General features: G+C 46.0%; 3 protein-coding genes across 3 annotated transcripts in view; all 3 read right to left on the reverse strand.

Moving 5' to 3' along the window:
- The window catches only part of rras (RAS related), an 8,492-nt gene extending 8,464 nt beyond the window's left edge, over positions 1 to 28 (reverse strand). Inside the window, exon 1 of the mRNA XM_080009097.1 lies at positions 1 to 28. This exon is cut by the window's left edge and continues 510 nt beyond it. The gene's annotated coding sequence lies outside the window, so the exon portion shown is untranslated.
- A 2,400-nt stretch (positions 29 to 2,428) lies between these two features.
- On the reverse strand, positions 2,429 to 5,586 carry LOC307237274 (uncharacterized protein). The gene is made up of 5 exons (XM_080009982.1): positions 5,386 to 5,586; positions 4,908 to 5,019; positions 4,646 to 4,805; positions 4,252 to 4,375; positions 2,429 to 4,099 (listed from the first exon to the last, which is right to left on the reverse strand). Exons 2-5 carry the CDS (start codon positions 4,998 to 5,000, stop codon positions 2,902 to 2,904), a joined length of 1,575 nt encoding a protein of 524 aa, XP_079866108.1. The 5' UTR covers positions 5,001 to 5,019; positions 5,386 to 5,586; the 3' UTR covers positions 2,429 to 2,901.
- A 2,768-nt stretch (positions 5,587 to 8,354) lies between these two features.
- Positions 8,355 to 31,640, reverse strand: ap2a1 (adaptor related protein complex 2 subunit alpha 1). The gene is made up of 22 exons (XM_080009191.1): positions 30,975 to 31,640; positions 28,428 to 28,639; positions 25,155 to 25,348; positions 22,026 to 22,155; positions 21,835 to 21,936; positions 19,996 to 20,255; positions 19,585 to 19,753; positions 19,325 to 19,462; positions 18,830 to 19,012; positions 18,059 to 18,156; positions 17,743 to 17,974; positions 16,611 to 16,799; positions 15,981 to 16,135; positions 15,062 to 15,124; positions 14,607 to 14,678; positions 14,080 to 14,162; positions 13,494 to 13,584; positions 12,512 to 12,634; positions 11,928 to 12,044; positions 11,626 to 11,695; positions 11,343 to 11,477; positions 8,355 to 9,804 (listed from the first exon to the last, which is right to left on the reverse strand). Exons 1-22 carry the CDS (start codon positions 31,039 to 31,041, stop codon positions 9,727 to 9,729), a joined length of 2,961 nt encoding a protein of 986 aa, XP_079865317.1. The 5' UTR covers positions 31,042 to 31,640; the 3' UTR covers positions 8,355 to 9,726.
- Between the last annotated feature and the right edge of the window lie 32,527 nt (positions 31,641 to 64,167).

Genomic DNA, 64,167 nt, shown 5'->3' on the forward strand with positions numbered 1-64,167 from the left:
CGCGTCTTGCACGCAAGTTCTAGGCGTTTTTGGCACGATTTCCCTCCTCCTCCCCCCCCAACCCTCACACCACCACCACCACCACCACCCAGCCCACCCCACCCCCACGAATAACGAAACGCCGTCGGCACCCGCCTTGAGTAAACCCGTCGCTGCGTGCCAACTTTACGACTGTGTCAAGAAAAGAAGAAGAAAAACCAACAACGGCCAAATGGAACCTTCCGATTTTGTCCTTTCCCCCCCCCTCTCAACGCTCCCGCGATCAACGCCTCCCGGGAGGGCGCGTTCTCCTCACTTTTCCTCGTTTTCCCCCCGACGAGCGCCTGCTCTTTCTTTCCCCGTTTTGTCTTTTCTCTTCTTTTTTTTTCCGTCGCTCCAAGGCAACTTTTTTTTTTTTTCCAGTCAAGGGTTTTGTCGACAACTCGTGCGTATGTGGGAGTGGGCGTAACATCTGCTTCTGAAGGAGAAGGACGAGGGGGGAAACAACAACCCACAAATGATTGTTTCGTTCTTGCATTTGTTTAATGCGTGTTCGATTTAATTTGTTATTTTTTTTGTGTGTGATGCAAAGGTTTTCTTTTCGCCATAAAAACAATATGTGAAAAAAAAAAAAAAAAAAAAGAAAGTGTGGGCGTATCACACACTGCCGGCAGTGGTACCACCTCCCACTTCCTCTAACGGTAATATCTCAATAAGTTGCTTTTTAATGCCCACCACCCCACACCCCATGTTATCGCCATTGTTAATTGCTGCGTGTGGAGAAACATGGCGACAGCTGCAAACTGGATAAACTTTTGATCGATTCAAGTTGTACCACAAGACATTTTGGCATCCCAGTACCAACTTCCTTATTTGGCGATGTGCAAGGAGCTTTGTGCTGCATTCGTCGAAACTCGGAAATCGGACATTCCTAGGTCGGTCGGATGGGGAACTACATAATTACACCACTGGGTTGAAAAATGGTGGATTGTTCGAAATGAGTTAAAATGGGGGCATTTGGAAATGTATAAGTACATTTTAAAATATTAATAGTTCATATTGTTAAGTCCCACCATGGACTGGGATTATATTATAATGGATCAACGAAATCACAAACTTGTTGAATTGAAAGAATTGTGGAAACTTAGGGATGGTTTTATGACTAGGAAATCGACATATACCTAATGTAGGCCATTTTAAACAGATAAAAACTGCCGTGTGTTATTGGGGAGAATGAACTATGTTTAATGTTTTTAATACATGCGAAGACTGAATATCCAAGTGTTTGTTTATTTTAATTATTATTGTATCTTTTGACTGTGACAATAAAAGCATATAAACACTGAAATTGAATTCGTTGTCATTACAGTGCCCGCTTCCGAGCTAGATCTGTGACGTCAGATCTGTTATCTCGGACCTGATTTGCCTCGAAATGATGAAATGATTTCTACTGTTGACTGACGTCAACAACGTGACGCAACGCAACGTGAACAACGTAATTGCGTTTTAAGAAGAATTCTTGGATAATTATTAAATATTAGTTGACTCACCCCGGAAGTGAGAAGCATTCTTATTTAGATGTCAGTATTATTATTATTATTATTATTATTAGTTCTATTTTTTTAAACTGTGATGTTATATAGTGATCATTGTATTTGCCATTCACTGTTTATACATAGACCTACATATATATAAAAAATACTAGCTACGTTTTGTGAAGCGGTTCCGTGTAACACGCAATCTTACGTTCTGAGTGTGTGTATATCTTAAATCACTGCTGGAACGGGCAGCTGAGGAGGATCCTTTAGGTTCACGAACCATTGAAATGGGTGCAGTATGGGTGCGTTGACACCCCCTGCCGTTGGAATTGACACGTTGCCCTTTTCTAAATAAATGTAAAAATAAAAATTGAAAAAACAATAACGTTTCATGCATTCATTTGAGTTTTATATATATATGTAAGAATTATCTGGCCTCTCAACTAGATGACCATTTCAGTGACTCTACTGACGCCAAAAGTCAAAGTGATAACAATTGCCAGAAAGGCCAGAGATTGTTTCTGTATTAATTTGCTTGGATTTATTGGCTCTAAATTTCCATTCTAGTTTGGTGATACGCTGTTATGATGATAATAATAAAACAGTGGTTATAGCCTGTTTACATTTGGTCCCATGTAGAACCTTATTATATTAGCCTAGAAAAGGTGTTGCATTATGCTGTTACTAATACAGCCCTGTCTCTTGCTCACCCATACCCTATTTGTAACGCCTAGAACTGCAGCAAATCATCCTACATCATATGTATCCTTCCCTACTACCAAATCTAGCAGTAGCCCCCAGGCACTAGCAGATGGCTTACTACAAAGTATATTAAATCATATCATATTTTCTTAATAAGTATTTAGAAAATAATGGATATTTTTAGATAGTATCAGATCAGAGACAATAGGGAAGATTAAAATGTCATCTTTAATCAACACTGTTTTCTTTACAAGTCATAGTGCCAAAATACCACCCTCAAAATATCTGCCTCTGATAAATAACAAACTAAAAACACCCGACAATGTCAGTAAATAAACAGGAAAACATCGACAGGCTTATTATTGCATTTGGATTGGAGGTTTAACATCCTCCATCGCCAACTGCAAGTACACGGTGCTCTCCTGGGGGTCAATAAATAAAATAGAAAAACGTGAGACAAATTGTTCCCGCCGAGCAAATAAATTAAATATCATAGGTGGGTGTATATTATACATGCAATTTGGTTACTTCAATAGGACACACACACACACACACACACACACGCACGCAATTGTGTGCGAGCACATAAACATACAGACGCACACAGTCTCACATGGGTGACATCGGCTCCAAAGCACCCCCCCCCCACCCCCACCCATCCATTCTCAGTCTCTTTACTCCATCAGCACCTGTACGGCAGAGCGGCCTGTCCCATTTTGATGCGAGGCCCAAGCAACACCCCTAGCAGCATCTTCTCCCCCCAACCAAGGAGCTTATTCAGAGTCAGGTTGAGGGGGGACAATGGGCCCTGCTGCTGCTGCTGCTGCTGCTCCTCCGTCATTGACGTCTCCTCAGGCTGTCGTGAGGAGAAGGAAAAGGAGGAGGTGACTGTTTTGGCCTCTGCAGACGGCTGCTGGTCGACCACAGCCCGCCGCCATCCAGCCGCCCTCCCCCTGCTGGCCTCCCTTCCCGCCTTCTGAAGCATTTGGGCCTCGCTCTTCTTCCCTGCCGCGGCTTTCACCCCCGGCGCCCTACCCTCTCTCTGCCCCTCCACTCGGGCGCGGGGAGGGTCGTGCGTGGCCCTGGCGTACTTGGCACGCTGAGAGCTCCACTCCCTCTGGTTCTCCTCCAGCCTCAGGCCAGGGAGGGCGCCCTCTGCAGGCTCGCCGCCACGCCTCCTTGCCTGACGCTCTGCCCCCATTTCCCTCTTGTGGACTGTCTTGGAACTGCTGGAGCATGCCGTCTGGTGGTCTCCAGAGCCCTCGCCGGTCTCAGTTTTTGGGCTTGCTGGGTGTGGGTTGTGGGTGGGGATGGCTCCCACTGGGGATAACGAGAGGGTGAGGCTTTTGCGCTTTTCTAACAGTGAGGAGTGGCCCACCGGGAGTTGCAGCTGGTTGGGCTTCGGCACGGGTTCAGCCGGCTCACGTTGGCTCGGATTGGGGGGCTCGCAGCACATCCGAGCCTCCCTTTGGTTTTCGTTGAGTGTGAGATGGAGAGTCCTGAGTTTTCCAGAGAGCGAAAGCGTCAGTGCCGAGGGGTTCTTCCGTTGTACCTGTTCTGCATTTCCTGGTGAGTTTGACGCTTTCCCACTCTCACCCGAGCGGGAATATTTGGAATTTGCTTTGTCTGTGTTGTTCGAGTTCCCAGCGTGCGTCGGCTCCACCTGTGCGGACTCACCGGCAACGCCATTCCCCTGGAAATCCATTTGGTGATTGACGGCCAGAGGGACAGTCGAGTGCAGATGATCTTTGAATGACTGGAGCGGCTGGGTCACTGGGCTGCCATCGGAGGCCTTCTGACTGAGGGTTCCCTGGAAGTGCTGCAGCTGGCCAAGGAAGTTGAAATTTGGGGATATTGAGGGCCTGCGCTCCTTCACAAACCTTCCAAGGGGAGAAGAAAAAAAAACAACAGCGTGAGATTATGGGGCAGTCTGCAATCTGCTGCATAGCAATTGGGATGACCTCTACAGAAAGGTGCCCGCAGAGTGTTAACGAGTAACAAATCTCCCTTGCACACACGCTAAAACACACACCTATAGGCATGGTCCAAGTCCATTCCCAGGCTGTACATAATGTAGGCGACGGCGAGAGCAGGGGAGCGAGAGATGCCTGCAGCGCAGTGAACCAGCACTGAACCCCCAGAGGACATCGCCCCATCTGAAAAGAGAGTCAGAGAGAGAAAGAGAAACCAGGTCACTTTTGTAGTTCAAACAGAGAGCGAGAGAAAGAGTTGAGGTTTTTTTTTTTTCCTTTATTTAGCGCACGTGGTATCTTGCACAAAAAATGGAAGACAATTCAATGAACAAAGCAATAAAGAAATAGCGACTTATTAGTGATAATGACATAGTAATAAATCATAAAATAAGTTGAAAAAAAAATTAAAACATAATGACAGAGACAGATAGACGGACGGACAGACGGACATACCGATGAAGTGCAGCGCCTCTGGGATCCAGGGCAGCAGGTCGTCTCGGAGAGAGTCGTCGATGGGGATGCGCAGGTACTGCGAGCGCGGCAGGAACGTCGGCTGCGGGCTGCAGCGGCTGACGCTCAGCACGTAGGAGATCCCTCTGGCACCGAGGGAATCCTGGAGGGGGCGGTAATCAGAATTATAATCAACAATCAGCCGCAGGGCGTTCAGGGGGGGGGGGGGGGGGGGGGTCTATGCACTTCCACGCCGCGCGTCTACCTGCGTCACGTCGCTCTCCGCTCCGAGGTAGAGACGCGGCAGGATGAGGGAGAGCGGCGGCCGCTCGTTCTCTCTCTCTCGGTAGAACACCATCGCGAAGTCCGACCCGGGTCTGCAGGAAGGAAAAAACAAAAAACAAAAAAAACAGAAACAAATAATTCACGTAAACACTCTTAATCCTCTTAAAACTCCGGTATAGCCGTTGAAATAACGGCGTTAATAATAATACAACCCATCGTCAACATCGTTTTGCGATTGCAATAGAGCTCAAATATGCAACGCTGCAAATAGGAATACACGGTCTACAGGCACAGAGGGTTGTGAGGTCATGCAGCCCGAAGATAGAGCCTGCGTTCTTGCAACGACATAAGGGCAACGTGCTTCATTCCGATACATGCATCAAAAATATACATCATCCAAGCAGCAGCTGCAAGACAAAAAATAAAAATCGTGCTAAAATTTGGAGGAATATACTCACGGTTAGAATGGATCTTAAGCTGGTCGAAATAAACGTGCACTTCACGACGGGAGGTGGAAAATACCCAAACGCCCTTCGATGAGGAACCTGGAAGGAGGATATTTGTCTAGTTTTGTCGTTTTGTTGTTGTTGTTTTTTTTTGCAGGGAGATTATCTATGAACGCGCTCCGCGGTCACCCGACGCCGGCCCTCTCTCGCCGCGCTCTGCCTCTGTTGTGGTCCTGCACCTGGGAGGGAGAGCGATGAGGTAACGCCACAAGAAGCTAAGAATAGCGCTTCAGCGTGTGATGTCATTTTCAGCCAATCAGCGAGCGCGCGGGGGGGGGGGGGGGGGGGCGAGGTTGGTCGCGCGCGTGCCCCGTTTGTGCTCGTCATCAATCCGCCAGAGAGGGGGCGGTTCGATCCCTGATTTCGCGACTCGGAAAACAATGTATAAAAATAAATAAAAGAGTGGGTCGGTTTTCCGACTCGTCGTTCGTGTGATTCAGTCGGCGCACACGCACCGCGAGCGAGGGGGGGGGGGGGGGGATATTTATTTTGGCAGAGAAACGCAAAAGGAGCATTGCACATATAATGGGCGTCTATCAACATCATTTATTTTGGTGGAAGGCAAATTGTATATCGTACACATTCAATATCAATTGGCCTCTTGCCTTTCTTTTGACCTCGTACTTCCATTGGGTTCTCAGTCATTCTTTGCAGTTTGTCAGTTGATTTGGTCTCCGGACTCATTTCAAAGGTCCGAACGAATTGGCCCGCGAACAGGGGGGCTCGGCGTTTATTGTGATGAATCGTAGCTTTTCGGTTGAGTTCCGCCTTTCCCACCCATTGTTTACAGCAGCGTTCCAAAGCGCTCACGAAAGAGAATGAAATCCTGGGGTGTTTTTGTTGTTGGTTTTTTTTTTAACACACACACACACACACACACACACGCACACAACGGTTTGCTGTTGCAATAGCACGCCCACCACCCCCCCCCCCCCTCCTATTGCACAAAGTAGTGCACGCTTTGCATTATTAAACGCGCTGTTGTCATTGCGGGGCATTCGAGCTGCGTCATTGCATGTTTTTAATCCAACTCCCTACCGCGTCAGGGACATTCCGACATTGTGCGTTCACTTTTAAATCGATCACCCTGCACCTACTGCTGCTCTCCGAGCCGAGTTGGTCTCTCGCCGCCGCCCACAACCTCTAACCCAGCGCGCGGTGAACGCGCACTCGCCGATACACAATTGGACACAGATACAACGAAATAAAGCGACAATCTTAACAGAAAGACGAGACCGTTTAAGATGAACATTTCAAATCAGTTCATGCAGTGCATGGGTCAACCCCTTTGTCTGTAATGACATCAGCTGGTGCCTACGCCACTGATGTCATGCTGTGTGTGCGCAGCCAGCGCATGACATATTTATATATATTTTGCGGTTTTATGACACTTTCCACAACGCGCTGAGCAGGCTTACCTCAGCTGTGGCCTTTTGAAAATAATGTGCTTTAGTTGCAGTTGCTAAATTGGTGTGTCTGACACATTATTTTGGCATTTAAATATAGTTTTTTTCCCCCATTAGTTTTAATATGCACAGGGTTATCTCCTGCATTTTAACACAAACTTGTGAACAAAACATTCCTTTTTTATTTATTCCTTCACTGGATTCCATTTACAGCTGTTATTACATTGTTAATGCACAGACATTAAGATAACATCATTTAACGAGATATGTAAAGCTGTCCAACTATTCACATTGGTGGGGTTCATCCTGGCATTACAAAATAAGATTCAGGGACTTTCAAGTACTTCTGTTCATCACTGTTTCTTCCATTTTCAAGGACTTCCCCCAAAATAAATATAATACATGTTAAATGTGATCTTTATTAAATTCAAACCTATGATCTTAACCTCATTGTCTGTTAATTATATTAGTATATCAATTATTCTCATTGTCATCTACTATTATTATTATTCAATTTACATTTCCCTGGCATCATGTCATAAGAGATTCTCTAAACAATTTATTGTTAGGATTTGAATAAACGGGGGTTTATTCAAATCCTAATCGCCCCCCACAGCACAAAAGGGGGGATATTTTCAAGGTAATTCGACCCTACATTTCAGAGGACAAAAATCCAAGTGCTTCAAGGACCCGGACACCCGGTTGGTAGGTAGATAGGTAGGTAGGTAGGTAAGTAATTCCTTCTCAAAAAAAAAAAAAAACAGCCTGAGAGGGAAGACAGGAGGCGGAGGCTCGAGTATATGGCATAGTTTTACTTTCACATTATTCAGTACAGAGTAAATCTTAAATCTAACACAGGTATTTGACAGGTTTTTCTGGGTTTTTTTGGGTTGTTTTTTTTAAACACCGATACACGGGGGGGGTGCATTAGCTAGCGGATACTGCATGGACACACACGCACGCACGCACACACCCACACAATGATTACATTTTCCCATTTTTCCACTACAATGGTCGACGACGACCCACGACTCTCGGGTGCCAGACCGTTTGAACTAATAGAGCTGTAAAGAAAAGCCATTGGGTCTATTTGCCGCCCCCCCAACTTAGTAACAGTTATGACCCTATGTGAAATGTGAACCAGCACCCCCCCAAAAAGTGCCACAAGGTCTAACGGATGAAGCCTCGAAGAACTTTCGCCAAGTCTGTCAATGCAGACGTGGAAGTGCACGTCATTGAAAGGTGTTTTGATTTTTAACTCGAGATGGTGGCACCCCTTCGCCGCTGCACTCTTCATGTGCCGGTTAATCCGGTTAAGCACAGTTTATTGTGTGGGGGGGGGGTGGTCGCCGTGCGGCCGCCTCAAAACCCAGTGGGAAAAGAGGTCTATGGAGGTGGGGTCAAAGGTCAACTTGTTTCCTTAGTTTTTCGCTGCGCTCTCGGGGGAGACACGCTCGGGACGGTTTCAAAACGCGCTTAAAGCTTAAACAAGCCTGGCTTTGCCTCTTTCCGTATTAACACTGTAATCCCCCATCTTCCCCTGGTCCCCCCCCCCCCCTCCCCCTCTCCTATTCTGCCCGTTCGCTCTGAACTAAACCTCGTCCAGCTCGCACACCTGTCACTGGCCCTAATCGGACACAGTCCACAATGGGAACGTCCCTGGAAAGCGAGACAAACACTCAAAACCATTGCATCAATAGTTCCACTATGAAAAAACAAAACAAAAAAACAAAACAGAAAACAGAAATACACACACACACACATTAATCAAAAACATTTACCAAAAAAAAAAAAAAAAGGCTACTTAATTGATTTTTATATTTCTCCTTAGAACTTGAGCGGAATCATATGTTTTCTATATAAAGTACTACATGTCTGGGGGGGCTGGGGGGGTTAAGTGTGCCCCCAAAAAGGTTTGAAAAGGAGTCTCCGGGCATCCACCTAAAAGTGCACTGGCCATTTCCACTGGAATTGTATAGGAGGCCGGAGACTGGGAATGTGGGGAAGAGGGAACACTTTGAGAGTTAGCTCGAGCTTGGGAATTCAGTCGGGTGGAGAGCCAGGTCCCCCCACCCCGCCCCCCAGAGGTTGGACTTTTTTTAGTGTAATTTTTCCAGTATTTCGGTACAACTGCCCTCTGCTCCTCGTGAGCCAGCATGTAAATACATATGCCCACAAAAAGTTGCGGTGTATGTGCGTGCCTGCGCAAGTATCATCACAATAGACTCCCCATTTTGAAATGTATTCTTCTACGCCTTTCCTCTAAAAAGGAACAGCCCCACTATTTGAAATGATGAAACGTCCACTTGACAGTACAACCTCTTCGCCCTGAAAACATGTGTATGCCCGCGTGCGTGCGCGCACAGACCACACACGCGCACACACACACTTTTATATACACTTGCCAGCTATCAGCACGACTACAGGAGCATTTCGGGGGTGGAACTGAGCTATCAGGCACGGGGGGGACGCACCAGCACAAGTCTAGGAACAAACACACACTCGCACACACTCGCACACACTCGCACACATTCACACACTGTACACAGGTAAACACCGATTAAAAACAAGAACTTTAGCGGCAATGAGAACAGGAATAATAAGCAGAACTGGAATCATAATTTGTGACAATAGCAATGACAATAATATGGTCGCCGCAATCGGCGACGGCTGCTTTTTTTTCCCTTATGTCGGTTATACTTTTCTTCTTCTTCTTTTATTGATAAACTCTTTGTCGGGGGCGTGGCGAGGAAAGGAGGATCGGTTGGCATTGGGAGGGTAAAAGGGGACCAGATTTGGGGGGGGGGGGGGGGGGCGGGGCGGGACTGAGTATGATGTGATGATGGTCTGGGCACGAGGAGGGGGTGGGGGGGGCGGGGCCTCAAATTCAGAACTGTTCGGCCAGCAGCTCACACAGACGCTTGGAGACCGTGTCCTTACTGCAGCGCAGGGTCAGACGGTACATCTGAAGGAGGAGAGACAGCGAGAGAGGCGGGGTTACAAAGAGAGTCGTTCTCGGTACAGCTTGTTACCATCACTCCTCTCACTGTTCATATCAGCTTCTTCCATCCCCAAAAACAGCCCCCGATAACCAATACAAGGTAAATGTCAATTCAGGAGATGGTGTGGCCATTCAAATTAAATTCATCAAAATTATTGTTTTTTTACCCCATTTCACCCCTAGGTGCAGAAACGGCAAGCAAGCGGAGCATGGGACACACACACCAACCCCCCCAACCCCTCCCCAAAAAAGAAGAGAACTACAGCTTTGTGATTTGGGGGGGGGGGGTGGCTTGATTAACTGCTTTTAACCTTACACAGAAAAATAAACAGTTCATACGAGCTTGTTTTGCCCCCCCCCCACCCCCACGCTCATTTGCTGACTTTGGCCGATGTCACGAAAAACAATAAATAAAACACTGATTGAGTGAAACACTGGAGTGGCTAACACAAAAACAAGGGCGGTGATGTGACATGGATTTGGACACATTTTCAGCATGTCATCTCATGAGGGGAAACGGGGGGGTACAACGAAGAAGTACCCAGATAGATTTGGGGGGCACTAACCAATCAAAATAAATAAATAAATAAATAAATAAATAAATAAATAAATGAATGAATAAATAAAGAAAGGCCTGTTCAATTATATCTGACAATGCACTGGCAGGTTGGGCTTTGGGGGTGGGTGAAATGTAGATGGAGCTGCCTGGGAGCGTCTGCCGCTTCCACCCACCCAACCGCAAGAACATGGAACTGGGCGCCGTGATGCGTGGTGCTCTATGTTTTCTTTCGACCTCCAAAGACGTTTAACACCTGGAGAAGGCGAGGATTCCCCCTCCCAGTGGTATTTGCAGAAGGACGAGCTCCGTTTAAAAAAAATTCAAAGTAGAACCCGGTTTGGAGAACCGGGTGAGGGTAAAGGTGCCTGAAACCGTCGCAAGGTCTAGAAGGACCAGAACGCTAAGAAAACCCAGCTATGGAAGGGAACCCCGTTTAAGATTGACGTTTACATGTAGCACGTCTGACTATTGGCGGATTATATGCCAGATATTGAGCTTTTTCTTTTGGTACTGGGCACGTATTTTGCACCTTTATGACGCGGCATTCCTTGGCAAGTTCTTGGGATGGAAAGGTGGCCTACGGGAGAGCCTACAATGCATTCATTGGGACTAGGCAGCCATGGTCACCCACAGAGAGCGGCCCTAAGCGAAAAACAAATAGCCTTGTTGCACTTGGAGGATCGACACTTTGAGAGATGGGACAGTGATACAGAGAGAGAGAGAGAGAGAGATAGAGAGAGAGAGAGTTACCTGCACACCAGGCTTGAGTTGCAGCGACACACACACACAAACACACAGAGACACACAGACAGCTGTGAATGATGCAGTGTGGGCGCCAGTGCAACACATAAGGACAGATACAGTATACTGGGTCTGCTGAGTGTGTGTGTGCGTGCGTGCGTGTGTTTGAGAGTGTGTGTGTGTGTGTGTGTGTACTTCTTACCTGAGCCTGTGCGTTGGGCTCCAATCTGAGCAGGCAGCCCACCTGCTGGGCCTTGGTCTGGATAACCCCCGCACACACGTAGTTCTCTGGGTTTGGGTCCACGTTCTCCAGGAGGGCTGTCCCTAGACCCAACAGCTACACACACAAACAGACACACAGACACACAGACACATGGACACACACACACACAATTAAGGGAATAGATTATGAAGACAATCAAGAAGGGAAGAAGGGTGTGATCACAAATGAAGGTCTGCGTGTGCGTCGATACGCATCTTCGTACCTTGGCCTTGAGTACTTCCGTGTCCATGCCATGGTTGGCCTTGAAAATCTTCTGTGCTTCTTGCTGGGGCCTGAGGAATGTGGTCAGGGTGTAGCTATTAGTTGGTGGTATTGTTTGAAGCAATGACTTACAATTAGCCCAAATTGTCAACCTGGACAGAAAGATTATCAGCAGAATACAGACAAAACTATCCAGTGAATTTGAAGATCAGAGCAGATTTGAGGATTCCTCGACAAATTGTTTAACTCCTTAATCAATCCAGTTCTGCGTCTTCTGCATTTAATCAGCCCCGTCACACTTACTGGCTGAGCTGTTTCCAGCGCTGAAAGAAGTCGTGCGAGGCCATCTCTGTGGGCTGGAAGAATTTGTTGATAGTGACCGGCAGCTTGAGGGTAAGATTCTGTAGAGCTCCGCCGTATCTGTGGAGGGGACACAGGTCAGTGCGCCGGGCAGGGAAATGTACATGTCCCTGGCATAATCAATGTTGTAAAAGCGATTCTGGAAATGGTTTACCATGTTACAATTTCGGATAACAAAACCAGGAGGAATATCCCAGGTTTTCAATGACTGTGATATTTTTCAAGGACTTGTCAAGCACTTCAGCTCAAAAGGGGGGTATTGTCAAGGTATCAATTTCTGAGGATGAAATTCAAGCACCTCAGGGACATGGTAAGAAAGGCACTTTTAGCAAACTAGATTTCTTGCTGTGTTTTGAGCCCCAGTCATGTCCCAAAGAAGCCGTCGCTGTCATGAGCCACTCAGGTTCTGTGTTGCTAATAGCACGTTACTTAACTCACGTCACATACTTAAACTAAACCAAACATTCCCAAGAGAGCTTGCAAAAGGCAGATCAATTGACTGTCTATGCACCAAAAGGGCTTTGTACCTGAACTTTATGTTGAGCAGAGGGGCGTCACAGAAGTCAGTTAAGCACTCGATGTTGAGCACCTGCTGCACCTGGGCTCCTCCCTCCACTAGGGGCTCCACTGGCTTGGTCTGCACATTGAGCTGTGAACATATAGTGTCAAGGGAAAAAAAAAAAACAAAAAAAAAAAAAACACACAAAAAAACCCCCAAACCTCACTATGGTGTGGGAGTGGTTTAAGCAGCCACACCTGTCTTGGATCTAGGAAATTCAGCCCGGGATCAGAGTGGCTGTGTGCCCATTGCTCATCAGAGCAATAAACGAGCAAAAGGTAAATCACTCATCCCCCCACACAGACAGACAGAGGCTCTGTCATGACATGTGTCCATCTGCTCCTGGCTTGTTACATCTTGCCACTCGCCAATAAACTGGTGTGCTAACAACATTTCTCCTTGTGTCTCTGTGTCAGAGGGCCTGAAAACGCCACTCAGGTAGCGTGTGGCAGGCAGAACTGCCACGGTGGGCCTGCACAGGGACTCTCTGGCAAGGGGAAGGGACACAGAAGGACCGTCCGAAGACGTACTAGGCCACCAGCAAGACCGGGAGAGAACCATCCACAGCAACCACCATAGGTTACCGCCTGGAGCGCACGCACACACAGTCAGAGGTCTCAGTGGGCTGTTCCATATCTCTGCCAATGTCCAATCAGCGCAAAAGGACAAGAGACAGGCGCGCACACACACACACACACACACACACACACACACACACACACACACACACACACACACACACACACACACACACACACACACACACACACACACACACACACACACACACACACACACACACACACACACACACACACTTTTTTTTTTATGATATAGGATTTCTTTATTAGGATTCATTATTTAAATGACAGTATAATGAGTATTCTACGGAAGTGGGTGATCCATCACGGACTACATGAAACTACAGAGTCCTGTAGTGTGAAAGGATATGAGACTGCAGCTCCCCTGGGCAGGTGACTGTGGTGGTGAAGCTGGCAAACTGCACAGACGTCTTATTACCGTAGAACAGGTACATCCTCCCTGAAATAGATGCAGATGGCGATCACAAACTGATGGATGACAAGTGACCCAATCCCTGTTTTCACAGCATGTCAGAAGGATCTGCCGACTAAAATTTTGAATTGAAAATGGTTGACAATTTATCCTTTGAAATTTTGGAATATTCTGTGAGAAAGAGATATTACGAAGTGTTGTGATTTTTTTTGGCACCGATATGACTCCTGAACTGACAGATTTGCATCATTAGAATTTATTTGAGTCAACGGCCTCTTCAGCCCCATGAATATTCGTCTTGCATAAACTAGAGCAGGTTTTCAATGATGGATTGTTTATTAAAACAACTAAAAGCAATTATGCACGGTGAGAAATATTCACTACACCGGTGTTGACTTGTGACTTTTTTCACCATCTTCTTAAAGCTGGCAGTGTCTTCGTATCCCTCAATTAAACATTCCTGAGAATGTTTGCCTACAGTACATCTGGCATTGCTGTGATTAATGGTTGAACGCGACTCACCCAGGTTCTGGCGGTACTCCGACTTGATGCCAATCTGCAACAGCTGGTTCTCAAACAGCACTCCGTTGTTCTTGCACACAAATCTACACAGACAGACGACAGACAGACAGACAGACAGACAGACAGACAGACAGACAGACAGAGAAGAAACGCAAGGTGGTGGCTTGAATGCCGTCTTGGGAGACCCACTGCATGTTCTGCGAATCCGAAAACTAAAGTGCTACCGGGTTTAAAATTTTGCATTGGTGAAACTTGCGAGAAAACCAGCAACTATTGGTGAACAACAGAGACGGTGTGGTATCAATAAACATCTACGTAAAATCATGGACAATCTATTTGGTCTTTTTGTGAAGAACATACTCTCGCAACCTTCACGCTAACAAATGCTCAGGTCAGTGCAGGTGAGATGGCGTGTGTGTGTGTGTTGGTTAGATACCATAGCGCAAGAGAAGAAAGACACCCAACGAAGCTCTGCACAGACGGGAGGGAGAGCGTGAGCAATATCTATGTACAGAGAGCACCCTTACTTGTTCAGAAGCTCGTCTGCCTCGGGCAGAGGAGGGGCGGGATCCTCGGAAGCCGCAGAGGGGGGGGCAGAACTGAGAGACCACAGGACGGAGGGCAGCAGCGGATGAGAGAGCGAGGACAGGATGGACCCAGTGGAGGAGGAGCAAGAAGTGAGAACGAATGCAAGTAATGCAAGAGCATCAAGGAGGAGGACACCAGAACAAGAGGGAATGAGAGATAGAGAGAGAGAGACACACACACAAAATGCAAAGGTCGTTAGTAAAAGCCTCACGTCAGGATTGTATAGAAATGAGAGAATCCTACAACGAAACAAATGAAAAGTGTTTCCTGGCTAACAAACATGCTAAAATAAAGTATGATAGAGTCGACAGACTGACAGAATATGTGTTTGCGACTACGTCAGCCGTATTTGTAGCTTTCTAGGTGACATCGTGCTTTGCTACAGGCCCCTTACTCGGAGTCACCGGGACCCTCGACCAATAGGGAGTCAGAGGTCTCAGTGGGCTGTTCCAGATCTCTGCCAATGTCCAATCAGCACAAAAGCACACACACACACACACACACACACACACACACACACACACACACACACACACACACACACACACACACACACACACACACACACACACACACACACACACACACACACACACACACACACACACACACACACACACGACAACCAGGGAGAATGGAGAAAGGGAAAGAGGAAAAAAAACAAAAAAAAAAAGGCAAGAGAGAAAGACGGTCACGTACACGGCAAAGATAAAAAAAGGAGAATAGACAAAAGATTACACAAAGCAAATAAGAGCTGCAGAGCAGTAGACAGACAGAGGACGAGCACGTCTCGCAACCAGAACGCACAAAACGCGAAATGGAGACTAGGGGGACACACATCCATTTAGAAAGCAAAGGCGTGTTCCAAAATGGGGGCGGGGGGAGTGCTGATCTGGACCCTGTGGCATACTTTGACTCCTCAATTACAGATCAAATATTAGCAGGCTTCATCCTAGCATTACAAAATGACATTCAAGGACTTTCAAGTAGTGTTTTTTAAGTGCCATTTTTTCCATTTTCAAGAACTACCGCAAAACAAATATGCCGTAAAAACGATTCTGGAAAAACTCTGTTAAGTTATAATTTGAATAACAAAACCAGGGGGGATACCACAGGTTTTCAAATGATGCTACGTTTTGTTCAAGGACTTTTCAAACACTTAAACACAAAGGGGGCTATTTTCAAGGTATTCTGGTACTTCAAATTTCTGAGGACGAAATTCAAGCACTTCAAGCACCTCAAGGACCTGGTTAGAACCTTTTATTAGTAACAAAATACATTTCAAAGCCTCGTGTGGGGGGGGGGGGGTTCACCTTAGGAATCCTTCGTCGTTCACCCCCGTAGTGGGGGCGGCAGGCCCCACCTCGGAGAAGACATCCACTAGTAGGCTGCCGCTGCCGGGTGCGCCTGAGCCGAGTGGGACAGCAGAGCGAAGTCCAAGCAGATCAGGGGACGGGGAAGGCGTGGACTGGAAGGCAGAGAGAGGGTTTAAATGATGAAAGAGTGACAAACTGGCCGCGGAGTGTGTACAGTTAAGAAGAGGTGAAATTCAGGGACTGGACCGGAACGCGAGTGTTCTACGGGTGTTTAAACAAACTGGAAGCATGTATCTAACCTTGAAAACACAACATGCCTTCAAGGCTTTGTACAATCCCCAGAAATGACAAATAAAGCCTCTCCAGTAAAAAATACAGATAAACAGGGATCACATGTTTGGCCTGCAAGTAGTGGCTCCATTTCATTATTTTGACGCACTCAGAACTTGATCAGACCAACTGCCTCCTCCAGACTGACAGTAAACAGGAATAGAATATGAATAGAAATAGAATACAGAATAGGAGTAAACACTCAAATACAAGTATGTATTTCAGGCAGGTATGTATGGCCGCAAACATTGACTCCTGAGTTAACTGATCGGACCCACTGCTTCCCTAGCCACTCACAGCATTCGAGGCGGCCATGGCCGAGGTGTCCGCACCCCTGTCTCCACTTCCATTCAGCTCCCCGCCCTCCCTTTTCCCCTCTTCCAGCTCTGACACGGTCACAGCGCCAGGCCCCTTCTTCTTCTTGAGCTTGGCAAGGATGGAAGACTCCCTCTCTGGGAAGGGCGGCATCTCCTCCAGGACCGTGGCCTGGAATAGCACCAGCAGTACACACAGTCGGCAACATGTACTGTACTTTAGCACTGCGGTGGTTGAACTGACAACGTATGAATACTGCACTGGAAGCAGAGTGCTGCATTTCAATGTAGGCAACGGCTAGTAGAGCTCAGGGTTTTACAGTCAGGATGTTATCTGAACACACACACACACACACACACACACACACACACACACACACACACACACACACACACACACACACACACACACACACACACACACACACACACACACACACACACACACTTTGTGACTTTATCTTTATAAATCTACATTTTAAAAGATGGCCATTAGACCTGAAATTGCAAGTATGGGATCAGACCAAGGCTGTAATCTTAAAACAAAACTCACCAAAATGTCATGACAATATAATGCTACAGACGGACGATATACTGTAAGATAACAGAAATCATCTACCAGGTGCAGGCCTCAGACTTGCCCTAGTCTTGGTTAAAAAAAATATGATTTCCAGACGGAAGATTAGAGCTAATCTAGGTCTGAGTGAAGGTTTAAATTAAATCTGGCCGGAGGCAGGTTCGGCCAGATTTATCGTTGGATGAATGGACGTGGGCCTTCAGGTCGACCTTGACATTCTGGAATAAGACCAGCACCAAGATCAGACAGAAGGAGTCTACTAGTCTTTAATGACCTTAGTCTAGGACTTCCTAGTCCAGAACTAATCAACCTTAAATTATGTGACGTCTCAGCAAGGCATTTTTTCAATTCTGGATGAATTTAAATAGGATTAGCTTAGTCCTAAATTAAGATTAAACCCTGTCTGCAAAACCGCACAAAAAGATTTAAGGGGCAAAAAAACCCAACATCTCACAACGCCACCGTAACACAAGCAGTCACAATTCCCAAGTGGAATTATAGTCTCTAAATTGAGGTGACATCCCTGTTGGGCACTAACCAAGACATCTGTGCTGGCGATAGAGGAGAGCTTGAGATACTCCACGGCGCGCTGCTGTAGCTCGACGTCTGAGTTGCGGATCTGGCTGTCAGAGCGCAGCACCTCCTGGATAGTGGCCTTTGTCTCCGGGAAAAGGTTGATGAACTTGATGTAGGCGGAGAGCAGCAGGGCCCGGGTCGGCACCGAGCATAGGTGGAACTTAGAGTGGAGCAGGTTGAACTGCACGAGCGGGCTGTTTCAGAAAAGGAGGCAAGGTCGTATAAACATGACAGAAAAGGTTTTGATGGCAACAGTGGTAGCACTGAGCAAAATTTACCTTGAGCGAGGGTCTCCAGCAATGAGGTTCCCAAACTCCCCCAGGATGTAACCCCCAACCTTCACCATGTTCTCGTGGCATGCAGGGGCCTGCAGGGCCTGGAACCAGGGAATAGCGTGCGGTTAGACATGCCCACTAGAGATGGACCTTCTTTCCCTCCAGAACAAAATTGTAAACCAAGAATGTTTCCCCAGGACAGCCAAAAATTCATCCATGTGCTCACTTTCAAATCATGAATGAAACCTACAAACTATCAAAGAACATTTTCCCCAGCTGAAATAAGAGAAACTAGATAAAACCCTAAAATAAAGGGAAAACAACTAATCTTACCTATTGTTGTCAACTAACTGAAATAAATAATGTGGAATGTGAATTGCTTTTTTTTTTTTTTTCTTCTTCTTATGTTGCTCAAAATTATTGTGGAATTGAACTTGATAATTGTTTAGTGAATCCACGTCTTTCACATTCAGTCAGACAAAGTACCTTCTTCTTACTGAGAGACCACTAATTCCAAGGGTATTCTAACTGGATGTGGAGCAGGACCTCACAAAGTCCTTGCTAGAATTAAAATTGATTCAAACCCAAACTAAAATATTCCAGAACTAAAATTAAATCTTGATAAAACATGAAATGAAACCACAATGAAAATAGCCACCAATTTCAACAAGCTCCACCTGTGGAACAAGCCATTAGGACCGGAAATTGAGCTCCCGGTTCCCGAAACGGAGAATATTTCCAAAATGAGAGCTCTGCAGAAGAGGCCTCCCTCACCTCGAAGACGGTCTTGGCGGCGTAGCCCTGCACGTCGTCGCGGTTGATAACGATCTGGATGACGCGGTACCACACTTCCTCGCTAACGTAGTCACCGGCGATGCGGATGAGGTTGAGGATGGTGTCGACGTACCAGGAGTAGTCCACGGCATACTTCTCTGCCAAGATGGCCACCTTCAGCACCTGGAGGCGGGGGAGTAGTGTGGGTGAGGGAGCGAATCAGGGGGAACTTGTTCATACAAATACTTTTCAGGTGATATAGGGCTTGGGCGGGTATCGTCAGATTCTATTGAGGACTTTTCAAAGACGGTTTCAAAACAGTTTTGAGTGAAGCTAACCAAATTCTTGTTCATTTTGAGCCTAAAACGCATTTATTCAGAATTATTTTGCATTTCCTCCTTTTCAATGACAGAAAAATAAAATCTAAGATATACAAATCAAAAAATAAGAGATTGAGTTTGGCGGGACGACATAATGGACCGTGCCCCCGCATACCATTTCCTCTCTGATAGAGTAGTCCGCTGTCTCCAGGTAGCTGAGCATCTCAGCAACAATCTGCTTGGCGTTGCTACGGTCGCACATGGCGTAGAGCAAATCGGCAGCCCTCTGCCGCACGCTGACGTCCCTCTCCGTCTAAACAAACGGAGGGGAAAAGGCAGAGAACACGCAGATGAAGAGAATAAGCTCCCATCGAGGGAAGACCTTCTCGTCATCATTGATCTCATTCAAAAGCTCAAGTTGACATCCGGACCGACCTTGAGAGCGTTGATCACCGTCTCGATGTGTGTTTTGACGGCCTCATGGGAGAACTCGGAGCTGGCCAGCGTGCACATGCTTTCAAGAGCTAGGTAGCGTAGGTTGGTCTCGCGGTGCTGCAGGAACTGGCCCAGTTGGTTACAGGCCCGCACAAGCAGGTTGGGCTCACTGGAGACCGGTGGAGGCAGGGAGAGGGAAGTGACTTTGAAGGCAGTCCACAGCAATTTTCCAAACATTTGAGTATGTAAATAACGTTTCAACCTAATCTAACAAGGCTTCCAGGGATTCTTCCCTTGTCCATTCAATGGTTTAAAGGTATTTGTTTCATGTCTAGTTTAATATTAAACTCTTCAGAAGGCTGCAGTAAAGTAATTTACTTTACTAATCCCTAAAGTGTGTGTGCCTCCCACCTGTCATAGTGGATGATGAGGGAGATGGCCTCAAAGAGGATGGCGTTCTTGGCGTTGGAGTGCTGCACCTTCTTGGACTTAGGCGGCTCCTGGGCCTTGTTAAGGATGGTCTCCAGACACTCCACCAGGCGGCCCTTAACGGCGCCGTCCTCTGGCGGAGGGTAGCACTGCAGTAGGCGCAACAGCTTGCAGGAAAGCCATGGCGCGGGGACAAAGTAGTAGGTGTAGTCTTGGAGGTCAGTGGAGGCCGATGACACAATCTGCATGGGGGGGCATAAGTAGTTTGTTTTGAATCTTCATCACAAAAAAAAAAAAAAAAAAAGTTTAAAATACAAAGATCATTCCTTAAATTAGTTCACCTTTCCCAGTTCCCCCGCATGAGAGTGTGTGTTGCTCATTTATTGGCTGTTAATTCTCTTGCGGATTCAAAATGTAACTTCCAAGTAATGCTTTGAAGGTATGGATGTGTGTGGCTTTAGAAAGAAAAAGCTAAGGGGGAGGCCACTCTAGCACACTTTTTATTTGAAATATAACAATGGTTTTTGACATTTTGACATTATTTGTACATTTAAAAGGAATGTTGGATTGATTATGACTGGACTGGATTAAAGAGCAGTAATTCAAGACCAATACTTCTGTGCTTAATCTATTGAAGAGATATCATGACCAATGATAAACTGTTTACTTAATTTTATTAAAAACATATAGGTGTCCAGCCCACAGGGCTGGAACCCTACTGTTTTAGTTGGGATATTTATTATTATTTTTCTCTTTGGCATTTTTCCGGATGAAAGTGTCTGGCGCACAGTAACTGCCGAACCCACAGACATGAGTGAAGTGTCATTGGATACAGGGCAGTTTCGAGATTGTGTTGGTCCAAGTTTGAGCCACAATCTTTATTTGGAGCAGGAATTATTGAAAAGCGTTGCCAATCTACTGGAAATAGCTGAACTTTGGTGGAGCCGGCTGGGGTGGTAAAGAGGGGCGCTTTGTGACACCATCACCCAATTTTTTATATATGTGCAGGTTGTGGCTCTATGGGGGCTTTCATATGGGGCGAGGTGCGGTCCAGACTCCATTGGTATGTATTGGTTGGTTTGTGCAGGATCTGTGCCGGGTCGAGACGAGAGGGAGCCGATGCTACGTTCCATGGGAAGTCGGAAAATTGTAACTCGTGTTGGTAGGAAGTAAGGCTGCATTCCATGGGAACTTGGAAAATTTATTTGAATTGATGCTGCGTTCCATGAAACTTGAAAAATTGTAATTCAGCTCGATAGAAACTGATGCTATGTTTCAGGGAAACTCAGAAAACTTTAATTTGTGAGTAATGCGACTAACCTGGATCCTGTGCATTGCTGCCTGTAGCTATATTTATTTTTATTATTAATAGTATTATTATTATTATTAATAATACTACTATTGAGTAACTTCTATTAATTTAAAGTATACATTATACAGGCTGTGTATGAAAGGTTCTATACAAAAAGGTTGTTATTATTACAACTATCTTCCATATGTGTTTAAATCTTGTAAAAAAAATAAAAAATTGAAAATGTAGTAGGTGTAATAATTAAATTATCCTTAATATTAGGGAGGGATTAAGCAAATCAAAACCACAGCAAATTTGAGCTCTTGGGTATATGGTTGTCCAAGGGAGGGCTTAACTACTGATGACAAAGGAAATTATCTTAAATTATTTCTACAGTAGCCTGCAGAAAGGTTCACACACACACACACACACACACACACACACACACACACACACACACACACACACACACACACACACACACACACACACACACACACACACACACACACACACACACACACTCTTACCCTGCTGAGCCGGGACACAGCCAGGGACACGCAGGTTTTGAACTCATCTGGATTCTTCTGGCTGAGGCAGGTGATGAGAGAGATTGCTGCCGTCACAACTCCCTGGAAGGAAGAAGGCAGGAGGACAGTTAGTAACAGGAGCATTCTTCAACGCAAATACAGAAAAACGGGGGTGGGGGGGCTCGTCTCACCATGTGCTGGTCGTTGAGGAGGTGCACCACGCGGGAGGTCCACTCGCCCATCAGAACCAGGTCAGGGGAGGTTTTGTAAAGACGCAGCAGGCACAGGGCAGCCGACTGCTTCACACTGTCCATAGTGTCACTGGAGGGACAGTCTTACTTGAGTATGACTCAGCAGCGTATTGTCCCCCGGTGGATGTTAAAATTGTACACATCGTCAAACGTACATCAACCCAATTAAATTATGGCTAACATAGACAAGAAGAGAAGCCATGAAACATAAGGGCATAGACCGTTATTTGACTGTTATTTAGGAATCCACTTCATTTGGACTTATGGATGGCATATCTACAGTATATCTTAAGAATCTAGAAAACTAGCTGAAATGGAAACAGTTGAAACTCAGACCTTTATGTTTTGCCATCAATGCACTGGGGTTCCAGGCCTCACCTGAGTCCGTCACAAAAACCGACAACAAGACTGCACCCTCAAAGGTTTTTGCAAGATATCCTCCTTTTTGTAGCAAAAATAAATAAATACATAAATAAATAAATATTTAATGATTTAGAATCAAACATACTAAATATTTGAAGGCACTTCTGTAATAGACAGGCAAGCCTAAATGATAAATGATGATATGTAAAAAAAATTACATACATTATTTTCATTAGCATTAACAGATATTGCAGAGCAAATCTGCCATGACATGCATACTTGGTCTGCATTATTAATCATTAAAGGCATGATGGGGATAATTTCTGGTTATTCTTTTGACACAAAATAAGATGGATTTTTACTTGAGATTACATGAGGGCTGATTTCAATCTGATTTTCAACACCGTTGACCCAAGTACCCATCTTTAAATTTTGATTTCCTTAAAAAATAAAAATACACCCGAACTATTCAACTTTAGTGTGTGCATAAGATGGCAGCTTATGTAGAGTCCTGTCAAAGGTTTTGTTTCCATGATCTAAATCCACAACAAAACTGAATTACTATGTGTTACCATCAACTGGTGTGATGGGAATGAACAACCTTACGTGCACAGGGCGCTCCAATAACGGTTGCTTAGCAACAACCACTGAGAAACTCGAACTGAGGGAAGAGAATAGAGTTCTAGAGATGTACCACAATTTGCCGTTGGAGGTGTCAGTGTACTTTTACAGTGGGGCAAAAAAGTATTTAGTCAGCCACCAATTGTGCAAGTTCTCCCACTTAAAAAGATGAGAGAGGCCTGTAATTTTCATCATAGGTACACGTTGACTATGAGGGACAAAATGAGAAAAAAAAATCCAGAAAATCACATTGTCTAATTTTTAAAGAATTTATTTGCAAATTATGGTGGAAAATAAGTATTTGGTCAATAACAAAAGTTCATCTCAATACTTTGTTATATACCCTTTGTTTGCAATGACAGAGGTCAAACATTTTCTGTAAGTCTTCACAAGGTTTTCACACACTGTTGCTAGTATTTTGGCCCATTCCTCCATGCAGATCTCCTCTAGAGCAGTGATGTTTTGGGGCTGTCGCTGGGCAACACAGACTTTCAACTCCCTCCAAAGATTTTCTATGGGGTTGAGATCTGGAGACTGGCTAGGCCACTCCAGGACCTTGAAATGCTTCTTACGAAGCCACTCCTTCGTTGCCCGGGCGGTGTGTTTGGGATCATTGTCATGCTGAAAGACACAGCCACGTTTCATCTTCAATGCCCTTGCTGATGGAAGGAGGTTTTCACTCAAAATCTCACGATACATGGCTCCATTCATTCTTTCCTTTACACGGATCAGTGGTCCTGGTCCCTTTGCAGAAAAACAGCCCCAAAGCATGATGTTTCCACCCCCATGCTTCACAGTAGGTATGGTGTTATTTGGATGCAACTCAGCTTTCTTTCTCCTCCAAACACGACAAGTTGAGTTTTTACCAAAAAGTTATATTTTGGTTTCATCTGACCGTATGACATTCTCCCAATCCTCTTCTGGATCATCCAAATGCTCTCTAGCAAACTTCAGACGGGCCTGGACATGTACTGGCTTAAGCAGGGGGACACGTCTGGCACTGCAGGATTTGAGTCCCTGGTGGCGTAGTGTGTTACTGATGGTAGCCTTTGTTACTGTGGTCCCAGCTCTCTGCAGGTCATTCACTAGGTCCCCCGTGTGGTTCTGGGATGTTTGCTCACCATTCTTGTGATCATTTTGACCCCACGGGGTGAGATCTTGCGTGGAGCCCCAGATGGAGGGAGATTATCAGTGGTCTTGTATGTCTTCCATTTTCTAATAATTGCTCCCACAGTTGATTTCTTCACAACAAGCTGCTTACCTATTGCAGATTCAGTCTTCCCTGCCTGATGCAGGTCTACAATTTTGTTTCTGGTGTCCTTTGACAGCTCTTTGGTCTTGGCCATAGTGGAGTTTGGAGTGTGACTGTTTGATGTTGTGGACAGGTGTCTTTTATAATGATAACGAGTTCAAACAGGTGCCATTAATACAGGTAACGAGTGGAGGACAGAGGAGCCTCTTAAAGAAAAAGTTACAGGTCTGTGAAAGCCAGAAATCTTGCTTGTTTGTAGGTGACCTAATACTTATTTGTCTCCATTCTGTCTCTCATAGTCGAAGTGTACCTATGATGAAAATTACAGGCCTCTCTCATCTTTTTAAGTGGGAGAACTTGCACAATTGGAGGCTGACTAAATACTTTTTGCCCCACTGTATGCCAGCTGGCCATATTCCACAGTGCCCGATGAACAGGACAAAGGAAAGCAAAGGCCAATATTGAAACAGCTGATGCTACTGCATTGTGATGTCCGCCTTACATACACGTTTGTGACATCATCATTCACTTTCACTACTATTGACCAAGCATTGCTTCTGCTTTGACACACAACCTACCAACTAACTATTTGTGCATATGCAATTACAAATAAAACAGTTACACTGGTCGATGCTAATTAGTTCACAGACGTGCAGAGGAACACTGCATTTTGTAAAGGTGGAATCTGAAGGGCGGGGGATGCCCTCATAAGGCCAGAATATACAATCTTCTCCTTACCTTTATTCAATTTATCCTAAATTAAAAGACATTTTAATTACAGCTAGATTCTCAGACCACTATTTTACTGGCTCCTGCCCCCTCCGCTAGCTCACCCGGCCACAAGGATGCGGGGGATCTCCCCGGCGAAGGCCTCGGCCATCTCGCGGCTGCCCACGTTGGCGATGCAGTGCAGGGCCAGGCACATGAAAGTGGGGTTGCGGCTGGACAGGTCATTCTTGATGGCGTTGTTGATCAGTCGGATCAGCTCACTGTTGCTGTTCACCAGCACCGAGATAAACAGGTAGCCCTGATGGGGGGGGGGGGGGAGGGGGATTTTTTTGACTTTTTAAAAACACTTTTATTGAACACATGTGGTATCTACTGATTCCAGTGGCACAAGCTAAAAAACTAGAAGACAATTAAATGAACAAAGCAATAAATACATACATGTTATTAATAATGATATACAGTAATCATGTAATCATAATACTAACTCAAAAAACAAAGTAAGATGCACTCTTCATATTTCTGTATAAGACTCAATCTGATACAATTTAAAATATTTCACTGCCTGCATTTTTCCAATAATAAATTGTCCAAAATGTATCCATCTGTCCACCCAGAATGTCCTAGGTGCCGTCATACCCTAGTCTCTCTAGTTCTGGTCCTGCCAATCTCTAAGAAGCTTCTGGTCATCAATCTTTGATTCTTTTTCATTTTTATGCAATATAACACTGAATCCCAACACCCTTACTGCCATTTATGGAATAGTCCAGTCAGAGGAGGTCCTCTTTGGTCATCAAAAAATGCAATTGCCTCTCTGCTGGCCCGTCGACTCATCTTGTTTAATTGGAAGGCAGAAAAGCCATCCTTTAAGCAGTGGATTCAGGAGGTGATGTCGATGTTGAAATTAGAAAAGGTAAAATATACTGTATGTGGATCATGCCAAAAGCTGAATGAAACCTGGGCTCCATTTATTAGTTATTTTGAAAATCTATCCTTTGACTGAACAATCCGGAGGTAACGGATATGTAAACTGGTTTATTCAAATACCAAAAGTGTAAAGGACAAAGTTGGTAAATAGTTTTCTTTGATTGGTTGCTGGAATGTTATGATTATTAAGCAATTTGTTATATGTTATTTGGGTTTTTCTTTTTGTGTCTTTTCTAGTGTTCTTTTTTAAAATGTGTTATTTATTTTGTATTGTGAAAATGTTAATGAAGTTGTAAAAAATAAATAAATAAATAAAAAAATTAAAAAATAAAAAATAAAAAACATTATGAGAGAGAGAGAGAGCGCGAGAGAAGGGAGGATGTAAGAAAGACAAGATATGAAAAAACATTTTTGGGGGTCGGGACAGGAAGAATGAAATCAGTGAGCGGCTGAAAGTGCAAGAGAGGTCATGCAGAATGATCACACAGACTAAAGGGTAGTGGTGGAAGAAGGAAATGGAGAACTCAAAGAGAGAGGAAATGGAGAAAATGTTTGTGGGGTGAGAGAGACCCTTGGCTGTTTGGCTTGATGCTGAGTCAGCGGGGGGTGGGGGGAGGTCACACTGCCACTCAGTCGCACACAGGTAGGCAATGGGAGGAAGAAAAACACCCGGAATGTTCTTATACCAAGAGAACCATCTCATCAAACCGACAGTTACCAAGATGGCGACAATTAAAGTGAATTAATTCAAGGAAAAAAGAAAAATGCTTAGGAAAGCCAATAACATATTCAAGATGGAAAACAGAATGATTAACTATGGCATACAGGTCTTGTCCTCTTTCAATGGGTTAAGGTGATACATTCTTCTTCAAACCCTTATTCAAGGGGATTCAGCTCTTAAGATTTATTCAAGCTAAATTAAAGACACACAAACACTAGCATGTTTTTCATTGGCCTACAATGTGCAGTGCTTATTATTGGTTTTCCACCAGATATCATAATATCACAATATAGGGGCATAACGGAGCTGCCGCCACAGAACTCAAAGTCACGCTACTTACCATTACCGTCTATGTTTTACTCAGACTCCACAATTTAGCTCCGGAAAAGCTCCTCTGGTTTTATGTTGTTTGTTTAAGTTGCTGTTGAAGGGCTTCACAAACTACACAACAGCATATTAAGTAGGCGTCAAAGTGTTAAAATATCCTTTAGTATAGTGGGTTTGATGTCTCTACATCTCCAACACTTGGGTGAGAAGTCCTGACACATCACAATTAAAACTCCTTCAACATTTCCCTTTCCTGTCCAAATCCTCTGCCAACTTGGGATTGAGCAACAGCAGCCACAAACCAAGCCCTCATCCAAACTGAAGGCAGTTTTCGCATTCATGCGACTAGGTTTGATGAAGAGATAAACCGCCACTCGCCACTTTTGCAATTGCCAATAGCTCTGTAACGTCACAGCAGTGTTTCCAATACCAAGCTTGAGTCTGAAAAGTCGAAAAGACAGTACATTTTCTGGACATACAAATGCCTGTTTTATTTTCTTTTGTAACAAGTGTGATTTCAAATGATCTTTTTAACTGGTAAGAATTGTTGCGCTTGAACTGGGTAGTAGACCAAACCTCGAGACTTTACAATGGGCTACATTGTTAGATGAGAAGGCTCCCCCAAGGGATGTCTGTCCAAGCCTCCACCGAAGTAGAGACAGACTAGGTCAAGGACCAGTCAAAGAAAAGAGTTAGTTGAGCAACAGCTACTCCAAGTCCCCCCCACCCCATTTTATGCCTTGCCAGTCTGAAGGCCAAGAGACACAAATACAACTTGACAGGACGTGTTCAGCTTTCAACAATAACTGCCTGAGAACGACGTGTAAATCTTTGTTGTCAGTCATTTGGCTTTATAAACAATAATTGCAGATAAAATGTAAATAGCATCATAACAAAAAGTAGTATTTTCACCAAACCAGCCAGATATCCCCCCGCCCCCAGCTCCCCACCATAGTGTGATAATAACAATGTTATTATTACAGTTTAATTGCCGTGGGATCCTTCACAATTTCAGCTTGTGCCTCTCCAGAGAGTCTTGACAACGTAATCCAGTACACCCTACCTGGAACTAGTAGGTTTCCATTTAAAAAAAGGGGTCAACCACTTTTATAGTCAGTGGATTCCTCGGGCTTGTACTTTCCAGTCAAAATGAGGTTGACATACAGTTCAGTGATCTCAGGATCTGTCAACAAATGGGACAGTGTGGACCTTGGGATTTGGGTTTAGTGCAAGAAGATAGGCTTTTGTTGACTGTTCAAAGGGAATGCTTCTGTGTGTGTGTGTGGGGGGGGGGGCAAAGATGCAGAAAACAAAAAGAAAGGGATGAAAAGTTAAAAGAATGGGCTTGTTTTCACACACACACGCACGCACACGCACGCACGCACACGCACGCGCCAACACTTACGATCTGCTTCTCTGTGTACTTGTTGGAGCTGAGCAGGTTGACGGCCTCCATGTGCCCAAAGTCGATGTCATGGCCGAGCAGGAAGATGAACAGCAACTTGCAGACATACTTCTTCTTGCTGTAGCCGTCCAGAGCCTTGTCCCCCTTAAACTTGGAACGAATATTGGCCAGCTCCTTATTGATGCGTTTAATCTCTGCTTCCTTGCTTTTACCTGGTGTGAGAGGAGGGAGGGAGAGAGGGGGAATATCAAGACATCATTAGCCTTCTCCCAGAGTGTGTTAGAAGGGTGACCGTCCAAAGAGGGAGACACCAAGAAAGGCTTAGATTGGGGCCTAAATGGGTAGACATTTCCACCACAAGGCATTAAGCGCTTGAGTTTGACAGCCACGAAAGCCCCCGGAAATATGCAAATTGTGCCGGTTTTTGGAAAGAATACACATACAAGGCATAGGCAGTGGTTTCTCAGGAATAGGGAGACATTGTGTATTAGCAAAATCAAAGTTATGGCCACAGATTATGGCCAAATCAGAGAAAACCCAGACACCATTATAGGAAAACGCATACAGGTACTCATCACTTAATGGCCTACCTGTTAAACGACCATTCGGACTTACGACCAACTCTCTGACCAGTCTGTATTGTACGCTGTGTACAATACCACAGCGTGCGCGGCGTGTGTGACGTCTCAGCATCAAGCATCTCATCACGCATCAGTTCCCATTCTCAGTCTCGTTCCTGCTGTCTGTCAGTATTCACTACACTGGCATTCACAATCGCCACGCCCCCTTACGTGAAATAACATATGTCGTCCTCTCTTATCAACCAATTAATTTAACGACCTGGTTGTAGGAACAGAACTCGGTCATTAAGTGAGGAGTACCTGTACTTTTAAATTCATAACCAAGTTTCACAGAATGGATAAGGAATGGCTTATGCAAGAACGTGCTGGGGATGGGGGTGTTAAACAGTGAGCAAATGGTGGAGGATGAAAGCACGCCTAAGGAAATGTTTACATTACACTGACATAGATAAATGCATGGATGAGAGTGCTGGGCAATAAACTGTGTTTGGAGAAGTTGAACATGAATGAATGCCAAAAATGTCAAAAGCAGAATTGATCAAATCAAGAGATACCAGACATATTAACCGTAACACACCTGCTCCTGAATAAGCAACATATTGTGAATCATCAGAACAATATTCAAACCCAATTACTTTAGTTCTGAGTTAGATAGGTAGATAAAATGATAAGCTGCACAACTAAATCAGGCTTTTAGAAAAAATTGCAATAAGAGCCTTACTATCAAAGTTAATGTCATGAAACCTATCTGGGTCCATGAAATAATTCTTAAGGAGCAGCACTGTAATTGCAGTCAGTTCATGTGATAAAAGGCAATTCCTATGAATAGTTATCTGATCAGCATCACAGTCAGGGACACTTGCTATACTAGCTTGGTATACACAGAGAATAGACAGGGTTTTGTGTTCGACAGTATTTTCTAAGTATTCACTTTAAATGCAAATGTGAATAATGGCACAATGTTTAAATAAAAAAATGACAAAAAATAAAATAGACAGACTACATCTCAACACGTTATTCCAGTTGATGGGCTATTAAAGATTAGGCTAGCTGCCTTATTGGTGTGTTGGGCTTGTGGAAAGTTCTAGACTTTCTACTGGTTTGATTGATTGTGTGTGAAAACGAGTCAGTGGACCCAGGTGAACCGTGACTGTCCGTTTTGCCCCAATTTCAGGGAAAATAAGACCAATTACAATACCATTACAACAAGACATTGAAGTATTGTGGAGCTTCTCTCCCCTACATGCACTGTTTCAACTGTTGCAGTCAGTATACTCAAAATTAAAAAAGGACAAACAAATACATATGAATTTGAAATAGCAAATCCGGCACAGTATCCAAACAAGCCAATAGATCAAGCTAGGGACAACCGTTTGTCCAAGGCGGGTGTCTGACGAGGTGTAATCTACAAAAAACAGACCTTGTATTCTTCACTGTGGCACTAGTGGCATCGGTTAGTTACAGAACATGGAATGTGAATGAAATACAGGTGTTATAGCAGGAAAAACACTGCAAGTTGAGACACAGTTTAAAAAAAATAAAGTTAACAGTGGGTAGTACTACGTCAACTAGTGAGCCCCCTGGGAGGGTGACCGTTACGTTAAAGTATATAGCAGCAGTGTGTAGCAATAATATGCAGAGATAATTCTAGTATATACAGTAAATATGTGTGTAGACATGCTGGACAAGCTGGATGAGACAGTAGTAATAGTCGCAATAATAGATACTAGTATTAATGGTAATAGTGTGGTTTATTTCTAGTGTTCACAAATACGGTCAACTAAGAAAAACAGTTAATATATAACCCAAATTATATTCTAAATAAGGCAATGCTCAAATGTCCACCTACTGTGTGCCGAACATGTGGCTATTGTCAATCATCTCCTAAACAAGTATATGACTTTGATAGAACCATTAATATAAAAGTCACACCAGATAATGCAGATTAACAGAACGAGGCACTTACAGTTGCGGATGTCGGAGATGAACACCGCTAATCCGCGCATCCCGTCGCCCTTCGACACAGCCGGCATGTCTGCAGCTTTCTGTCCTCACTCCGGCCTTTCTGGCAAAAAATATGATCCGATGTCGGTCAGCTTTCTCAAACTGCCCTTGCGCCGAAGGTAAGCTTCCTTGGAGTATTGGCTCGCAGGCTAATTAAGCCAGGAAGATCCGTGGTGACGGTAGTAAAATAGAGTTGGAGATGCGATCGCGGACTGAAACTTTAATATGATCCAAGTTAACAGACCGTACGGCATCTAGCAACAGGGAGTCAACAATAACTAGCTCCTTTCGCTGGATCTTTATTTCATTCAATCCCTCCCGATGTCCGAACAGAACCGAAGTGAGCTGCCGGTTCTGTCAGCGTTCGACGTCTGCGGTAGTAAGAAACCGAATAAAGCCAAGTGGGAACGACAGTTTTGGAGAAAACCCCAAGGAAACAAACACCAGGAAACTGTTGGATAATGTCCGAAAAATGTAAGTTAGCTTCGTGTCACTCACGGTCAAGCTAGCTGAACAGCTAGCTAGCTAGCTGGCTGGCTAGCGATACCATTCAAATACAGGGATACATCACCGAATGGAGCGTAATCACACAGCGAATGGTGATCGTTTCCATGCGGGGATACACAACTAAATTACGGCTCTCTTCAATATTTGAACGAGATGTTGTAAGTGCGAGGTCGTCAACAACTGATGTCCGCTCGGATCCGCTGCCTGGGCTCGTGACAGCAGCGGGACTGGTCGACGCAGCCCCGTCCTGTTTCGCTCACGCGCGCACGCGCGCTCCGAGACGACGAGTTGTGATTGGCTGTAAGGGCGCCTCGTGACTCCGGGGCCGAACAGTGATTGGCCAGTTCAGCTGTCCAACAATTACGGGCGCTCCACGATCAGGTTCAGTACTGCTATGTCCCATCGATCCAATAATAATAATAATCATAATTATCATAATAATCATAATAATAATAATCAGTCATATGTATGATTACATTCAAACCGGCCTATGAGATATGTCCAATGCAGTTTGGTCAAAATGTACCATAATTTCTTCCTCGGGTTGATAGTCTGTCACCAGAATATAATCAGCGGTGGATTTAGACCTTTTATTCAAGTAAAAGTACAAATACACCGGCAAATGACTCTAAGCCCCACATTTGTATCCATACTAAAGTAAATGTATCGAAGTAATTCATCCAGTATTAAATGTACTTCACTTCAATTTAGTATTAAAATGAAAAAGTACAGGTAAATTCCAGAGACCGTGATGCGGCATAAAGAGCGCACTGTGCCCTTTCCAAGTCAAGTGATAAACAATGGTCACATACATTTTATTCAGTTTCTAAACAATAATCTTTAATATTTAAATATTTATGTTATTATCGTTATAAATAACACAAATTCAACTGAATACCAAAAACAGCTAAATTGTTAATTTTCAAAATACTTAATAATACTATTATAAACGAATCCTAACAATAACAATTTACTCTAACAATAATAATTAATAGAATATAAATTATACAATAATATAATATAAATTGTAAATTATATAATAATAATATTGTTATAAACATTTTGTTTTTCACCTTGATACACACAGTGTGTGTACAGATTGTATGCAAACTTTCACAATTTCCTACATTTCCTTTCTCTGAAAGTAAACTGTTGATACAGGGGTTTATTGTTTATTGTTAATTTTCGGGTTTATTGCGTATTTCCATTTTTAAGTATTACTTTAGTAGTATTGCCGAACCAATCTGTGGTTTGAGCCAGGGTTAACGGACAAGTGTTTTACTTCATTTCAAACTCAAATTTTTCCTACGCCTTAAGCTGTCTCCAGACTGAAATAAGCTAGGAGCTCTTTCTGACCAAACAAGGCTCAAGTTGGCCCTGACAGGCTGTGATTGGGCCACTAGGGCACCCGTCATAAGGCCCACCCCCCAGAATATATATTGGGTCATCACCTGTCATACTGTTACAGAAATGAAAGGGTCGCTTTAATATGCAGTTTGTCAGTCGGTGGTTTTAAATAAAGAGGCAGACAGACGCTGGTTTTTACTTGTACAAGGGTCGGGTCAGAGATGTGCTCTAGAGCAGCTCCCTGAGTCGAGCCATTTGTATTCAGGGAGTCAGAGAATATATGGTCAGTTCGAAGTCTCAGTTTCGTACGTGTTCAAGATAAGACAAACTCTGTGACATGCAAAGGACAATGGGGTGTTGTTCCTGCTCTTGCAGCTGCATCGTGGTGAGGCCGAAAACAACGATAGCAGCGGCGGGAATCCAAGGTTTGGATGTCAGTGGGAATTAACACTGTGTGCTGAAAATAAAGACTTGTGACTGAGGTTATATGAAGTTGTGTTTTTCATTATGTGTGTGCATGTATGTTTGTCTATCTATGTGAATACATAGATTTAGATATATTTTTACATTCCACCCTTTTAATCACATAAAAGGGACACCATTGTAAAATGTAAATACTAAAACATAAAATGTAAAACATCCAAATAGAATGCTGAAAATGAAAAGCATAATAAATGCAGAAAATGTAAAATATAATAAATGGTGAAAATGTAACACACACAATGAACAAAATATATACGTAAAGCACATAACAACAGAAAACAAACCAACAAATAACCTCAAAACCAAAACTAAAAAGCAAAACAAAAACAAGACAAAAAGAAACCTAAAACTGAACTAACAAAAATAGGTACATGTAAATGTATACTAAGAATAAAGCAAGAACAAATGCAATAAAATAAATGATCGTTACACAAGAAATAAACGGAATGCCTAAAAAAAACACGTTGTATATGGTTATCAGAAAGAACCTAGCCCTTGACGTCCGGTAAAACCCAGTGGGAAACCAAGGAAGTCCTTTTGATGGAGGGGCGAATGAAGAAGATGACAATAAACAAGGTGGGGAGTGGCCAGGCTAGACGGGGCTCGGACTGGAGGGGCGTGGGGTCCAAGGGTCATCTGGTGGAATGTTGAGTTCTTCACCACCTCTATATCTAACTCTGAGGAGCTCCATGCTTATAGTAGACCTGTCTCGCAGATGGACCGTGGACTGCAGCCCACAGCCAGATCTCCATTTCCAGCTCGGCCAGGAGTGAGGGCGTATCTAGGGAGGGACGCAAAGAGGAAAATTCAGGTTGCGCCAAAAACGTCATTTGCTGCACCACCACTGCCTTCAAAATCATAGCATGCATTATCGGAGCAGGCTTGTCATACATTCTGAAGAGCGGGTACATATGCATAGCGAGAGGGGCCCCTTATGATAAGACCTTATCTTTATCTTTGCCGAGTCCAGATGTTCGAAGCTCCTAACATGCTCTGCGAAGGACTTCTTTCCTCAACCATTCTGAGACTCCCCATCACACCCCCCTTAGAGGTTGAACATCTCCACATAATGTTCTGAATAAAAGAGGCTTCAAAGAAACACAGAATAAAACGAATAACAACGAAATGCATAAATGCATAACAAAATGAAAAGCACATCCCAAAACCACACAACATCCAATGAACATCAGAACGAAACAAATAACGAGTATTATAACACCGGCTTTGGATAGTATGACTCCCTATTTGCTGGACATTTTGTCCAGCCAGGCAGTATTCCACTGCCCATGGCCGGCATTGTCCTTTAACTCTTTCGTAAGGTTATTATGTTTGGCCAATGCAACAGGGAATTTTACATCTGGGGCTGTGTTATTAGGATGCACATACAACATTTCACACCAAACATAGCACATACGCCTTGTTGTTTGGCTAGGATCATGTCTAGGGCCAAACGATTTTGCCAGGCCACTCAGGAGGTTGCGTCTTACTGCTAACTGAGGGCCTCAAACAATTGAAACGTGTAATTCGCAAAGCGTTGTTGATTATAATTGATGTAGTTCACCCAATCAACATTTTTGTCAATTGTTCACCAGGGCAAAGTTTAGAAGCAAAACCACGTGAAATTTGGTTTTGTGCCTTCAATTCGTGAGGGGACCCCCCTTGGAACTCCGAAGGCATCTATGTAGACACCGGGGGCGTTTACAGATTGTTTTATATTTCAGTTGACATGGGTGCAGTGTATCATGCAGTCCCAGACGTATGCCGATGTTGCCATGTGTACTCCATTGGTTGTGGGGTCGTAGGTTTGAGGACCCCATTATCTTTTAGTTGAACATGATGCCACAGTTTCGGGAGTGCAAGTTCAAGTTCAAGTTCAAGTTCAAGAGATTATTTGTCACATACATACACATACGGTCGTACATATATGCAGTGAAATGTCATGACACCCGGTGATTACGCACAAGCTCTATAAGCCCGAAAAATACTCAAATGTGTGTAATCGACACGCGGTGCTCGTGCAGGCGGCCGCAAGGGGCGGCGCCACAATCACGATAATTAATAATGTTGTGATTAGTATGAATGCTAGGTTCACTCTGACTCCGCAGAGTCGTTTAAATGGGATAAATGGGTGCCATATGCTTTGCCGGCTCACGGTTTCTACTGGGTGTAATCACTGGGTGTGAGTACTTAGCTTTTGGTAGTGGCGTTGGCTTCCTCAATGGATGCAGCGCTGATGGCGTTGGTGTCGTTTTGTCCACAGGTTGGTAGGGATGTTGGTGAGCGGGAGAGACAGTTCTGGTGGTTTAGTTGGTTCATTTGGGCTCAGTTGGGTTCAGTCGTGGTTATATAGGAGTATAATTAGCCCTATTGTCTATGCTAAATGTGTGTAGCTTGGAGTGGGTGGAACTCAGTATTAAAATCTTGTGTGATGGCTAAGCTGTGGATCCTGGGCAGGGTTAGTCACACACACACATTCACATGTCATCAGCAAAGTGCATGCAGTTGGAATCTCTTCCAGAAACTTCTCTCAGATCCATCCAACCCTCTAGCTGCTCACTTTCTCCTATCTCCATCCGTGACTTTAAACAGTCCTTTTCTCATCCACTTTTCTCTGTCCCTCACAATACAATAATATTTCTCAAACAGCATTCAAACAACATCAATTTCAGCGACAATGTTGTCACACAAAATACAGTGCACATGAAGTAGAAACACATTCTACAACAACCAAAGTCTTACCACCTCCCAGACAGTCAACACTAATACAGATTTTCAAAATGGCTCTGCTCACCTTAGTTTCTATGGGCCCTGTTAACTGACCGAGTCGTGGGTCAGACGATGGTTTGCGGTTTAGACCATACAACAAACCTTCATTCTGTCACAGATTCCGTTTACACAGAAAACACAACAATGAATCATACAACAATCAACACACACATTCTAACACACAGCACAACAGAACACCGCAATTCTCGAAACCACAGCCACTAAATGGCCCTGCATGTGCTATTGGTGTCCACCATTAAATAGCGCTCGGATCAAGTTACTGGAGGAGCTCGTATGTACTTAGGCCAACCCTCTCAGTCATTAAGACCCATTATTAGGGTTAGGGTTAGGGTTAGGGTTAGGGTTAGAGAGCCGGCAGGGCATCTAAGACTTTGAATCAGAAGATTGCATGCCTTGATCGATGCGTGCAAGATGGCTCCAGAGCAACAAGTAAACACGTAAGATAAAGAAATCAATGAAAGACACAAACTTATGAAATACTAGTAATTATGACAAAATAAAGATGCAAATATGGTATTTGAAACAACGATGTGTTAAATCAAATCAAGTCAAGTCACACTTTATTTGTAAAGTGCATTTCATACCAGGGCAACACAATGCGCTTTACAAAGAAAAACAATCAAAGAAAATATCTAAAATATCTGTTCAATCATAACAACAGTCAGTGCAGAATAAACAAATCTCACAGCATACAGAGCACACACAAAAATCTCACAACATAGAGAACACACATACACAGAGGTCAGTCATAGACTGTAGTGAACAGCAAGGTTTTTAACCTGCTTTTAAAAGTATTCAGTGTGGTCTCTCTCAGGTCCTCCGGCAGGGAATTACATTTAATTGGGCATAGATACAGAAGCAGCCTCCCCTGCTTTAGAGTTGGTACGAGGGATAGTTAAAAGACCACTGCCTGTGGACCTGAGAGTTCTTGCTGGTTCGTGTATAATGAGCATTTATTTTATATACTGAGGTGCAATGCCATTTATAGCTTTATAAACAAGTAGCAGAATCTTAAAATCAATCCTAGTTTGAACAGGGAGCCAATGTAGAGATCTAAGAACAGGTGTGATGTGTTTGAACTTTTTTTTTTTTTTTTTACTCTCAGTGAGAATGCGTGCAGCCGCATTTTGGATTATCTGTAGCTGCTGCACAGCTGATTTCGGGAGGCTGTTGCAGGAGATGAATGCATGGATTAACTTTTCAGAGTCTGCTTTTGACAGGAAGCCTCTTAATTTTAAAATGTTTTTTAGATGGTAGAAGGCTGATATTGTGATGTCATTGATATGGCTCTTAAAATTTAGATTGCCGTCTATTATTTCACCCAGATTTCTGGCTTCATTCTTGTTCTCCAGAGACGAAGAACTAAGATGAGCTGCAATTTTCTGTCTCTGAGCCTTTGCACCAAAGATGAGTAATGTAGTGTAGTGTTTTCTTATATTGCTACAGCCAATGACGGTACATGTTTTAGCGGACAAAGGAGATTTAAGGGGTGTTTTGGTGGCGGATATTAGTGAGTGTGAGGCTCCTGAGTCGACGAGAAAGGTTAATGTGTGACTTCTAATATATAAATCAAGGGATGGGAACTCGACAACGGCATTCTAATACATAGACGTGTGTATTTCGTCATTACTTATCATCGGGTGTAACTGAGTGTGTGTGGGTGCGATTCACAATATTCACATTTGTCACCTGATCAGGGTGTGCAGAGCCATGGCTTGGGTCGTTCCCTGGGGTCCCCTCCTCCGGGCGTAAACTCTGACAGAGTCCAGATTCCCCTATTTGACACCAGTTGCCCTGTGGTCATCTCGGTCGCGATCTGGAACAGTCGCGACCCAGTGTCCTATCTGGCCGCAGCGATAGCGGGTGTTGCGGCCTGGGTTGGGACCTCCTCGGCCGGCGATTAGGATGGCTTCCATGGAATCCTCTGCCTCGTTGGGTCTGGCATGAGGTGTTTTGCTGAGGCCGTGATGGACCTTGCTGACTTTGAGTGATGGCCTGAGCGATCATGGTCATCTGGGTCTGGGATTCACGTTGGTCGCCATCTTCCAGGTGACAAACAAGCATTTCAACATGTCAAAAGTGGGAACACCAATCCGTTGAGGAATGCAGACCGTAGATGAGTCTCATATGGTGTCAGGGGAGGTGCCCCCATGTTTTCAGATTTCACCAGTCCACTGTGGTTGCGGAAAACACCTTCCAGGTGTTTGGCGTAGGCTTGTGGTGTCTCGTCGTCGTCGCTGTCGAGGTCGACCACTGGTATGTCTGCCTTGATGATGTTAGGCTCCTCATTAAGGACGAAGTTTGGTGGATTTGGAGTTTGACACCGTACTGGAGGATGGGATTCCAGGTCCAGATCCAGTATTTTGTAGCATCATATGGTGGTGGTGCTGATGGTTTCAGCATTCCCTGTCCCTTTTCCTCTCCCTGCTTCTTATTCTTTTTCTTTTCTCTTTTATTAGCTTCTTCTAACCACTCTCCAACGGCTCACCAATCGGCGTTGTACTTCCTCTTTTCCTTTTCTCTGTCTTGTAATCTAACATTCAGCTGATGTAGCTGATTTAGACAAAAGCTTCCTCCTGTGGGACAACCTAAGCTTTCCCAATCTACCAAACTTATCATCGTTCTTTCATCTTTTCCTTTCATATACTGATAACATTCCTTTGATTCTCTAAGTTGCTGATCCTTCTGTAGTGCTTTGCTATTATTGTCACCCATCCTGGTTGTCATTGGGGATTTCTCTCGTACAGATTCTTGTTAATTTTGCTCTCTCCCCCCTCTTAATTGTGGGCGCTAGATTCTATTTCACGTATCTTTCACCGATCGTAATAGTTATTCTATCCCAAACATGAACTCTGTAATGCCTAACCCTGGTTAAAACATGAGAGTTAACACTTAAAATCCTTTACTTACAAGAGAAATCCACCAGGGTGCTCTGCTAATTGTAATTTAAAACATCGTCAACACATCTGTCTTACCCCGCTATCAAGAATGTAGATGGAGGCGGCGCCCCAAAGTCCCACCAAAGGACAGTCCCACAAACAAGGGTTTTAGTTTATGCCGGCTCCGTCATCGATGGTCCCCCTGGACCTACCTCGGTCCTGTTCGTGACGCCAGATAATGTTACAGAAATTAAAGGGTCACTTTAATCTGCAGTTTGTCAGTCGGTGGTTTCAATAAAGATGCAGGCAGATGCTTTTTTTTACTTGTACAAGGGTCGGGTCAGAGATGTGCTCTAGAGCTGCTCCCTGAGTCTAATCGTTTATTTTCAGGGAGTCAGAGACTATATGGTCAGTTCAACGTCACAGATTTGTATGTGTTCAAGATAAAGCAAAGTCTGTGACGCGTGAAGGACATGGAGTGTTGTTCCTGCTTTTGTGGCTGCATCGCGGTGAGGCCAAAACCAATGATAGCAGCGGCAGGAATCCAAGGTTGGGATGTCAGAAATAACACTGTGTGCTGAAAATAAAGATATGTGACTGAGGTTATATGAGGTTGTGTTCTTCATTATCTGTGTGTATATGTTTATGTGATTACATAGATTTAGATGTATTGTTACAATACATCCTCTTTCGCTATTCAGCTCCTCGCTTTAGATGTAAGCCCTGTCTACAAAAAAAAGAAAAAAGAAAGTGAAGGAATAATGTCGGCTGTGGACCTGGGGACATGTGTGGGCTGCGGCGCACACATGACCCGCAGGGATACTCACCTGTTGTGCGTCCACTGTCTCGGCCAGACACACCCGGAAGCGGCGCTGTCAGACCCTTATCTGCATCAACTACACGAGTCTGCCTCTCTGAGTACATCCATGTCATATGGATAAGGAAGAGTTGGCCACGCACATTAAGTGGTGGGACTTCCACACAGCCCAGTTGGGCCCTGAGGAGGAGGAGGAGGGGGAAGGAGAAGAGCCAGGTGAGAAGGCACAATGTGCTGCTCACAAAGCGTCTCAGGGTCCTTTCTACCAGGAGCTGCTGCGCCTCCTGGAGCGAGCTGTGGATCCCATGGGCAGACCCCGAACCCGTTACTCTCTCCATGCTTGCCGGGGCATATTTTAAGGAGGCTTTGGATTGGCCTCCTCGCCAACGTACCCTTTCCGTAGACTTGTCGAAAGAGGTGAGGTCGTCTTGGGGCGCTCTACAGAAGATGCACTCATCCATCAAGGTGACAGCAGAAGTGGCATTGATAAATTTCATGGAGATGCGCATGTGTAGTCTTTCCCTGGGTAGAAAGGAAATTGGAAAGGGATATACACTGCGGTTTGCTCTCCATCCACCGATGTTTGCTGGAGTCACAATGATGGAAGTCCTTCATCCCACAAACAGAAAATCCAGTCCTTGCTGGAGAACAACTGTCATTCACCCAGCAGTGGACAGGGAGAGAAAATACGATTTTTACAGCAGATATTTCCTTATTCCAAAAATAGACGGCTTTTCTCTGTGACAAATTCTGGACCTGAGAAATTTGAACAAAACATTGAGAAAGCTCCCGTTTCGAATCTTAACACTGTCACCTGTTCAAATCTTTCTGATGGGGAGACTGGTTCATGTCAGTGAATTTGAAAGATGCTTACTTTCACATAGCAATTGTGGAAAGACACATGAAATATCTGAGGTCTGTCCTTCAGGACAAGGCATACACGTTTTGTGTTCTCCTGTTCGGTCTCTCTCTGGCCCCCAAAAAATTCACTATTTGTGTAGAGAAAGCCTTTGCCCCTCTGTGCACCCAGGGAATAGAGGTTCTATCATATAAGGACGATCTCCTGATAATAGCAGGGTTGAAGGAGTTGGCAGACTCCCACAGAGGGGAGTTTGACCATCAGCAGCCTGGGTTTTCTGGTGAATTGTAAATTGAGCGCTTTGGTTCTAGCACTGTGTACTTTGGTCTAAGGGTGGCTGACTTAGGGGCAGTCCAACTTGGTCTGTTTAAGAATCGGCTGGCATCGGCTCCCTAGCCATGCACCAGGCGCCATCAAGGTTTTTGCTGTGGGCGCATTCCCACCTATGTTCCCTGTAAGAATCTCACATTCAGGGCAAAACCTGGGAGCGGACTTATTAACGAGGGGACGGCCACAAACATCGGACTGGCGCATTCATCCCCTGGTCATAGATATGATCTACCCTTGATTAGGCCGAGCAGAGTTAGATCTGTTCGCTTCATGAGACATGGCTCATTGTCCTCTAAGGTACTTGTTGTGATCGGGAAGGGCCAGACCTGCACCAGAAAAAAGTCTGGCTCTCTGGACGACACTTCTATCTGTTCTGGTCTCAAAAACTTGGAAGAAGAACACTGGAATCGAGCAGAGTCTGATGCGAAAGGGTTTATGGTGTATCTGAGAGTGAAGTCCAGCAATAAACAGTGAGTGGGCCCCAGAGACCGACTGATGAACTGTGCTGTTAGACCTTCTTATATACCCAAGATGTTTTCTATTTTTGGTACCTGCCCTGCCCCTCTCGGCGCAGAGAATCAGTCAAAGTCTTTTTTTTTTTTTTTTTACCTGTCCTGTCAGCATGCTGGGTTGTTGCACCATATCTGTTGCATACAACACAACTTATTTGTATGCCAATGCATCTTGGACGGACTTAGTCTGCAAGTGCAGTTCACCTTCTCAACCTGCAATACAACTCTTTATTAATTCTCAAATCATCAAGAACTGCTGCAACAACTCTGTCCTGTGGATGACCTATAGGACGACAAGAGCACAGTTTTTGGTTATACAGAACCACCACCAACCTCCCTCTTTGGATAACTATTTATCATGTTTGGTTCTGTAAACAACTGATCACTACTCCAAGAGGGGGAGATTCACCATGGGTGAGACAATTACACATAGGACCAAACAACATTTACACTAAAACATAAACATTGGACGACAACATATATTGAAAAACAGTTAATTAGGTCGAGGAAAACTAGAACTACAATTGGGCACGTGGCCTCTTCCTGTCATAGTTATGGCAGTAAATGAGGGAGAAAAGGAGAGGAATACAACCAGGAGGGTGCTGGGGTGCATTCGAAGCAGGTGTGGTGGTGTGTGGGTGTGTGTGTGTGTGATGGGACCACCTGTATGTGTGTGTGTGTGTGTGTGTGTGTGTGTGTGTGTGTGTGTGTGTGTGTGTGTGTGTGTGTGTGTGTGTGTGTGTGTAAGGTGTCCACCAGTGAGTGTACATGACTTATCCCAATTGGTGCTTGTGTATAAGGTCGGCATTATGTCATGGCGCCTCCAAGCAGCGGAAAAGGCCACGAACCCCCCCCCCCCCCAAGCTCCACAGCCATGTAGGCACCCTACGGCTGCAGGAAAGCCCCGAGCAACCTGCCCTGTGGCCACAGAAGATCCCTGTGCCCCCAGAGAAGCCGGAGGGCCACAGAGTAACCCCCACGCCCGGCCCCAAAGAGCATAACCCAGTCCCACGGAGCACGAGGAGACGCCGTACCTCAGGGGCACACATACAACCCACCCCCAAGTGCAGGCACAAGACGCAGCCACAGGCACAGAACCTGGGCCATGGGCACCAGGCATGGACTGCTGCATTTAATCATCCTTCCTCTCATCTTGGTATAAACTCGATTGGTTATACTTCTCAGGTGTCTTTCTCTCCTAATCATAATGTTTGTTGATTACCTACAATATCAATTCCGCTTCTGCACTTAGAGTTCCTCAAATTACAAACTGGGCTGTAAATGCAATCTCATTAAAATTAATGCCAGGGAGGAAATGGGGGTGAAGGGCAATGATCAGCCTACTTTAATGACAATTGGTCAAATGAATATCAGATCACTCCCCTCCAAAGCATTGTTAGTTAAGGATTTGACCACAGACTAAAATCTCGAAAAAAGAGGTTTATTTGTCACATACATATACGTACATATGGCAGTGAAATGTCATGTGGAGTATGGCACCTTTTTAATTTCCATCCATCCCTTGAGCACCTGTTCGATATGATGGGTCTGTGAGACTTGGTTAAAGCCAAATGATTTCTTATCACTAAACAAAGCTTCTCCACCAAACTATGTTAGCTACCATGTTGCACGTTCATCCAAGAAAGGTGGTGGCGTTACCCTCTCTAAATCTAATCTTAGCCTAAATCCTATATTGAACTTTGACTTTAAAATTTTGAGGCTCTTGTCATGCTGTCCTCATCACCACTGCCTGTTGACCTCGCAGTGATCTACCATCCTCTTGGCCCCTACACAAGCTTCTTAGATGAATTCTCTGACTTTGATTCTGACATGGTGATGCACACAGATAATATATCAATTATTGGTGACTTTTATATCCATGTGAACTTCCCGTCTGAACCCCTCAGCAGGGCATTCCTGATGAAAATTGATACATTTGGCATTATGCAGCAAATAAAGGGGAGAGAGATTACAGCCTCCACGTGGTCTCCCCTGCAAGTAACAAGATATGGTGCAAGACCAGCTTGTGAAACGAATGTTGCCACCCAATCACCCAGCTGGAAGACCAAGGTGCAAGAGGCCTTGGGGACGCAGGTCCATGTCAGGGCAGGCGGACATCCCGACCATCGAGCGCCAAGGAATTCCAGTGCTTCAACTCAATGTCGAAGGCCTTACCGCCGCCAAATTGGAGGTCATATGCCATCTGGCCAAAACCAATGTAGTAGCAGCTGTCCTTCTTCAGGAGACCCACTGCACAGAAGAGGACAAGCTCAGGCTGCCTGGGTTCCATCTTGCTGGGTCCATCTACAGTAGACAGCATGGCCTGGCAACCTTTGTGAGGGATGACCTCAACTGGACAGACAGTGGGCAGTCCCAACCTGGCTCCAGTGTTGAGTGGCTTGTCACTTAAATCCAGGACACATCAGTGGTCAACGTGATAAGCCCCCACCATCAACGCTGACCGTGTCGGCCCTCCCGCTGGTTCCAGCACCGGCCATCTACGCAGGGGACTTCAACTGCCAGCATACCGACTGGAGATACAGCCATACATCTGCAGATGGAGAGACGTTGTGTGAATGGGCCTCCGGCGCCAGTGCTCTGCTCCTGTGTGATGCAAAACAGCACCCAAGCTTCTACCCTTCCCGTGTGAATGGGCCTCCGGCGCCAGTGCTCTGCTCCTGTGTGATGCAAAACAGCACCCAAGCTTCTACCCTTCCCGATGGAACACCCATACCAACCCGGACCTGGCCTTCGCCTTGTGCTGCAGCGAGCCCACTCTGGAGAGACACATCCTTGATAGATTCCCCCGATCACACCACCGACCGTCCATCATCCAGGCTCCCTCCCTGGTGCAGCCAGTACCAGGCAAGCCCGTCAGGAGATGGAACTTCAGGAAGGCCAACTGGCAGTCATACACAGTTGAGACAGAAAGAAGATCAGCGTGTCTCCCAGACCCAGATTCTGCCGATGTGGATGCTGCGTATGCTGCCTACTGAGAAATCCTTCTAGGGGCAGCAAAGAAATCCATCCCATGAGGCTACAATAAGAGCTATATCCCTGGCTGGGATGAAGAATGCAGCCAGCTCCTGCGAGACCACCAGCAGGCTAGCTCAAGGGAAGATGTAGTTGTGACTGCAACAGCACTATAAAAACTGGATGCGACCCCTAAGGCCAGATGGACTGAAGTTGTTGAGTCAATCGATTTCACCCACTCCAGCCGCAAGGCATGTCTGACCATCAACCAGCTGACTGGCAGAAAAGCATCACCCCCCCCAAATGCCCGGTGACAGCAGATGGCATCGTGTCCCTGCTTCTCAAGAATGGCCATTTCCCTGAAGCCGACAAGAATTTCACCCTCCTGACATTGCGTGAGGTTTCTACCATGTCCCGGGCGACCAGTGCCGATGCCAGCTTATCAGGAGACTTTACCACAGCGGAACTCAGTGCGGCCATCAGCAAACTAAAGCAAGGCAAGGCCCCAGACCGTGATAACATCCACCTGGAATTTGTGATCCACCAGAGTGCGACAACATCTGCTTGGCTCTGCGCCTTCCTCTCGTCCTGCTTCCGGAGATCCAAGCTCCCCAAGACCTGCCGTCGTGCTTCAGCCATTGGCCTGCTTAAGCCAAACAAACCCTCGGAAGACCCCAAGTCCTACAGACCCATCTCGCTGCTCTGTGTCCCATTTAAGATTCTTGAGAAGGTGATCCACAGCCGCATTGAGCCAGTGGTGGACCCACAACTTCCCAGGGAACAAGCTGGTTTCCGCCAGGGCAGGTCAACGGTGGACCAGGTAACACTGCTCACGCAAGACATCTAGACAGCTTTCAGGCTAATGAGAAAGCTGGGCTGGTGCTACTGGACCTGACAGCTGCATATGACACCGTCTGGCACCGCGGACTCCATCTGAAGAGATGGAGTCCGCGGTGCCAGACGGCACCGGATTTCTACACAAGCCCTGGTCTTCTCTGCAGCTGAATACTGTGCCCCAGCCTGGTTTAGGATCCCACATGTCAAAAAGGTTGACATTGTGATCAACAACTGTCTCCGGACAATAATCGGCTGACTGAAGCCCACCCCTGTGACCTACCTGTCAGTCCTTTCAGGAATTGTCCCGGCCAGACTTCGACGAGAGGCTGCTACCATCAACCTTGCCAGGAAAGCCCAGACACACAGCTGACATATCCTGCATGACACAACCATTAAATCAGCGCCTCCACACAGACCCAAGTCCCGCCACACCTACAACAAGGTGGCACAACAGATGCTTCACTCCATCTAGGAGGACTTGTCGACTAGTGCATGGCTGGTGGCCATCACATATGCACGTATGCATTCAGGACCCGGGAGATGGTGTTGAAGGAGAACATCTACCACGCCGGCAATGGACTCTGCTGAACTGCCTGCGAACCGGAGTCCGCTGCTTCAAGTCATCTTTGAAGAAATGGGGCTTGGCAGACAGCGCAGCATGTGAATGTGGCGAGCCAGAGCAGACTGCCGAACATATAATCACCACCTGTCCTCTGTTCAAACCACCGTCAGAGATGCAGAGGGCGTGGCTGCAAGACACTGAGTTGAACATCTGAGGATGATGAACTTAAAGGACTGCTTGGGTGGGGCATAAGTGAATTCGGTGTAGAAACTGTATTTGGCTTGTGAAGTATGTGTTGAGACAAGTAAGAAAATTGGAAGCCTATGATGCCGCTCTGTGTTCAACATTCAAGGTCTGCATGGATAGCTCTCCCACAGTTACTACTTCAAGATGCAGACAAGCCCCAAATCAGTGGGATAGGCAGAAAATATGTCAAAGTGGACCCCAAAATAGAAATCCGAACCAAAGAGGACCAAGAGGTCCACAAGGGTGTGTTGGGGCTGTCACCAACCAGGACACATCCGTAGACAGTGTCCTATCAATCTGTAGGATCAAGGACAAGAACAGGATCAGGGAGCTTAGCAACAGTCCCGGGGAGGGCCCCCAATGGCCCAGCGAACGCCTGCCCAGGACAGGGTTACGAAGGGTACCCAGAGAATCCAAAAGGGGAGGGTCAGCTAATAGCAGTAAGTGAGCAGGCTGATCAAGAACCTATGCTGCAGGTTCAGGTAAACAATAGAGGCACACCAATGATGATAGATACTGGAGCTACTTACACATGTGTAAGTCCAAATTATGCCTCTCACCTCCCCATGTCTGGCAAATACACTAAAACAGTTGGATTCTCAGGACGAACGCAGCTAATACCTATGACAGCTCCAGTAACTCTTCAATACACACGGCTGTATGACAAAAATACCCATACTAGTATCAGAAAATATGCCAGTGAATTTACTAGGAAGGGACGCATTATGTAAAATGGGTTTGCAAATAATGTGCATCCCTCAAGGAGTGATTATAGAAAAAGCAGGCATATCTACTCAAATGCCAATGACGCAGCTGTATGCAGCAAATGTGTATTGGATAGGAGAAATTCAATGGTGAGTGGATCAAACCATGAATAAATGGGGAAAGTTTATTAAGGCACAACTCCCAAAAGCCAGAGGATCCAAACTAGGCTCACTGCACGCTGGAGAATGACCCAAACCAGGATCCAATATTAGAACAATTATGGCAAATTAGGCAGTAGGAAGGAAGGCCTTGATACAATAACAAAATGTGATAATCGGCCCGCAAGTGGCAGCAATAGAGGTTTAGGATCAACCACAAGCAGACACAATTCAGAAATCATATCACATGCCGAGATGGCACCATACTGATAAACAAGGGGTACAAATCCAAAGACTTTAGGCTATATGATGAAAAAGGAAAAGGAGAAAGAACGGAAAGAAACAGATAATCCTCTCATACTCAGAATGCAACAATCTAATTAAAATACTTTGTTTCACAGAAATGTCAGGGGAACTACAGGAAGCTGAGATAGCAGAAAAACAACAGATGCAGGAGATAGGAGAAAAAAGCAGACAGGAAGTGTTGAGGGAAGAAATGGAACAGGTAATGCCAGAATCTGGTCCAAACATGACACTGGTGTAGGATTGGTGAGACTGTATGGCAGTGCTACCGAAGTTAGCGATAGGAGGACATAATGATTCCCAGAAAAAATACAATACTGCCAACTAGAGGCAGAATACTTGAGTCAAACGATAGCCCATCAAACCAAATCAATAGCTCCTAGCCAGCTGGAAGGAATCAGCAAAAACCCACAACCACAGACAGTGAGACAAATGATGACATTTTTTAGGAATGACAGTGTTTAGCTCTGATTGATTCGAGAACTATGTCCTAAAAACCGCCCCTCTCAGGGAACTAATGAAAATTGTAGATCACACAAACTTGCATGCTCAGTTATACATGGAATAGTGCCACTGAAGCAGCCTTTGAAAATATAAAACCGAAAATACAGGCAGCTAGCACGTTAGCAAGCCCAGATTACACCAAACCGTTTTTCTTCTATGTGGCCAATCGTTGCCTTTCTAATGCTTCAGCCGTTCTAATGCAGAAGAAAGCAGGCATATACGAAAAAATATGTGGCTAAAAGAGGTGCTAGGTGTGCTGATAATGGCCTATGGAGGGCCCATGATGGACTAATATTAACACCGACAGCCTGTGGCAGACTCAGAGGCATGGTCAGGCAGCCTCTGGGAGGCTAGGGGAAGTCAGTGGTGACGCTGGGTCACTTTCCCGCAACAACCCTTTTTTCTTTCCACCCCCTTCCCAGCCTAGTACCAAGGTGGGCCCACAGATGGCTCCTCAGACGCTCGGGCAGGGGTGCTGGCGCTGCGGGTGGCTCGGCCATTGCTGCCCCTTGATGGAGGTCGGACAGATTGTCTGAGTTGCCAGCACGCCAGATCCCTCCCCCGTTCAGGAAGGGGCCTACTTCGTACCGGTAAGGTTGCAAGGGGGTAGACACCGTGCTTTGCTGGACTCCGGCTGCATGCAGACCATAATCCGACAAGGCCTGGTTCAACCTGAGGCTTTGGTGGAGGCAACACGGCTGGAGATTAGGTGTGTGCATGTGTCGAAGTGCTGCGCGGCTGTAGAGATACGGCAGAGGTGGCCGAGGGGGTTAAGGATGGAGAGCCTCCCCAAGGGGCTTACCTGGCCCCGGTGTGCTTTCCTGAAGGGGACTTTCCCCTCAAACAGTTTCGAGATGACACTCCGTGCATCGCGTTCGAACGGGAAGGGAGTATTGATGGGGTGGCAGTGTGCCCAGGCGTCAAACTCGCGCATCCGTACCTTTCAATGATTAGGGACAGATTATATCGGGTGAGCCACGACACCCAGTCAGGAGAGGAGCTCACCTGGTTGTTGGTACTGAAAAGCTGCCAGTAAATGCTTTTCAAGGTGGCTCACAGCAACCCACCTCAGTTATCTCGGACAGGAAAATAGCTGCAGAGAATAATGGCAAGCTTTTACTGGCTGGGCATCTGGGCTGACGTGCGCAAGTGGTGCGCTGCCTGTCCAGAGTCTCAGCTGGTTAACCCACCGGCCACGTCAAAAGCACCATTGAGCCCCCTCCCCTTGGTGGAGGTCCTGTTCGAATGACTGGACATGGATCACATCGGGCCGTTAGACCACAGTGCACGTGGCTATCGCTTTGTGTAAGTCATGGTGGACCACGCAACCCGATATCCGGAAACAGTGTTGTTGCGCAATATTTGTTGCACAAGGGCTGTTCCAGGTCATCTCCCAGGTTGGGATTCCAAATAAAATCCTGACCGTCCAAGGCAGATCCTCTATGTCACATACACTTTATGAGCTTCATGAGCTATTGGGCGTCCGCTCAATCCGGACCAGCGTGTACCACCCCTAGACCGACGGTCTGGTGGAGCGGTTCAATAAAACGCTAAGGAACATGGTTAGTAAGTTTGTAGATGAGGATGGCTGTAATTAGGATAAATGGATGAAAAAAAAAACACGCTCCCGCCCGTACCGGCTGCCCGAGCACAGATGCAAAATTGTGTAGGCAGAATTGAAGGCCATGCTGGAAATGGGGGTAATAGAGGAGTCGACTAGTGACTGGTGTAGCTCCATCGTGCTAGCTAACAAGCCCGATGGGACAGTCCAGTTTTGTGTAGACTACCAGAAGGTGAACGAGGTGTCAACATTTGACACATACCCAATGCTCGACGAGCTACTTGAACGGTTGACCTGGTGAGCCAGGCACGACTCAATATTTTACGACACTGGATCTAACCAAGGGCTACTGGCTGATTCCCTTGTCTCCAGAGTCCAGGGAAAAATTGGCTTTCTCCACTCCGCAGGGGTTGTACCAATTTGTTACACTTCGGTTTGGGTTGTTGAGGGCCCCAGCCACTTTTCGGAGACTCTAGGACCGGGTTCTGCGCCCGCACAGGGCATACGCTGCCGCCTACTTAGACGATGTAATCATTCATAGCGATAGCTGGGGGCGACACATGCAGCAGATGGGGGCAGTACTCGAGTCCCTGAGCCAGGCCGGGCTTACCACCAACCCTAAGAAGTGTGCGGTTGGGCGGAAGGAGGTACGGTATCTGGGGTACCACTTGGGTGGGGGGCTGGTGTGGCGTCAAGCAGATAAGACCGCGGGGATTGCGGCCAGCATGAGACCCAAGTCGAAAAAGGAGGTAAATAGGTTATTGAGGTTGGTCGGTTACTACAGGAGATTCATCACGGACTTCTCGGAGTTCACCACCCCTCTAACCGATTTAACTCGAAAGAGTGCGTCAGAACCGGTCCAGTTGATGAAGAGGTGTCAGCAAACATTTAAGAGGATTCGGATGGCCCTCTGTGGAGTGCCAGTATTGCATACACCTGACTTTACTCTCCCTTTTTGTCTCCAGACTGATGTGTTGGACAGAGGGCTGGGGGCAGTGTTGTCCCAGCAGGAGGAGGGGGTTTACCACCTGGTCCTTTACATAAGCAGGACACCAAATAGGGAGACTAAATATAGCATAGTGGAGAAGGAGTGCCTAGCCCTTCAACAAGCCCTTCAGCCCCCTAGGCCCTTCAACACTGCTAAACACTGTGCCACACGTCCTTGGGGAGAACCTGGGTAGTGAACGCGATACATAGCCCGACTAGGAATCCTTATCAACAATAAGCATGGTTGCGCATGGTTTTGACCATTGCGCATGGGGGGAAGTGATGAGGATTGTGGTGGGAAAAAACCACAGAGGAGAAGAGGTTCTTTAATTTAAGATCCTTTATTATAAAAGGATCTGAGTTTGTCTCTACAGAGGATAAGACAGGCTTAATACACAGATACATACCCTTTTATAGTATCTAGTCATGGAGTGTGTCCTTAGCAGAATATTCATCTGATTATGTAGTACTGTCTACCTGACTGCCTTATCTCTTGGGAATGGCATTGAGTGAGAAAGCTACACTCAAACCACTATTTCAATAGCCAATGTGTTACGCACGCACATCCTTCAACCTTCCACTACATAATCCCCCCCCCCACCTTTTGGGGCTAACAAGCCAAACATTAATTTCCTGCAAGGCAATTGAGTACATATCTCCTGTGAAGCGAGTCTTCAGGAGATATACAGTATATCCACTACAGTATGATTAAAAATCAAGGATATTGGTCTCCATACCTTCAAACGATGATAGATGCCCGCTAAGCTGAGTGTGAAATTTGTGCCCAAAATAATGTTGTAATCCTGAGTGTGAATGGCCGCTCGGAACTGATACTGAGTTATCCTGCAAGGCTTCTCACGGAGGTCTTCATGAAGGAAAAACACCTGATCGGTTAAGGAGCAAACATTCTTGAATCACAGCTGTCTGATATTTTCAGGATCCAATCGGGTGACAGGAGATAAACATACATATGTATCTGTGCATATACGCATGAATGTTTACAGCACAGTTGTGGACGTACGGCTGCTAATGACAGGACCACCACAAAAGAAGACATGTATTAAAAGTGTTCCAATTTGAATTTGTATCTCAACTGTATTCTACTTTTACCTAACACCTGCTATATAAAGGTATATATTTGGTAATCTTTTTCTGTTTATACCACAGAGAAGATGGTTTTGTATATTTTTTATCCATGAATATCATTGAGTATAAACAGTTTTTCTGTTTATCAAATATAACTGTGCATGACAATGTTTTTGTACTATTTCCAACGCATGTAGGTAAGAGGCCCCTGGAAGATTCCTTCAGGAGATATACACTTAATTGCTTAGCATGTGTTTTATGTGTTTTTGTGTGTGTTTTATGTGTTTTTATGTATTTTTGTGTGTGGGGCTAAGTGAGCCCTAAAGGGGGGATATATGGTATAATTTTAAGCTTATATTTAAGGAAAATCAATGGATGAGTAAACATATTTTTGCATTGAGTGTGCCACAATTAGAAGCAGAGGTGGACGGCAGTCAGGAAAGGGCCCTCCTAGAAGGGGCCCTAACTCACCTCTCTCCTCTGGCACTGTACCTTTGGCTTTTAAGACAGCCATGATTAGACCCTTACTTAAAAACCCCAGCCTCGACCCTGAGAGTCTTACCAACAATAGGCCAGTATCAAATCTTCCATTCATCTCCAAAATTTTTCAAAAAATTGTAGCACAACAGATTACTGATCACATGTCCTCCAGTGGTCTATTTGAATTATTTCAGTCTGTAATCAGAGCGCTCAACTTCACTGAGACAGCCCTCACAAAAGTGGTTACTGATCTTTTATTAGCAATGGACACAGACAACTCATCAGCAGTACTATAACTCAACCTCAGCACTGCCTTTGACAATGTTGATCATAACCGCCTGCTAGATCGCCTTGACACATTTATTGGCATTAGAGGTTTGGCACTTTCCTGGTTTAGATCTTATCTTTCAGAGAGGACACACCTTGTAATTCATGGCAATGTGACCTCTGAGTATTATAGTGTGACTTGTGGGGTCCCGCAGGGATCAGTACTGTGTCCTTTACTGTTTAGCATCTTTATGTTACCTCTTGGAGATAGCATACGCAAATATGGAATTAGCTTCCACTGCTTTGCTGATGACACCCAACTATACATGCCCTTAGAACTAACTAACCCGTGCAATTATCAGACCCTAGAGGCATGTCTGGCTGAAATTAAACAGTGGATGTCCTGTAATTTCTTACTTCTCAACTCTGAGAAAACTGAGATGCTGGTTATTGGTCCTGCTAGGCACAGGTACCTACTTAAGGATACCACTTTGAACTTTAATAGCTGTATTATTAGCCAAAGTAGCTCAGCACAAGATTTTGGAGTTTCCTTTCTTTCCTTTCAACTGCATATTAAGAACATTACCAGAACTGCATTCTTTCATCTTCGGAATATTGCTAGGATACAGTCCATTCTATCCATGAGTGATGCGGAGACAATAGTCCATGCATTTGTAACATCCCGCCTAGATTACTGTAATGTGTTGCTCTCTGGCCTTCCCATGTCTAGAATTAAAAGCCTTCAGTTAGTATAAAACACTGTGGCTAGAATCTTGACAAGGACTAGAAAGTTTGATCATATTACCCCTATACTGGCCACCTCGCACTGGCTCTGGCTTTACCTCAGATGTGACTTTAAAGTTTTGCTACTTACCTATAAAATACTACATGGCCTAGCACCTTATTATCTCACAGACTTAGTTGTACCTTATGTACCATCTCAAGCCTTACGCTAACAACATGCTGAACTTTTAGCGATTCCAAGAATTAAAAAGAAGTCTGCAGACTCCAGAGCATTCTCACCCCGGGCCCCAGTACTCTGGAATGCCCTACCTGCGGAAATCAGTCCTGCTACTTATGTTTGAATTATTAAAAAATACTTAAAACTAATTTTTCCAGTCTTGCATTTGATTAACCACACCTGTCCTGTTAGCTTGCCTCTCAACCTGCCTTCATCCTTTGGCACCGGGAACATGACGTCTGGATATTAACCCACTGTGTTATACCCCCCTCTTTTTGCTCAGAGAGGGGGGGTCAGGCTGCTGCAAGCTACCTGGATTGGGCCTGATGAGGACCACATCCGTGGAGGTGTCTACCTGCGGCGCGCTGCACCAGCAAATAGACTCTCATACTGTTAAGCTTTGACATTACATTGTATAGAAGTACAATATCTTATGATTTGTCACTTTATATTATCAATGTTGCTCACTCTGCATCCATTGCAGCCTGGTCATCCTGGAAGGGGGATTCCTCCTTCTGTGGCTCATTGTCAAGGTTTCTTCCTTTTTTCCCCCCTAAGGTTTTCGGGGAGTTTTGTCTTGTTTGTGTAGCCCTTTGAGACTGTATTGTGATTAAGGGTGATACAAATAAACTTGACTTAACTGTCTGTCCACCAGTCCTGCTCGGTGTTGATGTAAAATTATGCATTTTTTCCTTACAGTGATGGGTCATCATGCTTACCCCCCATTTCTTTTGACTTTCCATGTAACCATATAGGGTCATTTTATTTAGTCTTATAGTCGGTGCTGTGGCTTATGTGCTGGTGCACACAATGTCAGAAGATAATGATCTTTGTTGAAACATCAAACTTGTGTCACAAAGCGATGTTCAGCTTTTACGCTATCTGCGGAAACTACACTTATTGTGATGTCTGCCAGTTAAGGTCGCCGGAGACATTTAGCAGACGCTTTTATCCAAAGCAACTTACAATTATTCAAACACCGATGGACGCAGCCATCAGGAGCAATTAGAGGTTAAGTGTCTTGCTCAAAGACACTACAGCATGCTAGCAGGAGGAGCCTGGGATCGAACCAGCGACCACTAGATTACTAGACAACCAGCTCTACCCGTACAAGACAATGTAAGCCAGCCCCAGAGGTCATCTTTGCAATGCCCCCGGAGATTATGCACAATAGTTTCTAAACTGAACATAATAGCTAACCTCATTTCTACCTAGCTAACTGACTGAAACAAATCGATTCCTAAAATGTAATGCAGTTAGCGAATAGAATAATATAAATTAAAAAAAATGAAAATAAAATAAGACTCAAAAAGATTATACAGAGTGGGGGTACAAAATAGAAGTAAAGGGAATAGAGTTATGTATATAAGATAGTCTATTTTATATACAGATATGTGCAGTAAAGTGCATATGAATAAAGTGTGTATGGATATATACAGTACAGTATACAACAGTATGACACAGCAATACAGTAGCACCGAACAGAACAGCAATACAGCGCAGTATGCAGTAACCCAGAACAGTGATACAGTAACTTGCAGTACAGTATGCTATATTCAGTTCAGTAAGGCAGTAGGGCTTTGTGAGTGTCTCAGTGAGGACCCCTGGTGAGTTTAGCATTGACAGTCTCAGTCTCTCTGTCCTCACTGTGTGGCTGCGGAGGTGCTTGCCTAACCGCAGCAGCTGGAACAGTCCGTTGTTGGGGTGATGAGGATCGTTTATGATCCTGCGGGCTCTGCTACTACACCTCCTGGGGTATAAGTCCTGCAGAGAGGGGAGGGTAGTTCCAGGGGTACGTGGGGCTGAACGTACCCCCCTCTGCAGGGCCCGCCTGTCCTGAGCAGTACAGTTTTCGAAACCAGGCGGTGATGTTGCCTGTCAGGATGCTCTCCACTACTCCAGGATCCTCACAAGACCCGGAATTTCTTCAGCTGTGCAGTACCGGGGAGACCACTTTGTTAGTGGATCTGTTCGGCCGGTACAGGAACTGCAGCGGGTCCAAGGTGCGGGGGAGGGAGGCGCAGATGTAATCTTTAATTAGCCTCTCGATGCACTTCAGAATTAGAATCAGAATCAGAATCAGAAATACTTTAATAATCCCTGGGGGAAATTACTTTTGTTACAACTCCAATCTACATACAACATATTAACATACAACATATAATAATTATTAGGAAACATATTTATATATAAATATATATATAAACATATCTATATTCACATGGTAAAGTGTAAAATGTACAGTTAAAAATGTGCAAGAAGAAGAAAGTGCAGAAGTGGATATCCGTGTTTTGAAGTCAGATTACAGAGAGGGGGTGTCTGACTCTCTGAGGGAGGCGTTGTCGAGATTGATGACCACAGGCAGGAATGATTTCCTGTGGCGCACTGTGGTGCATCTGGGTAAGAGGAGTCTTCTGCTGAAGGTGCTCCTCTGCTTGGCCAGTGTGTCGTAAAGAGGGTGTGAGACAAGAGGGTGTGAGACATTATCCAAGATGGACTGAAGCCTGGACAGCATCCTCCTCTCTGCCACGATCATCAGGGTGTCCAGCTCCTCTCCTACGACATCACCGGCCCTCCTGATTAGTTTGTTTAGTCTGTTGTTGTCTGCGACCGTCAGCCCACTGCCCCAGCATGTGACAGCGAAGAAGATCGTACTGGCCACAAGAGACTCATAGAACATCCTCAGCATCGTCCGGCAGATATTAAAGGACCTCAGCCTCTGTAGGAAATAGAGTCGGCTTTGGCCCTTTTTGTAGACTGCCTCTGTGTTTCTGGTCCAGTCCAACTTGTTATTGAAGTACACCCCCAGGTACTTGTACTCCTCCACAGTGTCCACAGGGACCCCCTGGATGGAAACAGGGGTCACGAATGTTTTTGCCCTCCTCAGATCCACTATGAGCTCCTTTGTCTTAGTCACATTGAGCTGCAGATGGTTCAGTTCACTCCAGGTGACAAAGTTGCCCACAACAGTCCTGTATTCGCTCTCATCACCCTTTTTAATACAACCAAGTATTACTCAGTCATCAGAAAACTTCTGAAGGTGGCAGGACCACCAAGGTGAGTTAGGCAGAACATTTTTATGGTTCGCCCTGTTAAACTCCCCAGCCACCACCACAGCCGCGTCGGGATGTTTGTTATGAAGTCCGCACAACACATCATATACTGTATGTCCGATAGTGCTGTGTTGGTGTCCACTTGCGGTGGAATATAAACGGCTGTGATGATGACCGTGAATTCCCGGGGGAGGTAGAATGGCCGGCATGAGATGGTCAGCTATTCCAAGTTTGGCGAGCAGGAGCAGGAGAAAGTCTTGGTGTTGTTGGGGTTCCACCAGCGGCTGTTTATCATGAGGCAGAAGCCTCCACCCTTGGATTTCCCCAACTCCTCCGACCTGTCGGAGGAGTTGGGGAAATCCGGAACACGGAGAAGGACTCGGCTGGATGAATGGCATCATCCGGCACCAGCGGGTTCAGCCATGTCTCCGTCAGGCAGAGGACGCAACAGTTTCTTGTATCCCATTGGAATGTAATCCTCGTGCGAAGGTCATCCATCTTGTTCTCCAGGGACTAGACATTAATAAGAATGCTGCTTGGCAGAGGTGGACGCTAAGGTGGCGTCCTCATTCTGACCCGAATGCCGCCAAGTTTACTGTGGTGCTTCCTCCGTGGACCCACCCGTGGAACAGTGGCTCCAATGTTGTTGTTGTTGTTGTTGTTGAAAGCGTTGGTGTATAAAATATCTGGGGGCCACTCTGGATCTGCAGATAAAAAGTAACAAAGTTGATCTTTCAGGGAAAGGTGCATTGCGACCGACTGCCGATGAGTTAATTTGTTATGTTTGTGTAATTTTGGCTGTGTTTGTGTTGAAAGAAATATATGACATAGAATCGGAAATATCACACAAAATAAAAGGTCTGCAGTCCAAAACAGCCACAGTGGGCTGATAATCATAAAGGTTGTATCGCTAAGGCATAAGACCACGGTGGGTCACAATTGTACATATAGTAACAAAAAAAGTAGAATAGAGTTGCGATTCTAAAACTGGCCACGTGGGCCAATAATCTGGTTATAAAGTCAAGTGTGTGATATGGTCTGGTGCCAGCTGCAGTTGGGCCGACGAGTTCAGTTGCAATTGTCCCAGAGTATGGTCTGCAGTCCGGGAAGCGCTTAAATAGAGGTTGCTGAGCTGCGGTTTGAAGGTACATGTACGGGCTGCGGTCCAAAACAGCCATGGTGGGCTGATATTTGTGTGATTGGAGTGCACTGTGTGTGATTGTCTGTCTGTCTGTCTGTCTATCTGTCTATGTGTTGTGATTTGAATGAAAGTGTTGTAGCTGCAATCTTCTGATCCAAAGTCATACGTAACCTGCCAGCTCTCCACAAAATAACGGGTCTTGGTGACTGAGGGGGTTGGCGTAAGTACATACAAGCTCCTCCAGTACCCTGATCCAAGGGCAATTTAGTGGCTGTGGTTTCGAAAATTGATGATTTAAAATGTTGTGTGATACATTCAAGTGAAAAGTAAATTTCATTGTTGTGTTTTGTGTGTAAATTGTATTTGCTAGAGTACCAACATTGTATGGTTTAAACAGTGAAAAGGCTTTTGAAAAGTGTGCTGTCATGGCATCCCAACTGTGGGACAGGTAGCGATAAATAGGAAGTGAACAGAGCTGTGTGTGGAGACGAAATGAGAAGGAACAAGGAAGTACGTTGGTATGATTATGCGCTTTGCTATGACGTGTGACTGTGTGTGACTAACCCCGCCGATGATCCACAGCTCAATCACCACACAGCAAGATTATAATTAAACAATGAGTTCCACCCACTCCAAGCCACACATAGCATAGACAATAGTGCTAATTATTAAACTGATACCCACAAATAATCACAACAAACTCACCCTTAATTCAACTGAACCAAGTGAACCCAACCAAACCAACTGAACCAACTGAACCCACCCTTAGCCACAATGGAACTGACTATGCCCGATATGCCCTCCCCTGTGGAAACACCACTCCAGACAGTCACAGGATGCCACCCTAAACAAAAGAAAGAGATTGAGAAGGCCTCCGCAAGATGGACCAAGGTGACCACTAGACGAAGCCCAGCCCTAGCATGGCCGGCCCATGGATCATCTCACCCACACCGCATCAAGGCTGTACCTGCAGCCATCCAGGCCAAGAAAGATGAAAAGGCCAAGACCCAGAATGACGAGGCCCTATTCACCCACCACACAGCCATGCTGTGCCTGTTCCTATGTCCTAACGGCAGCAAACCCAAAACGATGATGGCTCCACTGGTGAACGATGACGACGACAGCCGGCTCCAGAACTGCTTGGGCGGCCACCAGCTTACACCACTACACCAGCCACTCAAACTAGTAAAAAGGTAATCAAAGCTCCTCTGATCACAGGAGAACCCATTCAAGCCACCATATCGATGGAAGTCACCAAATGCACCCTCTACCCAGACGACCCAACTCCAGATCAGACAACCAACGGAGGTCCCCCACACTCTACGCCATTCCATTAGAGGGAACTGAAAGAAACCTCTGGGCCAGTGGGAGGCGCAAACCCAAGCTCCAGGGGTCACCCCCAACTGTCGACTCCTCAGAGGAAGACTCAGAAGACGACCCACCAAGCCAGATCGCCATGCGCCGCAAAGTCAGTGACAAGCTCACCATTGAGACAGAAGCCTTGGCCAGAGGATGCCAGGCGCGCCTGGAGATTGCTGAAGCAAGGGCAAGCCTGTTGCATCAAGTATGGGAGAGGGAAGATGACCTTGACACTACGCTCGAGTAGCTCACTGCTGAGTGCGCTACCAGAATGCGCCGGAAGGGAAGTGGGACACGACCAACAAGAAAGGGAAGAGGGGCGGTACACAGCCACACACCCACTGCTGACAACAGGACCCAACCGGGCACCCAAGTACATCGTGTGGGGAAATCAGGACATGGTCTCTCTGACCCACAAACTCCCAGAGCTTGCAAAAGTAGCACGCAAATGGATCGTAGTGTTCGAGAATTTCACATCAGGGCAGCCGCTAGCCCTCGGTGACATCAAGGCCTTACTCACTCCACTGATGGGCCTCACGAAGATGAGTGCGATAGCCACCAAAGCAGGTCTGGGCATCATTACCACCATGCCTAAACACAACGCATTGCCATTCAGCCAGTATTGCAAGGTGTTCTGGGAAGCACTGAGGCCTACCCGACCCAACCCAACAGCACCCCTCTGGAAGGTATGAAACTGAGCTTGAATGATGACCCAACCTCTCACCTGCATCGCTTGGAAAGGGAGTGGCATATGGAGACCAGTCACAGAGTGGATGACAACTCACTGACGTCCACCATGTTTTGCACCATCGTGAAGGGATCCCTGCTGACTCCAGTCCAGTCCAGCCTGGAAGGTGTCATTGGGCTCGAAACCATGCCCTGGCCATAATTCAGAGAGCATGTGATACATCACGTCGAGCGACATCGCAAAAAGCCGGAAGGTAAGAGTGACGAAGAGACTGGACTGCGACTTTGTTTCCTTCAGGCCCAAGTAAAAGGGCTCCAAACCAAGGAGAAGACATCAAAGGTCACTATGAGCCTGGTGGTCCATGGTCGCGAACAAGCCCCAACCGCTCCACCAGCGTCAGCGCCAGTCATCCCACCTATGGCCCAACCTTACACTACGATGCCCTATGTGCATAAGCACCATACTACGCACCCCAACAGCACCAACAACAGATGCCCACCAAACCCATATACAGTAACAGACCCGGTTACAAATTTGCACCACCAAGAAACAACTACCAAGGCGGAAGAGGATGAGGAGCCCCCAGAGGCACTGGACTGTCCCCACAAGCGACCCGCCAGCCCAGAGGACCCATCATCTGCTACACCTGCGGAGAACAAGACCACATGTCCTTCCAATGTCCCTTACCACCGCAATAGGGCTGCCCAGGGAATGACAGGCTAATGCTTTCACAGCTGTCATACCAACCTGAGAAAGAACAATTGCTTCATATCTATGTCATGTACACACCCTACCCCTTCATATACACACAGGGCCTACCTACACCTGCATTGGCCGACCAAAGAGTCAACTCCCTTTCTCCGGACGACACTAGGATTCTCTGGGACTGCACAATTAATTCCTGTCACACAGCCTCTACCTATCTCTGTCGAAGGCCAAGAAGACCAAGCTCCCATACTCGTCTCCCCACAGACCCCAGCAAATCTATTGGGATGCAAGGACTGATACTCCACCAAAAAACAGTCACCTACTGCCCCGTTGTCCAGGCTGCCACACCTACGGTCTCCTGGCTTGTCTGACCACTCACAGGCTTGATCCATGCCCAATGGCTGAAGTGGATGGACTGTGTCAACAAATACTGCCCAGAAGCAAGACTGACCCGACAACCGTGCCTTGTCACCGTGAAATTCGGCGAGCCCCTGAACGACCCAATCTGTGAAGAACTGTGGGATCACTCGATCAGGTGCAATATCACTACCTGTACATTGGCCCCGCAGGAGCAGAGATAGCGTTGACCCTCCCTAAAGCTATTTAGCCCAAGTTCCAATTTTTGACATCGCAACCACACACCTCCCTGCTTGTCCAGAAAGGTCATCGGTCCTATGAGATGGGACCCATGGTGGCCAACGTCATGTCACGCAACCCTTGGCATCCCACCACCATTAACCCAGATGTCTTGACACTGGCTGGAGTCTACATGATGAATGATGTAAAATGATGCAGTTTTTTGCTAATAGTGATGGGTCATTCTGCTTACCCCTATTTCTTTTGACTTTACATGTAACCATATAGGGTCATGTTATTTAGTCTCATAGTTGGTGCTGTGGCTTACGTGCAGGTGCACTCAATGTCAGAACATAATGATCTCTGTTGAAACGTCAAACTTGTGTCACAAAGCAATGTTCTGCACCGATTGTGACGTCTGCCAGTAGAGGTTGCCAGAGACTATATAACCAGCCAGCCCTAGAGATTGGGGCTCTCTCTTCTAGAACAGACCCCTGGTGCATGTACTTAGAACTTTGTACCAGTACTTAATAAATACATTTATTACTATATAATAAATGCTCAACTCTTTGTCTTATTTTTGCTCCTGCACGGTTATGTTGAAACTCAATCCGGCTGTGGCAGACGAGGGGGCGTGGTAAAGCCACTTGGGCAAGGGACAGGGTGGCTTGGCCCCATGGCAGCGCAGCTTTATCAGGTCTGCCCAATTAGCCTCTTTAGCTTTCATTGCTCAGACCCAGCTGGGAAAGTTTTCATATATGTTGTTCTGTCTTTCAGTGAAGATCATGTTGTGCATGATGCGGAATCGCCTGTGATACAGAGCTAGACCGAGAGAAACAGACTCTGATAATCCCTTTTATTTATTGTTCATGTTTTGCCAGCGAGCCTTTGTGTTATCATTATTAATAAAATCCTCACCATGTCGGCACTCCACTGCCACTGCCCATCTCCCTCCCTAAACCTGTACATGTGGGTAGAGACTCCCACAAGTAGCGTATTCAGCAGGACATGGGAGGGGCAGGGTGCCGGAGGAAAGGCACCCAGGAGCCGATCCGCTGGCGGGAACACCTCACAGACCTAGAGGACGAGCATGACTTCCTCCGCTGCGAGCTGGATTGTGTCCTCGCCAATGTGCGTCACCCGAAGGATGGAGTGGACCTGCCCCGGCTGTACGCGGGAGGTGCTGCCACCGCACCATCGCCATCTCCAGGAGACATGGGTCCCACTGGGACGCGGAGAGCCGCAAGCAAGCCGCAACGCATAGCTGGCCCGCTGCCAGCCGGGAGCCAGCCAGGGAACCACCCCCGAGTCCAGCCCCAGGATCCACATGGGCTTCGTCTCGTTCCCAGAGGAGAATGCCAGGGGGGGCCCTGCGTCCACCCCCAGGACCCATGCAGGACTTGCGGGGTCCCCAGCCTTCCCGGTGCCCTGTGTGAGGACCTCCAGAGGCGCACTGCATCTATCCCCCGGACCCTCGCGGGAGTTGCTGGGACCCCGGCCCTGCCCAACGACCTAGAGGGGTCTGGCCGGGGCTCCACCTTGCTCTTTGGTACAGCGGTAAGCTGTCTCCCCTTTCTGTGCTGTCCCCTCTCTGTCCCCCTTTACCTTCCAGGACGGTGCCACCATATGCCCACAGACAGATGCTCAAACGCCTGGGCAGAGGTGATGGCATTGCAGACGACCCGACCACATCCGGCGACAGCCCCATGATGGAGGTCGGAAAGGTGGTTCGGGTCGCTGATCGGGGAGGGGCCCAGTGGGAACGTACCCTTAAGTGTACTTAACGTACCCTTAAGTGTACAAAGTACCAACTTTTCGGCACTGACCAGACATTTGTCTGGTTTAACTCGAAAGGGTACGCCAGATCCTGTCCAGTGGATGGAGGTGTGCCAGCAAGCATTTGAGAAGGTAAAATCAGCTCACTTTGGGAACATTACATTACATTACATTCAGCAGACGCTTTTATCCAAAGCGACTTACAATTATTTAAACACCGACAGACACAGGAGCAGGAAGCCAGTGCTGGGTACGCCTAACCTCTCTCTCCCTTTCTGCTTGCAGACTGATGCGTCAGACAGATGGCTGGGGGCAGTATTGTCCCAGCAGGTGGGGAGCGCTGACCGACCAGTGCTGTACATCAGCCGGAAGCTCTCAGAGCGGGAGTCCAAGTCCAAGTACAGCACCGTTGAGAAGGAGTGTCTGGCCATCAAGTAGGCGGTCAGTGCCCTCCGGTACTAACTCCTGGGGCGCCCTTTCATCCTCTGTTCAGACCATGCCCCACTGCAGTGGCTCCACTGCATTAAGGATACCAACAAACGTACACCTGTTGGTATCTGGCTCTTCAGCCCTTTATTTTAAGGTGATCCATAGGTTGGGTGTGCAGATGGTGTTGGCTGATTGGGGGGGGGGGCTGGCGGCCGGATGGCTCCCTGGCCTAAGTTCGGCGGTGGGGGTGGCAGAGGAGGGGGCCTGGTTAAGCCACGTCTGCAAGGGACAGGGCTGGCTTGGCTCTGTGACAACAGCTTTACAGATACTTTAAGTTCTGTAATTTGCAAGGTGGGGCCGTATGAATCTGGATTGTTGTTCCGCCACATCCCACACAGATGCTCGATCTGATGGTACCCTAACGCTGGTCATCCACATGATGTAGAAGAAAATGTGATTCATCAGACCAGGCCACCTTATTTACATTACATTACATTTACATTTAGTCTTTTAGCAGACGCTTTTATCCAAAGCGACTTACAAGGGAGAATAACATTCAAGCTACATTGCGACAGAGATTAGTGTAACAACAACATTGGTGTAACAATAAATACTGCAAGGTGGTGCTAAGTAATTGTAGGTTAGGACAGGAGGTACTCACTGAAGAGCTGGGTCTTCAAGTGCTTCTTAAAGACAGAGAGGGAGGTCCCCGCTCTGGTCATTTTTGGCAGCTCGTTCCACCAACGTGGAACTACAAATGAGAATAGCCTGGATTGCCGTGGCTGTATGGCCGGCAGAGCCAGGCGACGCTCATTTGACGAGGGCAGCATCCGGGGGGCAACATGTGCTCTTACAAGAGCATTTAAGTAGGCGGGAGCATTCCCAGCAATCACTCTGTAGGCCAGCATAAGAGACTTGAACTTGATGCGGGCGGCTACAGGTAACCAGTGGAGCTCGATGAGCAGCAGAGTGACATGTGCCCTCTTTGGCTGGTTGAACACCAGTCGCGCCGCCGCATTCTGTATCATCTGTAGTGGCTTCACCGCACAGGCCGGCAAGCCTGTTAAGAGGGCGTTGCAGTAGTCGAGACAGGACATCAACAAGGTTTGTACCAGCAGTTGAGTGGCATATTGGGTCAGGTACGGCCTGACTTTTCGGATGTTGAGTAGTGCTCAATGGTTCATTGCTCAATGGTCCAGTTCTGATGCTCAAATGCCCATTGTAGGTGCTTTCAGCGTTGGACAGGGGTCGGCATGGGCACTCTGACTGGTCTG

Source organism: Zeus faber, assembly GCF_960531495.2.
Source record: "Zeus faber genome assembly, chromosome: 11".
In the NCBI taxonomy this organism is placed as follows: domain Eukaryota; kingdom Metazoa; phylum Chordata; class Actinopteri; order Zeiformes; family Zeidae; genus Zeus; species Zeus faber.

Bases quoted from the DNA above. Each gene is read 5' to 3' on its own strand.
- LOC307237274 (XM_080009982.1), bottom strand. From the start codon at position 5,000: ATGGTGTTCTACCGAGAGAGAGAGAACGAGCGGCCGCCGCTCTCCCTC. The intron at 4,806-4,907 runs GTAGACGCGCGG...CGCCCCCTCCAG, and splicing joins CGGAGAGCGACGTGACGCAG to GATTCCCTCGGTGCCAGAGG. The intron at 4,376-4,645 runs GTATGTCCGTCT...CTCTCTTTTCAG, and splicing joins AGAGGCGCTGCACTTCATCG to ATGGGGCGATGTCCTCTGGG.
- ap2a1 (XM_080009191.1), bottom strand. From the start codon at position 31,041: ATGCCGGCTGTGTCGAAGGGCGACGGGATGCGCGGATTAGCGGTGTTC. The intron at 19,754-19,995 runs GTGGGAGGCACA...ACCGGTCTCCAG, and splicing joins CTCATCATCCACTATGACAG to TGAGCCCAACCTGCTTGTGC. The intron at 19,463-19,584 runs GTCGGTCCGGAT...CCGTTTGTTTAG, and splicing joins CGGTGATCAACGCTCTCAAG to ACGGAGAGGGACGTCAGCGT.